Genomic DNA, 72,089 nt, shown 5'->3' with positions numbered 1-72,089 from the left:
GGAATCGGAAAATAATTCCGGAAACGGAAATATTAAATATTTGTTCGAAACGGAAATTAATTCCGGAATCGGAAATATTAAATATTGTTCGTATCGGAAATAGATTCCGGAAATGGAAATTTAATCGGAAGCGTATCGTACGAATTAGCATCGGACGAGGCTTGCCGGACGAAGGCCCAGCACGAAGCCGGGGCCAATCGCCCAGCAAGCATGCGCGCCACAAGCCCAGCCAAGGCAGCGCCCAGGCCTACCGCAAGGCAGGCCCAGCGCGCGCCAAGGGCCACGGCTGCGTGGGCCGTGCTACGCGGGCTGCTGCTCGCACGCGCATGGGCAGCCCTTGTGGCTGCCGTGTGTGTGTGAGTTTGTGCTCATGCGTGATTCCTGAATCTACAAGAGTCAGTGTATGATTAAATTTCTATTCCTAATTGGATAAATTAATTAAATAGAATTCATGTAGGATTCTAATTCCAATTAATTCGCATCCTACTAGGATTACGATTCCTTTTCCATAACTCTATAAATAAAGGCCTAGGGGTCATAATTTATACATAAGTTTCAAAGTATTCAAAAGTGAGTTTTTTGAGAGAAAATTAAAACACACATCTTGCTCATAAAGTGCCGAAATTTTCTAGTACCTTAAGGGCGATTCTAGTTGGTCAATCTTAAGGCGGATCCGGACGTGCTGTGGACTATCTACGGAGGGACGACACTTGGAGTCCTAAAAGACTTGTTCTTGTTCGGTTCGGGCGCAGCTAGGGAGGGCACGCAACAAAGAGTATGCATCTAAATTATGCTATATGATTATGTGTAAATAATATGTTGTCCTGGGTTAATGGTTGTTTCCGCATGATCTATGTAGTGTCATATGTATCATAACCTAACAAGATGTTGTTAATGCAACTAAGGCCTTCTTAAATTCTTGTTTTGAAATGAAGGATTTGGGAGAGGCGGATGTTATTCTTGGCATAAAAATTATTAGAACTTCATATGGGCTGTCTTTAAACCAATCTCATTATGTTGAGAAAATTTTAAAGAAATTTAATCAATTTGATTGTACACCTGCGAAAACCCCATATGATTCTAATATTACTTTGAAGAAAAATAAAGGTGATAGTGTGTCTCAGGAACAATATGCCAAGATCATTGAAAGTGTGATGTTTTTAATGAATTATACTAGACCAGATATTACATATGCTGTTAGTAGATTGAGTAGGTATACTCATAGTCCTAATCGTGATCATTGGAATGCTTTAATAAGACTATTGAGGTACTTGAAAGGCACTATCAATTGGGGTTTGCACTATCATAGGACACCATGTGTTTTAGAAGGATATTGCGATGCTAATTGGGTGTCAGATAATGATGAGATTCATTCTACTAGTGGCTATGTTTTCACTCTTGCTAGTGGTGCTATTTCATGGAAATCATCTAAACAAACTTGTATTGCTAAATCTACAATGGAATCTGAGTTTATTGCTTTAGAATTGGCAGGTCAAGAAGCCGAGTGGCTAAGGAGCCTGCTAGCTGACATACCATTGTGGGGGAAGCCAACTCCATCAGTGTCCATGCATTGTGACTCACAAGCTGCAATTGGGGTAGCGAACAATCAATCCTATAATGGAAAAAGGAGGCACATTCGCGTGAGGCATGCAATTGTTAGAGATCTGATCAGAAATAATGTGATATCACTTGAGTATGTAAAGTCGGAGAGGAATATTGCAGATCCTCTCACCAAAGGCCTTTGTAAGAAAATGGTGCATGAGTCAGCACAAGGAATGGGTTTAAAGCCTATTGAGGAGTGAATTGTGATGGATACCCATCTTGGAGAAATCTAAGTTCAATGGGTCAAACTAAGTCACAAAAGAACTCGCGTTTTGTATACTACTGCCATTCCTATTAATAAAGTGATGTAGTATTTTGTCTTACTGTCAAATGAGTAAGGATGAGCCAAAGCTCTTAATAAGTTCATAGCCTATTGAGGTGGTTTATGACAGTATAAACCTGATGAACTTACCTATGTGAATGTGGGGGCTACGCCCAACCCCCTATGAGGTCCCTTGGCTTAGGACCTCTAGAGCGTTCATGAAATACCAGGAACTTGTGGGGCACTGACTATTAAAGTTCGCGAGAACACTACTTGTTTTGAGAAAAGTTTGGTGCGCTGTTGTGTTACTACAATCCCCATGCAGGGTTCAAGGATAAATCCACCTTATATGGCTGTATGACATACTAGTATGCACTAGGTATCAATTCAAGTCCACAAGACATTGATACTTGCAAAACTAAGTATCCCTTGCCCAGAACATCTTTCATTACCAAAGCCGTCCTTCTTTTGAATCATGTGGGGGAATGTTGGAGTTTGTTCCTCCAAAAAAGGAATGCTTCAAAAGAATGAAAACCCAATTGTCCCATATTGATAAAAAACCCACATACTACCTTCTTTATATATTGCACTACCCTTTAATCATTTGTTTAAGAGTGCTTGAGAGTGGCATGGGTGGTCACAACACACACACGCGCCCGCGCGCGCCGGGCCGGGCTCGGGCGAGGGCCGTGGGCCTTGGGCCTTGGGCCTTGGGCCTTGGTACTTGGTACTTGGTACTTGGTACTTGGTACTTGGTACTTGGTACTTGGTACTTGGTACTTGGTACTTGGTACTTGGCGAATGCGGTTCGCGGGCGTGGGGTGGGTTTTGTGGACCGGGTTATTCTTTTTGGTCAAGGGCAGTTTGATTAAGTCAGGAGACTTAATCAACCCACTAACTCTGGAAACTGCTCCATTAACCCCACTAGCCGTTTTATGACTGTTGGAGTTCCCCATTACTCCGGTAACTGCTCCACTAGCCGTTTATGGCTGTTACAGTTTCCCAAAAACTCTCTATAAATTCATCATCTTTTTCCACAGAAAACACACAGAAAGTTTAGTTCTTCTCCTCTTCTCCGAAATAAAAACACAAAACCTCCATTGTTCTGGGCATTGCTTAAGGGTGTTCTCAATCTAGTTCTTCGTCGTACACCGAAGGATTGGAGTCGTGTATCCCTGGGGGTCGGTTGCTACGAGTCCGCGTGTACTTAGCGGGGCAAATTCGACTTTAGGGCAGTGATTGGTGTCACGCCACGACATTGTTACAGATAAGCTTGTTCTAATTATTGTTCTTATTAGTCATAGTTCATACAATTGCTTTTAAACTATATATAATCAGTGTTGTGATATTGGTTAATTGCGTGAAATTGGTGTGTAGTTGGTCCCAAATTACTTTGGGTTATTTATTAGTGATTTTTAATAATGTTAATAAGGATATTTGATCGTTTATGAGAATTATTATCATAGATACTGTTAATGGTTAGTATTGATATCCAATACTTTGGAGTTTGGAGATTCTAGCGTGATTATCGTTTTGGTGTAGCTTCGTGTGTACTAGTGTATTAAGGTTAGAAGAGTCGATTGTCGCATATTCGGTTGATAATGATTAGTAGTATGATTTATTTTCAAGAGCTTAGAATATTATACAGATCAAGGTTGTTGCAAATTATGATTATTTTGGGCCCGTATCATATTGAGAAGTGCATATATTATATACCTAAAGTGGGTACTGATCAGATCATGAGAAAAGTTTGTGAATAGTTATATATTTTTGGTTTGAGACTCGGCGTTATAGACCTTAGTCCTTGGCATGTTGGTAAGGAGATGATAACCAATAGTAGAAGAGCAAGTTACAATCTTTATTTTTCTTAATATCTCCAAAAGTGGGATTTGGTCCAAAAGTGGCCTTAACTCAGAGAGTCTTTCTAGTAGCTATTGAGAGTTTCAAGTTTTTATACTTGTTGGTTTATTATTCGAATTACCCATGTCCAAGGCTAGGTATAGAACAAAGAGCAAATATAGTACCTATTGGTTTGAGTACGTTTAGTAGAGGAAAAGATCATATCATTATATTTGAGGTTCATATGAAGAGGAGATTTATAGTTTCCATAGAGTATGAAGTTAGTTTTATCTTTGGGATCATACTTGAAATGTAGTTTCATACTACATTGTTTACATGAGCCTTTATTATTCTATATTAGTATGTTTCTGTTTGTCACAGGTGATTACTCAGCTTTTTGCTGACGTGTGTGTTTATTTGCTATGTGTGTTTGCGGCCATGTCTTTTTCTTATGGTGGCCCTGCGACGATCCTTTTGGAATTTGTCCTCTATGGTGAGCAGTCAAGATGACTGGAGCAGATTGATCGTGAAGGATTGCAGTTAGAAGTTAAAGGAGCTCAAAGTGTTACCGTTAGTCTTTTATAACAGTTACGTAGTTGTAAATAGATCACCTAGTAATTGAGTTGTAATAGTTTGAGTTTTGTAAGCCTTAGCACTTGACAATGTGGTCAAGTGTGGCGGTGATACCTCCGATTTAGTTATAAGCTTCCGCAATATTTTTATAAAGTCTTTTATATTTCTTATTTATTTAAAGTTAGTAAATCGGGGGTGTTACACCTTCTATAGTAGGTGTATTACCTGTTGGGACCAACAAAAGAAAATGGGTATAAAGTTCGGATTATTAAATAATATCTCATATGTAGGCTTAATTAAAGAAAATCGGTCAAAGGTTGGATTAATATTACCAAATTTTCCAAATTACTATGGTTCCCAAAAAGAAGAGATAATTATGATTAAATTTGTTTGAGGAAAAAAGATAATTAAACTAAGTATTTTTTAGTGAAAGATAATTATGATAAGATTTTATTTTCATGCCGTCTCTTTTATTGTGTGCCACACCATTAATTGATGGGGTGACGCATTCACAATATATTATTAATTGAGCATGCAACTCATCGGTCAGTAATGCTAAGAATTAAATGATATAGTCTATATATTATACTAAAAGAGAGGAAATCAATGTGGTGATGACAAATGTCACTCATTGATTGGCCTCTCTTTTAATTTTAAAAAATAATGAAATAAATGATTCTATGGGATTATTTCTATAAAAATAGTAAAATATTTTGTTGTATCATTTTTTTTTTGGTTAACTTTCGCTATATAAATGTGAGATTTTTCTAATACTTCATTCGTATATAGTAGAGATGACTGCAGTCAAGCAAAGTCAAAATATTTTTTTTTATAGAATTTTTTTTATTATCATATTACTTATTACAAAATATATATATTTTACTAAATGTCACCATATGATTTGCCTACTCTTTTAATATATATAAATAAACTAGATTAGATCCCGTGCACGCACGGATTCTGATAATTTTTTCCACAAAATATTTAACTCAATATCTGCCAAACTACTGCATAGTTATAACATTTTTAACATACTTATTTAAATTTATTCATCTAATATGCATATTTAAAATGCTAATATGGTAATTTGACCAAAATATTGAGTGATATATTTTCCATTACTAATATACCAATTTGACTAAAATATTACCAATTTAGAATAATTAATATTACGTCGTATATATTATTGCCATAATTTATAAACTAAATTCTGTTTTCATACATACATAGTTTATAAAAAAAAAGTAGAGAATAAAAATAAAATCAAACAGATACACTTTTTTTGGGAAGTGATTTTTGGCGGAAAAAATTGCACCAGGAATTGACATGCGTCATTCCTGGTGTCTCTTTTAGTATATAGTAATAGATAATTAAAACAAAATAATATCTTATATTTTATTACTAAGTATACATAGTGCATACTAATTAAAGTGTAGCAAAAAAAATTATTGTAACAATTATGCATATTAACCCATTTAGGTGGTTTTACATGGAAACGAAACAATAATTAAAAAAACGAAACTATGCATACAAAATAATCAAAATAATTGGGACATATGGAATGCAATGTACTTCCCAAACAATAATTAAAAAAAGAAACTATGCATACAAAAGAGTCAAAATAATTGGGACATCTGGAATGCAATATACTTCCCTTATTTAATACCCACGACTTAACAATTAAGTATATGCAGATATTGAAACTGAGATTAATTCGGAATAAAATAATATGTCAAATATCTACTGCTAATATCTCACGCACTATATCTCAACCCTAATATTTTAGACTACCAAACATAATTTTATCTTAGCGAGACAAGGACAAAGGCAAGAATAAATTCTCAAGGGGTCAGATTAAATTTTTCTAATGGCTATTCCATATTTTTTTATGGCAACTAATGTCTATATGTTTAATTTGTAGTTATAATTTACTAACTTCTAGAAATTAAATACTTCTATAAAGTAACTAAATAAAATTAAATATACAATATTATATTAGGATCTAAGGTGTCAAACACATAATTTGTAGTTAGTAGTAGTATTTATAGGAGTATTTGGTCCCTTCGTAATTATTTGCCCCATGCACCAAAAATATTAATTATGAATTGGTTGTACTATGAAATTGACAATAAATAAAAGTGGTGAGATCAAATATATTTTATGTGAGAGTAAATTGTGGTCCCTATGAGCATTCATGGTAATAGGATATTATTTTAGGGATAGCCAAAATCACAAATGTGCGTGTTTTATTATTTTTAAAGAGAGGTAAATCGATGTGGAGCTGTCGCTCTATGATTTTAAAAATGTATTTTCCCCTTCTTACATATTGAATAACATCATTCGATTTTCAATTTTGAGATAAAGTTATTTCTTAATATAAAACAACTTGTGTATGTTATTATTTTTAAAGAGAGGCAAATCGATGTAGAGCTGATAAATGCCGCTATATGATTTGCGTATGTTTTAATATAATTAATTAAAATAAAATAGTATCTTTGACTTTGTTACTAAATATACTGCCAAGAATGTAACAACCAAACTCATAATATAATTGTTATATTTTGGTCAGAATGTGCGTGAACATATATTTAAATAAGGTCCTATAAGTTGAAGAGAAGAACATAATAGAGATAATTGTGGTTAAAAAATAAAAATCCCTGAATAGGAAAATGTTTTGTACTCCGTATGCAAGAAAGCGTTATTTTTTTGGATGGGAAGAAAAGGTTCTTACCATTAACATAGTCATGTTTTTTTATTAACATATATAAAATGTATTATGAACTTTCTTTTGCATACTTTTTTTAAAAGAGAACATATTAGTATAAAAAATCATTAATTCAACGTGAAATTTAATACATAGAGATCAAAACAAGGATTATGAAAAAAAAATGCTCCATATATAATAAGTTGGTGATGGAATCAAGATACATTTTTTTACGTACCATGGTAAGGAGCTGAGGATATGGGTACGTTTGGCTACACGCGACATGTCCCACACACTCACTAACGTGGCCCAAATCCTTGAACATTTTATTGTAAATATTAAGTTTTCTTGACTTTATAAAACGTGTAATATATACTAAGAAAAATATGTCAAAAGCTCGAAAGCAGAATATATACATAGTCCTTAAATGGTATCACTTTTTGAGATTTGACTTTGATCGTTCATATCAATATAATTAGAGAAAATTTTTAAAAATTTATGGAGTATAATTTTATAAAGTTAATTCTTAAAATACGAAACTAATAGTTTATGTTGTTATTTTTACTACACATGAATATTTTTTTATGAAAGACCTAACTAAGGTCTAAGTTGGTGCTTGGATTAAGTAAATGTCTGTGATTTAAGAATGACAAGAGTGAGTTCATTTGAGTACGACTTATTTAGCGGGACGAAGACTTCTGTTTCGGATGTTCAGGTACAAGTCGGGCGGGTCAGACATCTTATCAAATTTATTGGTAAATTAAGCGCATACTAAGGTGTTTATTCGTGTGGGTTAAAAAGTGAGTAGATTGAGGATGGTGTTATGGTTTGTTAGTACATAAGTGGGTGGTGTTATTTTAGATTATGTTCCCACCCCTTTCATAAAAATAATAAAGTTACTTCCAATGTATACTTTTCTCATTTTTAAATTAATATAATAAGATATCAAATTCTTATAAAAATTGAAAAAAATAACTTTCTAAGGTTTATGGGTAAGATACTAAGGTGGTACGTAATTAGGGTGAAAAAAAAGATTAGTGCGTCCCATAGGGGTAAGACGAGTGTTATGACACGAATACTTTTATATTTTATTCCTCTAGCGGATGATGAAATGAATAAAGCCACTTTCATCATATAATTAATTTACTCATTTGTATTAACGTAATAAATATCAAATTCTTATAAAAATTTAAAATACACACGAGAAGGATGGGCCAAAGCCTCAATGGTGGTCACGATTGAGCTACTCTAGAATTTATAAGCATTTTTCCTAATATTTTCCTTTTAAAAGAAGATTTAATACCCATAATTGAATCATTTTAATTTAAGAGTTGCGTATAAATCATTTACTGAAATTCAAACATTTAAATAGGGAGTTATTAATAAATTGAATCTTCCTCTATACTTCCTCCGCGCATAATGAAAAAACGAGAAATATTATAGAACGGGGGGAGTACTTAACAACACATTCAGGGGGAAAACAAAGAAGAGAAATTAAAGGGAAAAAATATTATTCAAAATCTCATTGCTTAATTAATTTATTGGTTATTTTTGCGATCATTACTGTATTAATACAATAATATATTAATATGTAAGAAAATCCTCTATGTATTCTATATTTTCTACATTTTGATATTATTATTTTCAAACCGTGCATCGCACGGGTGTTATACTAGTTTTTTTTCTAAACCATTGTAATTGTTCTAGTGGTAAAACTAGCTAGACGTTGATTTTTTTTTTTTTTTTTGGTTATACTACGAGGAGTTCCCACCGCCTTCGGCGAGTGGATTAATCTCCCATGGGAGTTTGCATGGGTGAATTTTTCTCTTTATGCCATTGGTTTAACTTCCCACTAACTTTTTTTTTATTAATATTAAAAGTCATAACTTATACCTTCAGACAAAACAATATTATAAATTACAAAATACTATATATTACTAAAATTATTTGAGTGTGCTTTATTTTATTATGGATATTAAAATTAAACTATTGAGAGTTACTAGGGGTGTCAAATCGGGTAATCGGTTCGGTTTCGGTTCGGGTTCATCGGTTCGGGTTGAAACCAATTAATTTTGCTATCGGTTCGGTTCGGGTCGGGTTGAAAATTTAACGGTTCGGTTCGGGTTCGGGTTATGTGTTACAGGTTCATATCGGGTCGGGTTCATATCGGGTCGGGTTCATAACGGGTCGGGTTCGTATCGGTCGGGTTCATATCGGGTCGGTTCATATTTGGTCGGGTCATAACAGGGTTAAGTCGGGTTCATATCGGTTCAGGTTCATATCGGGTCCGGTTCATAACGGGTCGGGTTCATATCGTGTTGGATTCATACCGGGTCGGGTCATATCGGGTCGCTTTGTAGTCGGGTCGGGTCAATTCGGTTCGGTTTGTTAACGGGTTTTGCCGGATTGTAATCGGGTCGGGTTTATATCGGGTCGGGTTCATATCGGGTCGGGTTCATATCGGGTCGGTTTCATGTTTAGTTAGATCAATTCGGATACAAATTACAAACAATGTCGAGATATTACTAAAATCACAATTTTCAATACATTTATACTATAATATCTACATTATTAAAGCAAAGTAACACGTAAAAGAGGCCATGCAATTTGATTACATGATTAATGGTATTTTGACATTGAAATCTATAGTGGTTGAGTGAGAAGATGATGGCTATATGGTTGAGGAAGAAGATTTTTATTTTTTTTGAAGAATATCGCAGATAATATGTTGTTTAATTTTATTTTGATTCTTTTTAAAGATGATCGAAGATCATGATTGGATATGATGATCGATGATGATGGTTTAGTTATAGATTAAATAAATATTTAAGGGAGGAGGATTAATATGCAATTTATTATAATTAAAGGGTATAAAATATATTTAATCCCTCCTTGTTTCTTGTAAACAAACAAGCCTTAACAAAAAAATTAGATGGATGGCTATGATTTAAACAACATAATCTAACGGTCCAAATTAATATAAGGTTTTGAAGTCGTCATAGGTCGACGACCTTTACAGAATTTTTATCCTTGGGAACAACCTTCTTTGGGAACAGCCTTCTTTGGGAACAGCCTTCCTTGGGAACAACCTTCTTTGGGACAGCCATCCTTAGGATCAACCATCTTTATCATTTGCAAACTTGATCGATTCTTTAGGATTCCCTGCATTGCTTGGTGTTTGTTCCACATGCTTAGTTTGTCCTACTCAGGCACTCCCTAACTTAGTATTACAAAAACACTTAAACAACGATTAGGAAGTTTGCGTTGTCATCATCAAAACTCAGAATCAACAATATTCCCCCTTTTTGGTGATGACAACATAAGCAGACTTTTACCAAAAAGATCAAACTTATTCGCAATCCTAAACAAGTTTTCAAAACAAAACAAAATTAAAAAGTTACGAAAAAAGATGAATTTTTAAAAACAACGAAGTTTGTAAAAATGACGGTGAAAAAGAAAATTGAAAACTTAAAAACAAAATTGAAAACTTACAGCAAGAATTGAGTTAATGAGGGACATGGAGACAGGTAAGATCAATTAAGAGAAGTTTGCATTCTCTTCCCCCTGTTGGCATTAACAAAAAGAAAATATACACGGCAATAATATAATATTCATAGCGCCCCACGATCAACGTTTGGCAAACTAAGTTAGCCTCAAAGTCAAGTCTCAACATGCATAATTAATTGTAAGCATAATATATAATAAAAGAAATCAACCAATTTTTAGAGATGCAAGTTTTAGGTTCCACAGGTTCTAAAAATAAAAATAACGATGATGTCACCCAAATTGAGGGTTACATAAAAAATAAAATAGAAAAAAAAATTGTTCGAAACAAATAACAAAACCAAGTTAACAACCAAAATAGCGGATCAGGTTTATGGGTGAAGGGTTTAGTTTTCAAGCTTCTGAATAATTGTGGAGGAGCTCGTAGTCACTTGAGCGTTGAGTTGATGCAGACCGGATCCCATCTCCTTAGATTACTGATACTAAAACACCCACCTGTGCCTGTAACTGAACAATCCTTGCATCCGTGCCTTCCTGTACATCTAATATCATGGCCATCATTTCCTTAACCTGACCAACCTGCTCCTTGAGTTTCTCAATCGAGGGATCCTTCTATGATCCCGAGTAACTAGAGGAACTAGCATAAGAATGAAAGCCACCAAAACCAGTAAAACCAACAGGAACAACTGTAGGGGGAGGAACATGTACTACTCTAGGATTAGGAACAACATCCTTGGGTTGGGATGCTTGTTCCTTCTCCTTATTTTCAATATTAATGGCCTCCTATCCTTGTTCCCCCTCTTCATCCTCATCATCACAAGAAATATCAACATATGTAGAAGGACTAATTACTTTTGTTCCTTTGGTAGCAATCCACATATTCCTTCTCCCTCCTGTAGGTGATTTATGAACACCCTTTTTCACCTTTTTCTCTTTCGCCTGTTTCTCTACCTTTGTCACTTTCTTAACTTTTACAGACTCTTCCTCCTTTTCACTTACATCCTCCTCATCACTGACCGATTCGGTCCAATTCAATCTTATTTATTACAACACCTTCAACCAAATAAACATTCTTGGACGAGAGGACATTCGACGCCTCCTTTTCCGACCACCGCCCACTTCCCACTTCCCCCGGCGTTCGACCGACTACTCCTTCCCCCTGCGAAGCGCCACTATTGTCGCCGGTGAGAATTGAATCTTTGCCGGTATTGGGTCAAGGGTGATTCCAAACGGTTGGGTTTTTGGAGGTGAATGGGTTTGGGTTTTTTTCAGGGGTTTTGAGTGGTGAGGTTTCCATGGGGATTGGTGAGGTAGAGTTTCTGTTTCTTTTGTTTGTCATATTTCTGTTGATACTTGTTCTCACTATTGTTGGTGAAGGAGTATGGAGTGGTGGGGAATAGATTATGAGAGAGGTACAAGGATGTGAGGTTAAACGTGTATTTGTGGGTGTGGTTTTTGAGTAGTTGAGATCCATTTGGATTGTTTCCATTAGTTTCTTAGTTGTTGGGAACAAGAAGAATTTGAGGATTAAGAAATGAATTTGTGAGGTTTATGTATGTGGATGATAAACAAAAAAAAATTGGGAAAGATAAAAAAAATTTCGAGGAAAAAATAAAGATAAAAATAAAATTCTAAAAGATAAATAATGATAAAAAATTTGAGAGAATACAGGAAAAATTATAATGGTAAACCTAATTGTGGAACAGCTTAATTATTTTTGCATCTCGCATTATTGATTCATTTATTTAATCATGTATTATGCACTTTCATTATGTAAGTTGATCCCTAACGATGGTAAACTTCAGCTATGCTTTCGCACGTAAAATTATGAATATATATCAAGGCCAAGCATTTAATATTAGAGTTTATACCTTTAGAGGATCTTCCTGCTTCCTTATCTTAGCTTGATCATTCCCAGTTCCAGTCTCATTTTCTCGTGCTTCTCTCTGCTTGTTTACTTTGTAAGATCCTTGCACATACTTTCATTAGTTGAACCAAATAGTATATTGTCAACGTAAATTTGTACAACTAGTGAGTCAGTTCCTTTTGATTTTAAAAATAAAGTTTTTCGTTTCAAATTATTTTTCAGAAGGAGTTCAGATAATATTTCGTACCACGATCTAGTAGCTTGCTTTAACTCATAATGAGCTTTGTCAAGCTTATAGATGTGGTTTGGAAATTCAGGATATTTAGAATCGGGAGGTTGTTCCACATAGACGTCATCTTCTAAATGTTCGTGTAGGGAAGCATTTTTGACGTCCATTTGGTACAACTTAATTTCCGTAAAGGCTGCAAAAACAATTAAGGTTCTTATAGTTTTTAATCTATCAACAGGATCAAATGTTTCTTTGAAATTAGTGCCCACCTGTTGATTATGGCGTTTAACGACTAACCTTGCTTTGTTCCTGACTATTGTTCCATGTTCATCAAGCTTGTTCCTGAACATCCATTTGAGTTCCTCTTGTTCCTCTTGAACGGAGACTCCAGTATTTTCTGCTTGTTCCTCTCGGATAGGAACCTCCTGATTAGCTTGTTCCTCTTGAACATGAACTCCCAGATTATTTTCTACTTGTTCCTCTTGCACAGGGACACCTTGATTTTCTGCTTGTTCCTCTTGCATAGGAACACCTTGATTTTCTGATTGTTCCTCTTGCCCAGGAACACCTTGATTTTCTGCTTGTTCCTCTTGCACAGGAAATCCCTGATTCCCTTTGATTTCTTGAATAATTGGTTCATCTATCCTTTTATTTTCATCTGTAAAGTGAATCAAACCAAGTTCGAAATCCTCTTGTTCCTGAACTTTATCAATATTATTAGTTTCATCAAGAATAGTATGTGCATTTTTAACTCTTCCAAGAGAGTCTTGGAGAGAGTTGTTCCTGTCAGGCAATTCCAAGAACCTACCTTGTACCTCATATCTAACATTATTTAGGTAGGTCATGTGATCTTTATTGGGCTCCAATGCCTTATTACTTTGGTCCTTTACTGCACTAAGCTTTTCAAAAATAACTAGAGTTTCAATCGGTGATTCAATTAACCTATTATTAGACAAAGATTGAGAGATTGTGGGACTTACCTCGTTTGATGGATCTTGCCCTGTTCCACCAATCTTTTCCATGAGGCATAGGTTGGCAGTTTCTTTTTCTGGTTGGTCATCATCATCCTCCGAGTCTAAAACGTCTCCCCATGCTGCAATCATTGCCTTTTTGGGTTTGGAAAAGGTGGGTTTGTTGAATCTTTCTATGAGCTGATCCTTTCCTTTTCCTTTTTCATATTCCCACTGAGGGCACTCCCGGATTTGATGGTCTGGATCACTGCACTTGAAGCATCCTTGGTCGGATATGGAACCAATTGTTCTTCTTCCGGAGTTCCTTCCTTTTTGATTTCCCGGTCTGAGGTTTCTGTATAATCTTTTCATCCTTCTGACCAAAGTGGCAGCCTCTTCTTCATCCGGTTCTGAATCCTCCAGTTCCTCAGCCTTAAGAGCAAGACCTCGGTCTTGGGATTCTCAGGAACAGCTGATCCTAGATGTAGTTCATGTGTCATTAAGGATCCTGCCAGTTGCTCAATGTTGAATTTGGTGAAATCCTTGGTTTCAAACAATGTAGTGACCTTGGTTCTCCATCGATCATCTTGAGGCATGCTCCTTAGAATTTTCCTAACCTGTTCATCAGAGGGAATAATTCTTCCAAGGGAAACAAGTTCATTAGTAATGTTAGTGAAACGAGTAAACATCTCCTGAATTGTTTCTTGTGGATGCATTTCAAAACGTTCATATTTAGACATCAGTAAATCAATTTTAGAACGTTTGACCTCATTTGTTCCTTCATGTGTTATTTGAAGGAGATCCCAAATTTGCTTTGCGCTCTTGCACCCCATAACTCTATTGTGTTCATGAGGTACAAGGCCGCAATGCAAAATCTTAACAGCCATAGCATTGATTTCATATTTTTCAAAATCTTCTTTCACAAATTCAGAAATAGGTTTAGGAACTACCTCATTTTCAGCATTGGTTTTTGTTACCTCGAAGTTACCGAGTTCTATGACTCACCAAACTTGATAGTTCTCTGCCTTGATAAAGATCTCCATTTTGTTCTTCCAATAGGTATAGAATTTTCCGTTGAACATTGGAGGTCTTTGAGTTGAATAACCTTCTTCGAGTTTCTCGTGAGTGTTCATACTTTCCAGGAACTTTTTCTCAACAGGGTTTCCTGTATTTTTGTGAGATCCCGCTCTGATACCAACTGATATTCCAGTAGGAACACTGACAAGAGGGGGGGGGTGAATTGTTTCGTTGAACTTATGGTGTTCCTTTGTGGAATTTAGAAATTAAAGGAACAGCTAACAAATTAATACGAAGAATGTGAAAACTGAGGAAACTTCTTGATCCTTATCAAGAAGCGAAAACCTCAAACTCTTTTATATATTGTAATCGCTCGAATACAACACACTCAATAACTCGAGTTCCACTTGAACACGAGTTCCTCACAGCAATCCCCGTTGATTACTGTGCTTGCTCCTTTCACACTCTCTCGCTGACTTGACTCTAAGTCACTTTAAGGATCACTCAACCCTTACACTCAAAACTCAATTATCACTTGATCCTTAACCCCACAACTCAAGGATCACTCGACCCTCACACTCAAAACTCAAGGATCACTTGATCCTTAACCCCACAACTACAACTCGAATTATGAAAGCTCTAGTATTTAATAAAGCTTATGTACAATAAAGGAACTTTAGGAACACGCTCTTTTGCAAACTGACTTTTATAAAAACTCTTAAGTTCTTTAGAAATATTGCACGTTGTCAGTTGTGATTTGAGAAATGAAAAACCTTTTCCTTTTATAGAAGAACTTTCTTGGTCAGTTTCCCATGTTCCCCTCAACTGCCACTAACAGTTACTGGTAGCAGTAATGTGCACGTTGATTGAGAGAAACAGGGAGAACTTCATCAAACCACTTTTAACACGTTTATTTCAGATAAAATAGTGGGAGTAGTTTTAGGAACAAGTAAAAACCTTTTCTTGGAAAACAAGGAATTCTAGATGAGAATCCAATGTTGATATTCTTAAAATCGTTTTATTTATTTTCCAAAAGATTTTTCCTTTATAAAACTTTATTTTATTTACAAAAACTATTTTCTCAAACGTATTAAAACACACGTGTTCCTTTTGTTCCATATTATGCATAAACGTTATTAAAATACTTACATAAAATCTAAACATAAACTCATATGTTGTAGCTTCTATGTTGGCACCTTTTGAAGCTTCACTTGAACGCTTCATGCATTGTTCCTTCTCCGGAACATTGATGATCCTTATAATATATGAGGAACACCTTAATAACTTGCTTAGGATCAGCCGTTTGAGGATCAGCCTTCTTTAGGATCGGCCTTCTTTAGGAACAGCCGTCTTTGGGAACAGCCGTCTTTGGGAACAGCCGTCTTGGGAACAACCGTCTTGGGAACAGCCGTCTTGGGAACAGCCGTCTTGGGAACAACCATCTTTGGGAACAGCCTTCCTTGGGAACAACCTTCTTTGGGAACAGCCTTCCTTGGGAACAACCTTCTTTGGGAACAGCCATCCTTAGGATCAACCATCTTTATCATTTGCAAACTTGATCGATTCTTTAGGATTCCCTGCATTGCTTGGTGTTTGTTCCACATGCTTAGTTTGTCCTACTCAGGCACTCCCTAACTTAGCATTACAAAAACACTTAAACAACGATTAGGAAGTTTGCGTTGTCATCATCAAAACTCAGAATCAACAGCCTGTGTTGGGAAAAATCAACCTCACAATACAAACCGGGCCTGTGGCACGCACCACGGAGTTTCAGATAATTGACATCAAGCCCAGTTTCAACCTCCTCTTAGGGCGCCCTTGGCTCCATGACTTAGGAGGTGTGGCTTCTACCTTGCACCAGATGGTTAAACTTAACCATAACGGGGTAATTCTGGAAATACGCGCCCCTCCTCTCGACGTCAGTTGTACTATGGTCGGAACGACCGATGCTGCAGAAGACCTTTACGGTTTTCAAGTGGATGAAGTCATCCAAGTCATTGAGGACTACAATTTATCATTTCTAGATCCGCGAGCGCAGGCCCGGCCCTAGGGGGTAGGCGAGGGGTGCGACCGCCTAGGGCCCAAGGCGGAAAGGGGCCCAAAATAATTGTCTATCCATTAATTTAGTACTAGTAATAAACAACGCATTAAATACACATGTTATTTCCTTGGCACATTGGTAGAAAGTAGATTCTAAAGTTTTGATATCTACTAGAGGTCTAGGGTTAGACTCCCCTTACTCACTCTTTTCTTTTCTTTTTAAACTTTGTCAATATTTTTATTTTTGTGTTTTACGTTGAGTTTATGTACGTAGTATTTGACTTTTAGTACTCATTTCTAATTGATATAACTATATGTGAGCAACAAAATGCTTATTTGATGGACTATGGGTTTATAAGTTTTAAAATAGATAAGCATTTTAATGAAGACAAAATTAACTGATATTTTGATATGCTCAAAATGAACCTTTATTTCCAATAAATATCTCTTTACGCATATTAATTATCTTGTAATTAAGTGAGTATTTATTTTATTGAAATATTTCAAGAAATCGACTAGAGCCGGATTTTGAAATTCTAGGATCCTGCAAAGGAGATATAGTAAGTTTTTATTGATTTGAATTCAACAATATAATGGATTTCACAAAAAAAAAAAATTATTTCAGTTAAAGACGTATTATTTTGAAAGGGGCCTAAATCCCTTATTTCGCCTAGGGCCCTCAAAATGTCAGGACCGGGCCTGCGCGAGCGTCCCGGGTCATCCCTAAAATATTGCTAGCTCAAGGCTATTTCCCGGGAACTCCATTGGGAATAAGGAAGAAGAACAACATGTTCCATCCCCCACCCAACAAAACTACTCCCTTTGGTCTAGGCTATACACCAACGGAGGAAGATATTGCTGACCACTTGTCTAGGCTACGCCTTAAGCCAGCCAAGACAAAACAAGCCACCCTTCTTCCCCCATACCAAAGAACCCTTAACGGTATGTTTGTCCGAGAAGGAGAAGAACACCCATGTTGCGACTTCCCTGAACCCTTTGTTCAGGATGGCCTGCTAAAACCCGGATTTGAGATTTTCCATGACTGTCATACTATGGAAGAGGCACCCCACCTCACCAAAACTGAAACAGATGAAATATTAGACAACCAAGCTCTATGGACATTGTTTAACGAATCCAGTCCTATGGGGGACGAGACTGTAATAACCACCCTAGCCCTGCAAGATGAAGGTTTCAATCCAACCCGGTTAATCACTCCTATATCAACACCAGAAGAGACCGAGAACGGATGGGTGAAGACATATCAGTGGGTCAATGCAAAGGGAATAGAGTTCAAGATGAGTACAGGCGAAGGACCAAAGTTCTACGAGACTAAACCCAAGGCTTGAGCCATAGAGAGCACTTTAGCAAAACGCCTAGTAGTTCTTTAGATGATAGAAAAAATAAAGCTCTAGAGACGGTCCTAAGACCCCCTAGAATGTTGATTAATTTATTTTCAGTGTGTTTTCCTTACTTTCCAAATTAATAAAGGCGTAAGATTTCTCCTAAAATATTATTCTAACACTAAACGAGCACTAATCATATTCGCAAAATCAAAAAATATAAGGAAGCGGCCCACTTTAGGCCCAATAGCAAGGCCCACTCGGTCTTTAATCGTGACATCAAAACCAATTCTCGAAATCCACAAAATAAACCGTACCATCCCCTTCATATCTCCATGACATAAAGGTCAACCCGTGTAATCATAAAAGTCAACCCATGTAACCCAAAGAAATCAAAGGAAATCAAATCCAAAACAAATGCAAATGTTGCTTAAAAGGAAAATTAATAAAACGTAACCCCACCATACCCTTCATTAACAACACGCACCTCAACCCACCCAAAAGCCTACGCAAAGATCTTCATATCTTCTGCACCCTAACTCCATTTTCAAAGCCGTTTTGAGTCACGAATAGATAAAATTAATCCGGAATGCATCTCACGCTAACAGTCCAAAAAGCTTCTGAAGTAGCGTCAAAATTGATTTCTGACAAATAAAAAACAAAACAAAACAAAAAAAAGAAATAAAAGCAAGAAACATGTGAAAGAAAAGAAGCAACGCGCCAAAAATCACCCCAGAAATCATTTTCAGCGCCCAGAGCTGGGCGCCGAAATCATTAATGCCCCAGTCTGGGCGCTGAAACTCTCTGCTTGCCGAAGTTTACCCAGAAGTGCTCGTCATTTTATCCGCACATACACGGAAAAATAACAAACACTTGGGGAAGTACAGTACGTATTCACGTATTCAGATATACATACAAAAAAAAAACATGAAAACCGACGTATATACTCAAAAATACACATAAAAGAAGCAAAATTTCGACTTGCGGCAAAGCAGCAGATAAAATAAACTTCGCTTATTCTACCGTTTCAAATAATATGTTTCCATCTCAGAATATACTTATCGAATTCGGCATCCTAGAATCTATTTTAGCTAAAACTACGCGCGACCTGATTCTAAGTTAAAGTAATTTAACAAGGATACGTAGGCAATCCTGTTTAGGGATTAGGTCCAATCAAATAAAAAGGAATATAACGTGCATAAGTGTTAGAAATGAGCAAATAAAAAAAATAAAATAAAATAAAAGGAAAACAAGAAAGATAAAATCATGCCTTTATTAATATTTAAAAATAATAAGAAGGAAAACAAAAGTGCTAAGGAATGAAAAACAAACACAACTGAAATAAATAAAGGGCACCTACACCCTAGCAAGAACTACACTACTCGAGTTCTTCCAGATCATCAAATAGAGTTTTGTAGAAGGCAATGTTCGTAGGGTCCACCCCCACAGGCTTCTGCGCTACCCCTATGTCGATCTCATAAGAACAGGCTCCTTGACACTAACTTCCAAGGATGCCAAGGCCTCAGAAACATCTTCAGTCTGAACAGCTATAGCCCGCTCAGCCTCAAGGGCACAAACAATAGTAGGGGAAGAATTATCGACATCAATTCGATCAGCCACTGGTTCTACTGGGGGATGAACTTTCCTAACCCATACATTATTCCGGCGACGATCTCCGCGAGAGCTTGCATTTCTTTTGTGAACGGCAGACCCCTTCGTGTTAGGCACCTTTTTGGGCCTAGAACTGGAACGGGGAGGAACTTCCTTTCGCTTTCGATCAGGACGAGCTTTTACAGTCTTAATACCATGGTCGCGAGGATTATCAGGATTACCGTTTTCATACTTAGCCCTACCTCGAGGTATCAAAAGCTCAGCCGGCTCTTTATTTCGAGCCTTAGTTCTCACAGCCTTATCATCGGAACTCATCCTCAACTTATAATTCTCGGAAAGACCCACAAAGCCATCTGTAGTCACGGTCCAACGCGGGAGGCCACCATAATACTTAGCCCACGCTTGAACCCGTGCTCGTGAAAAGACCGCTACTTTAGGTGGTACCGTATCAGCAAACGTGAAAGTCTGCCTTAAGCCGTATTGTCGCATAACTCGGTAAGGAAAGATGTAAACAGGTCGAGATAATCCCAACAAAGAAACATGAACTAACGTCTCGGAACCCCCCATCATATTAGTCAAACCCCACCACGGTACCACCCACTTAATAGAGCATATGCCATGAGTAAAATAGGAGGCCCATTCGGCCTCGTCCTGGCCTTGGTGCAAATACTTTCGGTTGCCTAAGGCTATAGGGCGATAATGTTTAGGATCGGCAGGAGCTTCTATAAGCCTAAGTCGTTCCATGAGCCAAGTCTGCGGAAAAAAAAAACGGGTACAATCAGAAAAATAATAAGGCCTGGGATGCATTTTCAACGCCCAGGTCCAGGCGCCAGAAATTCCGACGCCCAGCCCTGGGCGCTAAAAATCAGCTCCAGGCAGAGGCAAACGAAAAGAAAAAAATAATAATAAAAATTATATCCGCGCAAATAAACGATCAATTACCTGCAGCAATAAGGGGCTCCCCTTAAAATTTTCAGACTTGGCATCCTTCTTTAACTCATCCGCACCCAACAAGGTCTCGGCAACAATCAACGGCATAATAACACACACAAGAGGGGGGGGTGAATTGTAATTGGAACTTTGATAAAGTTTCTTGTGGAACTTAGAAAATTATAAAAGATCTGAGAATAGAAAAGACAGAAATAACAATTGTGAAAACTTCTTGACACTAATCAAGAAGAGAATTCCTTTTTATTATGGTAATGCCTCGATTACAATAACACTCGAACACAAGTTCCTCTCAAACTTGAGTTCCTCACAGTAATCTACTCAGATTACAACTCTTTCTTCTTCACTTTCTCTCAGACTTAAACTCTAAGTCTAAACAGGATAACTTTATCCTTACTAATCAGAAAATACAATTCGTGTTTAGTAAACCTCTAGATATTAATGGTGCTTTTGGATATAAGGAACTTAGGAACTTTGAATTGACTAGGACACAAACTTCTTTTAGAAAATCTTTGATAATTCGTTTTATGAAAGCAAAAACTCTTAGAATGTTTGTGTGTTTTTCACAAAAACGTTTTGGCCTTTTATAGAGTTTTGTCCTTAGGTTTTGTTCCCTTCAAGAACTCAACTGCCAACTAACTGAAGCTTAGTTTTCCACGTCCCTTGACTTGAGGAACAAGGGAAGACCACTTCTCCCTTAACTTCCTCAATCACTGGTCGTGGTTTAGACCAAGTCAATTACTTTAGTTTTCTCTAAAAACAGTTTGTTAAGTTATCAGAATAATTAGGAGGAGTTTTAGGAAAGTTAAACTGTTTTATTTCAAAAGATAAACTTGTTAAAAGAAAATCCGATTTTTATTAAAGAAAAGATATTAATTTTGACAGAATAATTTCCTTTAAAACTTTGATACCAAATATTCGATAATTAAACAAAGTAAATCCAAGTTCCCGTGTTCCTTGTATACCATTTAGCACATTAATAATTTACATAAAATCTAAGCAAAGTAATCTACCTAGATATTTACGTTTTCCCTTTTCTTGGAGCTTACAACTCAGAAGCTTCAACTGTTCCAACTCTGGAACAGGGATGAGTTCCTTTTGGTAGCTAGGGGAACTCCAGGATAGAAACTGCCATTGTGTTCGTGTATTTGGGGATCACTTGATTGAAGGAGAATTTGTTTCTATTTTGGTGACCCATGGTGCTTTAGCCTTTACTGTATCCAACCCAGGAACTCCAGCAGCTATTCCTACCATTTATCTGTCAACACTTAACTGAAGGAAATAATGCCCTTGGTCCAAGTATGCATTCAATGTTAAGTCTAATAAATGCGGTTCAGTATTAATTAACAAATTAATAATTCAGTGAGATCAAGTGAGCTGAATGCCTAGCTAGAGGCCGCTTCAGTTCAAGTGGAATTAATGATATTAATCCACAGCTTACTCTTGACTGAACCCGTAGGGTCACACAAATATTACGTAAACGGATCAAGTATTTAATGGCATTAAATACTCCATCTATGGATATTCGGAATCGACGGATCTTGGTTTCAGTGGGAGCTGAGATCGTCACAGGCAAGAAATGAATACTCCGGAAACGATGATATTGCCGGAAACGGAAATATGGATCGTGTCGGAAATATAAATATTATCCAAGTCGTAGATGTTGCCGGAAACAGAAACATGGTACGTATCGGAAAATATTATCGGGAATGGAAATATTGCCGGAATCGGAAATATTGCCGGAAACGGAAATATTGTCAGAATCGGAAATATTATCGGAATCGGAAAATAATTCCGGAAACGGAAATATTAAATATTTGTTCGAAACGGAAATTGATTCCGGAATCGGAAATATTGAATATTGTTCGTATCGGAAATGAATTCCGGAATCGGGAAATTAATCGGAAGCGTATCATACGAATTAGCATCGGACGAGGCCTGCCAGACGAAGGCCCAGCACGAAGCCGGGCCATCGCCCAGCAAGCCAGCGCGCCACAAACGCACCAGCCAAGGCTGCGCCAGGCCCACCGCAAGGCAGGCCCAGCGCGCGCCAAGGCTGCGGCAGCGTGTGGGCTTGCGGCAGTGGGCTGCGAGCTCACGAGCTGCGCGCGCGCGCGCGCATGGCGCCCCTCGTGGGCTGCTGTGCGTGCGTGTGTGTTTGTGTGCTACTCGAATCCTAAAGCTGCCGGGATTTGTCATATGATTAATCTAATCCTAAAAGATTTAGTTTATTTAATTAGAGTCCTAGTAGGATTATAATTAAATAAATTAGTATCCTAATAGGATTCCAAATCCTTTTCCATAACTCTATAAATAGGTGCCTAGGGTCACATATTTACATAGAGAATTCAAGTGTTCAAAGTGAGTTTTTGAGAGCAAAATTCAATTACACAATTGCCTATAAAGTGCCGAAAATAAGTAGTACCTTAAGGGCGATTCTAGTTGGTCAATCTTAAGGCGGATCCGGACGTGCTGTGGACTATCTACGGAGGGACGACACTTGGAGTCCTAAAGACTTGTTCTTGTTCGGTTCGGGCGCAGCTAGGGAAGGCACGCAACAAAGAGTATGCATCTAAACTATGCTAAATGATTATGTGTAAATAATATGTTTTCCTGGCTTTATGGTTTTTCCGCATGATTTATGAATTGTCATATGTATCATAACGTGACAGTGGTATCACGAGCCTCTTATTATTTTAATAATCTAAAATTGCATGAACATGGTTAAATATTACAAATTTGCAAGAATTAAAAGGGGTGATTAATTTTCGTAATTGTTAATTAATTGCAAATTGCGTTTATTTAATTATACGTACGCAGTTTTTCGGCAGTTTCTTCGTTACTCATCCAAATCGAGTGATTTTTGTGTCAATTTCGCATGTAAAAGGCATTCTAAAATTTTGACAAAAAAGGTATTTTTCTGCCGAACCCAGAATTCTCAAATTCGAAGCCTAACTATGACTTTTCGGAGGTTTTAGTTTTTCGAATGCAAAATTTCGTAAATTTAAGATGTTAAATTAGATATTTGCGATTCTTGTTGATAAATCTTGAATTTTTGATTGACCTACTGTATATGTTTAACAAGTTTGAATGCCTAGCCTTGTTAATTATGCAATCTAATTTGTAATTATGATTAATTTGTTGAAAATTAGAATAATTTAGAATTAATTTGATTTTCATAATTAATTATAATTTAATTAGATACCTATGATTAAAAACCGCCATAAAAATTGTAAATTTATGATAAATTTTAATTTTTTATGACCTAGACTTGAATCCATGTTAATCGGAAATCAATTGAATAATAAATTTTCGATTTTTTCGCCCTAAAATTATGAAATTAATATTATTTATTAATTTGTCATTAATTTTAAATATAAATTTTTTAAATTTTATGCGATTCGTTCATATAACTTGCACGCACAAAGCAATGGACGCTACGTGTTACCCTTAAGGGGTGTTGTATAGTGCGGGCATGTGACGACGAGCAAGGGAGCTCGTCGCCCATGCGGCACGAATGCAATGAGCAAGGCCATGGTGCACGAGCACAAGGCAGCAGCCCTGCCTTGTGTCGTGGGCTGTGAGCAATGGACGAATGGGCGAGGGAGAAAGCAAGGCACGGCAGTCGCGTGTGGGCAGCAAGCGAGCTGCGCCACAGCGCGCACTGCCTCGCGCAAGCGTGCGGAGCCTCGCGTGCAGCGAGCGCAAGCTCGCGTGCCACGAGTGCTACGCCCAGCGTCGATGCCTCGCGCAGCGAGCGATGGCTCGCAGGATCGAGCGCTGGCAAGCGCGCGCAGCGAGCGCTGGCGAGCGCACGCAGCGAGCAATGGCCCGCATAAAGCGAGCGCTGGCGAGCGCGAGGAGCGAGCGCTGGCTCGCATGATGCGAGCGCTGGCGAGCGAGCGCAGCGAGCGATGGCTCGCGTGCGTCGAGCGCTGGCGCGCGCAGCGAGCACCATGCGTGATGCCTTGCGATGGTAAGCAGCAGCGATGCAAGGCAGCGCATGGGCTGCGCGCACATGGCCAGCGATGGCTGTGTGCGTGTGGCCCATGGGCGTGCGTTGCGTGAGGTTGTTGCGTTGCGATTAGATCGTTTTGAAATTTTAATTTGAAATTTTCAGTTTACGTAATTTTAATTAATTTTAAAATTAATAATTTAAATTATTTTCTTGGATTTTAATTTTGAATATTGTAATTATAATAAATTTTATTTATTCTAATTATTTTACTAAAATTAAAATCATGAATTACTTTAAATACGACTGAAATTAAATTAAACTTTTGGATTCAATTATAAATTTATATGAGCTTTAAATTTTAATTAAATTTGTATGTTTCCGGTTAGACTAGAAATACATTTTTATGATTAAAATTAGTAAAGCATATGAATTTATTGGTTTAAGTGGGAGCCCTTTTTAGTCATAAACTCTTGATTAGGTCTACAAATCCTTAAGGTTAAAACAACTTGATTAGAATTAATAAGGACTGAATAATTGGTAGATTATTGGTGCCCTTGATTAATTGATGCAAATGTTTACGTGATGCATAAATGTTTTACTAACCAGCTATGTGGGCCATTCATGATAATGAATGGGTGAATGGTATATATTGTATATGTACTATTTTGCAGGTTATGAAGTGACTAGTATGGCCCAAATAGGATAGAAAATATGGTCTGCGTACCATTAATTTGAATGTAATTGGTCTAAAGTACCAAAGTTGTTTTTCAATTCAAATATGGTCTGCGTACCATCAAATAGTTGTAATTAGTTTTAATTATAGCTTATCCTATTTGAAGAAAATGGTGCCTCCCACGGAGATTTTCAAGACGGACTTTGAAGTTAAAGCTTCAAGATGAAGTCGGGCCATACTAGATCACATTTATCTTATGCATGCTTTAAGTTATTTATTGCTTTAAATATGTCTTAAAATGCATGAGATCAAAAGCTTGATTATGTTGAATGATTAAGGATTTTAGTTCACTTAAAATCTAACCAACATAGTAAGAGCCTTAAGTTCCAAACTTAAAAATTGAGTTAAAAGGTGCCATGCCAAAATATACACTTGCTTGGATATCCTTTACATCAATCTAGTAATAGTTTTCGCTCAGCGAGGTGTTACTTATTGGTCCTAAAGGGGCAAGGTACACAAATAATTGTGAGTACATGTTAGTTTTGGTGAAACTGAACGATATAAGTAAGGAGTCCTTTTATGTCGTGGCAAAATCGATAGGTTTACCTAATAAGTTCTTAGACGTACCTATCAACCAAGAATAGTTTCTAGACTATTAGCAAAAGGCTTTTGCTTACCTAAGATGTTTTAGGATTAAGTCGACAAACTGTGCTTAGTTCTTCAATGATTTTAGGATCTTGGAATCATTTTATTCACACCTGCCGGAACACATAACTTGAATAAAATGCTTAATAAACATTGAATTATGCATGTATGCTAGAATTTAAGTTTATTAAGAGAAACTGTGAATGGTTATTTATTTGTTTATTCTTTTCAATTGTAGTTTTTAATATGGCAAACAACAATTCATTCAACATTCGATCAATTCTCGAAAAGGAGAAATTGAACGGGAAGAACTTCCTTGACTGGCAAAGGAACTTGCAAATAGTTCTTATGCAGGAAGAAAAGGAGTATGTCCTAGAAGAGGCGATGCCCGAAGCCGCAGGCGACGGGGTCACTCAGGCAGCCCTCAATCGTTGGATTGATGCCAACAAGGATGTGAAATGTCTAATGCTCTCCACCATGAGTGCGGATCTGCAGAAAACGTTCATCAACTCAGATGCTTTCACAATCATCAGTGAGTTGAAGAACATGTTTCAAGATCTGGCTCGAGTCGAAAGATTCGAGACTCATAGGCAAATTCTTGAGACCAAGCTTAAGAAAGGCGAGCCCGTAAGTCCACATGTTCTCAAAAGAATTGGACTCATTGAGAATATGAGTCGGCTGGATCAGCAATTTTCTCAGGAAATGGCTATAGACACCATCCTCCATTCTCTTCATAGCGGGTATGATCAGTTCAAACTGAACTACAGTATGAATAGTCTGGACAAAACGCTCACTGAGCTTCACGGTATGCTGAAGACCGCTGAAAAGACGCTCAAAAGTGATAAGCAGGATGTGCTTATGGTGCGTGGGGGCAAGTTCAAGAAATCTGGAAAGAAGAGGAATGCTAAGAAAGGTGGCAACAAGGCCAGCCCAACTAAGCAAACTGGCGCCAAATCTGTAAAGAGGAAGGTCAGTCAACCCACTTCTGAATCCGAATGCTTCTACTGCAAGAAGAAGGGGCATTGGAAGAGAGATTGCTTGAAGCTAAAGGAAGATCAGAAGAACGGAACAGTCGTTCCATCTTCAGGTATTTTCGTTATAGACTGTATACTTGCTAATTCAACTTCTTGGGTATTAGATACAGGTTGTGGCTCACACTTATGTTCCAATCCACAGGGACTAAGAAGAAGTAGAAAGTTAAGCAAGGGTGAAGTCGACCTACGAGTGGGAAATGGAGCACGGATTGCTGCATTAGCTGTAGGAACTTACTATTTGTCGTTGCCCTCCGGGCTAGTTTTGGAACTGGAAGAATGTTTCCATGTTCCAAGTCTTACTAAAAACATCATTTCAGTTTCTTGCTTAGATGCTAACGGATTTTCCTTTTTAATAAAAGACAATAGTTGTTCGTTTTATTTTAAAGAGATGTTTTATGGATCTGCTAGATTAGTCAATGGACTTTATTTATTAGATCACGACAAACAAGTATATAACATAAATACCAAAAAGGCCAAAAAGGATGATTCAGATCTCACCTATCTGTGGCATTGTCGATTAGGCCATATAAACTTGAAACGCTTAGAAAGACTTCAAAAGGAAGGAATTCTAGAACCATTTGACTTAGAGGATTATGGTAAATGCGAATCATGTTTACTTGGCAAAATGACAAAGCAACCTTTCTCTAAAGTTGGAGAAAGAGCAAATGAACTATTGGGTTTAATCCATACAGATGTATGTGGACCAATGAGTACAAATGCTAGAGGTGGTTTAAGCTACTTTATCACTTTCACTGATGACTTCAGTAGATATGGTTATGTCTACCTAATGAAGCATAAGTCTGAATCCTTTGACAAATTCAAAGAATTTCAGAGTGAAGTAGAGAATCAATTAGGCAAGAAGATTAAGGCACTGCGGTCTGATAGAGGCGGTGAATATCTGAGCTATGAATTTGATGACCATCTGAAAGAATGTGGAATTCTATCAGAATTGACTCCTCCTGGAACACCACAATGGAACGGTGTGTCGGAACGGAGGAACAAAACCTTGCTAGACATGGTCAGGTCAATGATGGGTCAGGCCAAACTTCCATTAGAATTTTGGGGACATGCACTAAATACAGCTGCACTCACTATAAATAGAGCTCCGTCTAAAGCTGTCGAAAAGACTCCATATGAATTATGATTTGGAAAACCTCCAAATGTGTCTTTTCTGAAGATTTGGGGATGTGAAGTATACGTCAAACGATTGATTTCAGACAAACTTCATCCAAAATCTGACAAATGTATCCTTGTGGGCTATCCAAAGGAAACAAAGGGGTATTACTTCTACAATACATCTGAGAACAAGGTGTTTGTTGCTCGAGATGGGGTCTTTTTGGAGAAAGATCACATTTCAAAAATGACAAGTGGGAGAAAAGTAGACCTCGAAGAAATTCGAGTCGAACAACAAACTCTAGAGAATGCTCAAGATGACATTCAGGATGAAACTCAGAGATCTTTAGAAGAATCTGGTGAGAATCATGGTCAATCTAGAAATGTTACCCCGCGTAGATCGCAAAGATATAGATCTCAACCGGAAAGGTACTTAGGTATTTTGACGAACGAGAGCTATGACGTTCTATTACTTGAAAGTGATGAACCAGCGACTTACAAACAAGCTATGACGAGCCCTAGCTCCAAGCAATGGCAAGAAGCCATGCAATCTGAATTAGACTCCATGTCTGAAAACCAAGTATGGGATTTGGTCGATTTGCCAGATGGCTACCAAGCCATTGGAAGCAAATGGGTTTTCAAACTGGAAAAGGACAAGGATGGGAAACTTGAAGTTTTCAAAGCTAGATTGGTTGCAAAAGGTTACAGGCAAGTCCACGGTGTGGATTACGATGAAACCTTTTCACCAGTTGCAATGCTAAAGTCTATTCGGATAATGTTAGCAATCGCTGCATATTACGATTACGAAATATGGCAGATGGATGTCAAAACTGCTTTCTTAAACGGCGTTTTAACAGAAACTGTGTTTATGACACAGCCTGAAGGTTTTGAGGATCCAAAGAATGCTAAAAAGGTATGCAAGCTAAAGAAGTCAATCTACGGATTGAAGCAGGCATCCAGGAGCTGGAATATACGTTTTGATGAAGTAGTCAGTGACTTTGGTTTCATCAAGAACGCAGACGAATCTTGTGTATACAAGAAGGTCAGTGGGAGCAAAATTGCTTTCCTAGTATTATATGTCGACGACATATTACTTATCGGAAATGACATTCCTATGTTGAACTCTGTCAAGATTTGGCTTGGGAAATGTTTTTCGATGAAAGATCTAGGAGAAGCACAGTACATATTGGGCATCAAGATTTACAGAGATAGATCTAAAAGGATGATTGGACTTAGTCAAAGCACTTATATCAATAAGGTGCTTGATAGGTTCAAGATGGCGGACTCCAAGCGAGGCTACCTACCCATGTCTCATGGAATGACTTTAAGCAAGAATCAGTGCCCAAAAACACTTGATGAGCGTAGACGAATGAATGGGATTCCATATGCATCATTGATTGGTTCAATAATGTATGCTATGATATGTACACGCCCGGATGTTGCGTACGCACTCAGTGCTACGAGCAGATACCAGTCAGACCCAGGAGAGGCGCATTGGACTGCTGCCAAGAATATTCTGAAGTACCTGAAAAGGCACAAAGATGACTTCCTGGTCTATGGTGGAGATGATGAATTAATTGTTAAAGGCTATACGGACGCAAGTTTCCAAACCGACAAAGATGATTTCATATCACAGTCTGGGTTTGTCTTCTGCCTCAACGGAGGAGCAGTAAGCTGGAAAAGTGCTAAGCAAAGCACCATTGCGGATTCTACAACTGAAGCGGAGTACATTGCTGCACATGAAGCAGCAAAGGAAGCTATATGGCTAAGGAAGTTCATAGGTGAACTTGGTGTAGTCCCCTCCATTAAAGGAACAATAGCCCTGTATTGTGATAATAACGGAGCTATTGCACAGGCAAAGGAGCCTAGACACCACCAGAGAGTCAAGCATGTACTTCGTAGATTTCACCTTCTACGAGAGTTCGTTGAAAGAAAAGAAGTCGAGATAAACAAGATTGGAACTGATGACAACATATCAGATCCATTGACTAAACCTCTGCCGCAGGCGAAGCACAACTCGCACACTGCAGCTATGGGAATCAAGCATATTGGAGAATGGCTTTGATGACCCTGTTTAATGTTTTAAAAGTTTTAGAGTTTAAATCTTTGTAAAACATTATTGGTTAATCATTCACAATAAATGAAAAGAATTCATTTTTCCATTTAATTTGTGGTTTATTAAATGATGAGTCCCTTCAATTTGACGATATATTCAAGATAGACTGTCAGGACCAGTCCTGTGACTAAGAAATGTCTATCAAGTGAACTTGAATGTCAAAGGTTGAAAATGGTCCCTAGTCAGAGTTTTCTATAAAATTGGACGCATAGAAAACGTTAGACGACTAGAATGCAAGATGACTAGTAGCTCTGTTTCTTGAACTATGTGGACATGGCAATGTCATAATCATTTGCATAGATACTTACTTTGGGAAGACTAGTATCTGACAAGACCTATGAAACTTTACTGTAAGAGATGAAAATCTGTCATAAGTAAATTTCATTAAAATTATTAGACACTAAATCCTCAATACCTGAGTGATTTGAGATTACTTGTTTGAGAACGGGTTGCTTTGACGTTGACCAACCGTCGCACCGTAAAAGGAGGCTATAAAGGCAACGCTCAGGTAATCACCTATCAAACGAAGTCTAATCTCAAGATCGCAAGATTGGGATTGTCCTCCCATAAATTGGGATGAGATGCTAAAAGTTGTACAAGGCCACTCGGAGAGCTAGAAACTGTAAAATGCATGGCCGTGCTCGGATGAATCATAGGCTATGATTATCTGTTTATTTGATCAGTTGAACTCTGAAACCGAGAAACACCTCTGGACATAATAAGGATGACAACTCTTACCTTATGTTCAAGAGCAAGCATCGAGCGACAAAGGAATTAGGAAATGCACACTTGTCCCTAAGGACAAGTGGGAGACTGAAGGAAATAATGCCCTTGGTCCAAGTATGCATTAAATGTTAAGTCTAATAAATGCGGTTCAGTATTAATTAACAAGTTAATAATTCAGTGAGATCAAGTGAGCTGAATGCCTAGCTAGAGGCCGCTTCAGTTCAAGTGGAATTAATGATATTAATCCACAGCTTACTCTTGACTGAACCCCTAGGGTCACACAAATAGTACGTAAACGAATCAAGTATTTAATGGCATTAAATACTCCATCTATGGATATTCGGAATCGACGGATCTTGGTTTCAGTGGGAGCTGAGATCGTCACAGGCAAGAAATGAATACTCCGGAAACGATGATATTGCCGGAAACGGAAATATGGATCGTATCGGAAATATAAATATTATCCAAGTCGTAGATGTTGCCGGAAACGGAAACATGGTACGTATCGGAAAATATTATCGGAAATGGAAATATTGCCGGAATCGGAAATATTGTCAGAATCGGAAATATTATCGGAATCGGAAAATAATTCCGGAAACGGAAATATTAAATATTTGTTCGAAACGGAAATTGATTCCGGAATCGGAAATATTGAATATTGTTCGTATCGGAAATGAATTACGGAATCGGGAAATTAATCGGAAGCGTATAGTACGAATTAGCATCGGACGAGGCCTGCCAGACGAAGGCCCAGCACGAAGTCGGGCCATCGCCCAGCAAGCCAGCGCGCCACAAACTCACCAGCCAAGGCTGGGCCTGGCCCACCGCAAGGCAGGCCCAGCGCGCGCCAAGGCTGCGGCAGCGTGTGGGCTTGCGGGAGTGGGCTGCGCGCGCGCGTGCATGGCGCCCCTCGTGGGCTGCTGTGCGTGCGTGTGTGTTTGTGTGCTACTCGAATCCTAAAGCTGCCGGGATTTGTCATATGATTAATCTAATCCTAAAAGATTTAGTTTATTTAATTAGAGTCCTAGTAGGATTATAATTAAATAAATTAGTATCCTAATAGGATTCCAAATCCTTTTCCATAACTCTATAAATAGGTGCCTAGGGTCACATATTTACATAGAGAATTCAAGTATTCAAAGTGAGTTTTTGAGAGCAAAATTCAATTACACAATTGCCTATAAAGTGCCGAAAATAAGTAGTACCTAAAGGGCGATTCTAGTTGGTCAATCTTAAGGCGGATCCGGACGTGCTGTGGACTATCTACGGAGGGACGACACTTGGAGTCCTAAAGACTTGTTCTTGTTCGGTTCGGGCGCAGCTAGGGAAGGCACGCAACAAAGAGTATGCATCTAAACTATGCTAAATTATTATGTGTAAATAATATGTTTTCCTGGCTTTATGGTTTTTCCGCATGATTTATGAATTGTCATATGTATCATAACCTAACATTAACACCATCAATCAGGAAGTTTGCAGTGTGTGTGTCATCAACCAAAACCAGGAACAACAATATTCCCCCATTTTGGTGATGACAACACTTGCAAACTTTTACAACCAGAGATTAATCAATACTAGGAGCAATTTCAGTTTCTAATTTTGTAACAACAAATAATAAAATAATTCAAAGAAAATTAGAAGATAAGAACTTAAAAAAACATACAGAGGAGAACCACAAGATTTGGAGTCAGGAACTAGGATTGATTTTCCACCTTGGAAGTTTGCAACATAATTTCCCCCTGTTGGCATTGACAAAAATTATAGCACGAAATATAGAAATTCCAAACACAGTGCCCCACGATCAACGTTTGGCAAGTTAAGCTAGTCTCAAAGTATTGGAACCAATCACACCACAAAATAACAGGAAGCAATATCCAATAAACTAGGAAAATAGTAGATACCAATCAAAGCAAGTCTTAAAAGTTTTTGAAAACAACAGAAAAGAAAGGTGCACCCGAGTTTAGTTATACAAAACAACAAAAAGAAATTGTTCCATAGGCATAAAATGAAGAAAGGCAGAATGGGGTTTTAGGCTTGAGATGGGGAGCCAGATGCAGTTGTTTCTTCAACAATTGTTTCCTCGATAGCTTCCAGGTTTTCAATCTTTGAAAGAATGGTTGCTCGAGTTTCATTTGCATGATCAGAGTAGTGTTGAAGGTTGGCTTGAAGAGTCTTCACAACTTCAACCAAGGAACCCACATGTGCCTGTAGTTGACTAATCCTGTGATCAGTGCCCTGCTGCAGTTTCACCAGGTGAGACACAGTAGCTCTGAGTTCCATGATGTGTTGATCCTTGGAACTCTCAGAAAACCCAGCAAAACCCGAGGAACTACCATATGTTGAAGTAGGCTTTTGAGCTGGAGGAACTGGTCGAGTGAAGGATTTCTTAGAAGGGGTAATGGCTTTGTTTCTCAGCTTGGTTGCTTGAACCAGTTCCTCTTTCTTGATAGGAACAACAACTTCATACTCAGGTTCCTCTGTATCATCCTGTTCCCCCTGTTCCAGTTTGTCAACCTCTATTCCTTCCTCCCCTGTGATATCCATGAAAACTGGTCCCCTCTTCTTATTTTCCCTACTAGCTACCCTCATACTCTTCCTTTTCCCAGGCTGTGCCACATCCTTTTTCTTTTGGGAGGAGGGAGGAACTCGAGAGAGTTTGACTCTCAAGGGAGTGAGTTCCTCATCCTCCTCCTCTTCTTTCTTCTCTTCCTGACCACACCTGATGACTTTACCTTCAACCACCTTTAGTTTTAACAGGGTAAGCATTTCGGATTGGACAATTTGAGTGGATTTTAGGGGTATGGTAGCATATTGGCTTAAATCAACCGAGAAACTCTCAAAGATTAAGGTGAGTAGTGAAGAATAGGGAATTTTGAATTTTGGGATGCAAGTGGAGAGATGATTGATCATGATAGCTGGGAAGTTGATTGGTATTTTCCTTTCAAGATAGTACATTAGGCATGCATCAGAGAGGCTGGCAATGTTCCTCTTTTGGGTGCGAGGAACTATGCCTCTCCAAACAACATTGAACAAGAGTTTTTGTAGAGGGGAAAAGGAGTTTTGTTGAGTGGAAGTGGAAATTTTACAGTCCCCTCCAATTGATCCTACAATGTCATTTTCACTGACAGTTCCTATGGTCACTTTAACTTGACCTTTGACCCAATCATCAAATCCCGAATTGGGAGTTCCAAACAACTTCTCTAAATACAAAGCATCAAATTCAATTTTGGTTCCATTAACCATACTGGAACACACATTGTCAACACACAAAAAGTTCTTGCAAAATTCTTTCATAGCACGGGGAATCAAGGGCGATTTAGCATAAACACTCAATAGACTTACCCACTGTTGTTGTTCAAGAATTTCCATCAATTCATTGAATTGATTAGCCGCACACCAGGTCGAATTGATTGTGAAACCCTCCACCAAGTTGTTGTCCTTTGCTGTGAGTTTCGCTGACCCTTTTTCTTCCCCCTGAGAACGAGGACTCTCCACCACCTCCTCGATTTGATCGCCGGCTTCTTCGGTGCGGCGTTTTTTGGTTTTCCTGGTGGATGATCGAGGTGTAGGGTTTGGGGTGGTCATTTCCTCGTCGGAGTTGACGTGTTCCCCCTGAGTGAGTGCAAGAACTGGGGTGTACATCTGAAGGGGAATTGGGGATTGCATGGGTGAGGTGTCCATGGGAACTGGGGAAGATGGGTTTCTTTTGCGTTTGAGGTTGGTGAGATCGGTGTTGTGACTGGTGAGTACCATGGTGGTGTCGTTTTATAGGAGGGTGGTTTGATGGTGGCAGAGGAGAAGACGTGTGAGAGAGGTGAAAATGTGGAGATGGGGAGTGAATGGGGGAGATGAGGGGTTTCTTCTATTTAATGCCAATGGGAACCGAGGAAAATACTTTGAATTGGATGACCATGTTTTTAAATTTTGAAAATCAGTTTTAAAAAAATAATAAAAAATAAATAAAAAATTTAACAGACTTGCTTAATCTTTGTATCTTGTATTTCTAATTTTAAGGATAATAGCTTACCAATTATTTTTGTTGCGTAAGTAGATCGTCTACAGTGGTAAGCTTCAACTATGTTTGCACACGTAAAATTGTGTTTGTAATAATCTATATGTACCACAGTTTTTGTTTTTGTCTTGGAGGAACTTCAATTGCAAATTACCTTAGTTTGACCATCCCGAGTTTCATCCTCATTTTCTCGTGTTTCTCCCTGTTTAAAGGCTTAGTCAAAATGTCAGCAATTTGGTGATCAGTTTGGCAAAAATCTAACTTTATTAAGCCTTTCTCAACATTATATTTAAGGAAATGGTGTCTAATGTGGATGTGTTTGACCCGGGAATGATGAACCGGATCTTTTGAAATACAAATAGCACTTGTGTTATTACAATAGATAGGAACACAATCATAGATAATACCAAAATCTCTTAACTGTTGATTTATCCATAGTATTTGTGAGCAACAAGCTGCAGCAGCTACGTACTCAGCTTCAGTTGTGGATAGAGCAACAGTGTTTTGTTTCTTGGAACCCCAAGAAACCATGCATGGACCTAGGAACTGTACCATACCTGATGTGCTTTTTCTATTCACTAATTCTCCTGCATAATCAGCATCAGCATATCCTTTTAGCTCGAATGATCCACTTCTTGGATAGTATAGGCATAGGTCATCAGTTCCTTTGAGATATCTTAGTATTCTTTTCACAGCAGTTAAGTGGGACTCCTTTGGATTGGATTGAAATCTTGCACATAGTCCTACACTAAAAGAAATGTCAGGTCTACTAGCTGTTAAATATAATAGTGATCCAATCAATACCTCTGTATTTTGTTTGATTCACACTTTTCCCATTTGGATCAGTGTCTAATCTGGTAGTTGTTCCCATGGGAGTGTGGTTTACTTTGGCTGATTCTAACTCATATTTCTTTAGGAGTTCCTTCACATACTTTTGTTGGTGTATCATGATTCCCTCCTCAGTTTGTTTGATTTGTAAACCAAGGAAGAAGTTGAGTTCCCCCATCATGCTCATTTCAAATTCACTGCTCATCAAGTTTGCAAAATCCTTGCACAAGTTCTCATTAGTTGCTCCAAATAATATATCATCAACATAAATTTGAACTACTAATAAGTCAGTTCCTCTAGATTTTAAGAATAAAGTTTTGTCTATTCTACCTCTTTTAAAATTATTTTGAAGGAGGAACTTTGATAATCTCTCATACCAAGATCTAGGGGCTTGTTTTAATCCATAGAGAGCCTTATCTAGTTTGTAAATGTGGTTTGAAAATTCGGGATTTTCAAATCCAGGGGGTTGTTCCACATAAACATATTCTTCCAGAAAACCATTTAAGAAAGCACATTTAACATCCATTTGATAAAGTTTAAAACCCATAAATGCAGCAAAAGAAATTAAAATTCTAATGGCTTCTAATCTAGCAACAGGTGCAAAAGTTTCTTCGAAGTCTATACCTTCCTGTTGGTTATAACCTTTGACCACTAACCTTGCCTTGTTCCTTATGATTGTAGCATGTTCATCTTTCTTGTTCCGGAACACCCATTTCAGTCCTATTACTTTCTAGTGCTTTGGTTTGGGTTCCAAGTGCCACACTTTGTTTCCTTTGAATTAATTCAATTCTTCTTGCATGGCTATGATCCAGTCAGCATCTTCCAAAGCCTCTATGTGATTTCTTGGTTCAAATATGGAGAGGAATGCGTGAAATGCACAGAAGTTCCTAAGTTGTGACCTTGTCTGAGTTCCTTTTCTAATGTCACTCACAATGAGTTCCATTGGATGAGAACTTTGGTGTTTCCAAGGTCTGGGTTGAAACTGAGCTGCTGGAGTTGTAGCAATTTCCTCAGTTCCTTCAGTGACCTGAGTTCCTTGTTGATCAGTGTAGAGTTCCTCAGGTTCAGGTGCTGCTTCTGTTTCCTCTAGAGCTGGATCTTCTTGGATTTCTTCATGTTCCTCTTGCACTGGAACTTCTTGGTTCTGTTGAGCAGTTCCTTTGACTGTTTGTCTAGTTGGTTGGAACTCCTCATCATTGTCTGCAGTACGAGACAAAATTGTTAGATTCAGAATTGTTAGATTCATCAAATAATATATGTACACTTTCCTCAACGCACATAGACCTTTTGTTATAGACTCTGTAAGCTTTACTATTTAGTGCATATCCTAGGAACACTGCCTCATCGCTTCTTTCAAAAAACTTCCCCAAGTTCATTTTTCCATTGTTGTGGACAAAACATTTACTACCAAAAGCTCTGAAGTAAGGGATGTTGGATTTTATACCTTTTAGTAGCTCATAGGGGGTTTTGTTTAGAATTGCTCGAATCATAACTCTATTTACAATATAACAAGCTGTGTTGACTGCTTCAGCCCAGAAGTTCCTAGGCAAGGAACTGGCTATTAACATGGTTCTTGCCATGTCCTCTAAGGTTCTATTTTTCCTCTCAACAACTCCATTTTGTTGTGGAGTTCTGGGAGCTGAGAAATTGTGGTCCATACCTTGTTGCTTGCAGTATTCATCGAATTTGTAGTTTTCAAATTCTGTTCCATGATCAGATCTTATATGGATCAGTTGATGACTTGTAGTTTTCTGGATTTTCTTTGAAAATGCAACAAACTCATCAAACGTTTCATCTTTGCTTGTTAGAAATATGACCCAAGTAAAGCGAGAGTAATCATCAACAATAACTAAAACATATTTTTTTCCACTTCTGCTTTGAATTCTCATTGGGCCACACAAGTCCATATGGATGAGTTCCAATGGTTTTGTGGTGCTTACCAATTTCTTAGGCTTAAAGGAACTTCGGACATGCTTGCCTTTTGCACATGCATCACAGACTTTATCATTTAGGAACTTGATGGAGGGGAGTCCTCGAACCAGTTCCTTTGATCTTAGTTTGTCAAGCAGTGAGAAACTAGCATGTCCAAACCTCCTGTGTTAAAGTAGGGGATCTTCTTCAAAGGCACTGAGGCAGGTTAAATTGTTCCTGGGAACTGTATTGAGATCCACAGAATATGTGTTCCCTTTACGAGTTCCTTCCAAAATAACCTTCCCAGTGTTATTATTAATGATTTGACAATTTTCAGAAGTAAAACTTACAGAGTTTCCTTTGTCACAAAATTGAGAAATACTTAGTAGACTGTGCATTAAACCCTCGACTAAAACTACATTTTCAATGGCATAGGAACTTGACCTTCCAACTTTTCCAATTCCGACAATTTCTCCTTTCATGTTGTCTCCAAAGGTCACAGTTTCTCCATTGTAGGCTTCTAGTGAGAGGAATTTAGATTTGTCTCCTGTCATGTGTTTGGAACACCCGCTGTCGAGATACCACGAGCTGTTCCTCTTCACTAGAACCTGTAAGGAAATCAAAGGTTAGTTACAGGAACTCGGATTTCCTCGCGTTCCTTTTCAACTACAATATCCGACTTCTTAACCCATTTTTGCCTTACATAATTTATGTTTCTTTGATCCTGTTCCTTCATCTTAGAACAATCAGTACTTACATGACTCCCACTTCCACAAGAGAAACAGACTTTCACACTCGGGAGTTCCACATACTTTTTCTTATGACTAGTTTTATGGTTAAAACCTAAACCTTCTGTTCTCTTAGATTGAGCGTTCTCAATCCACTTAGGAGGAACTTTAGGTGGTTGTTTCTGTGCCCTAGCCATAGCTAGTTCCCTTTCTAGTTTCTCTTTTTGTTCCTTTGTGGTGATCAGATCTTTGTTTAATCTTTCTAGGTCGACATTAAAAACTCCCATGTTAATCACCAAGGATTTCGTAGGGTCTAAACTTAGATTAAACATTTTATATTGTCTGAGTTGCACTTGTAGAAGGATGTTTTCATTTCTAACTTTCTCGAATGACTCATTTATGGTGGTGTTTCTATCTAGCAATTCAAAGAACCTGCCTTGAACATCAGATCTAATGTTGTTTAGATAATTTATGTGGTCTTTACTGAGTTCCAAGGCTCTGTCACTTTGCGCTTTTAGCATACTTAACTTTTTGTAATCATCTAGAGTTTCTAGTAATAGTTCAATTAATTTTGACTTTGAAAGACACTAAAGAGTGGTGGAACTTACTTCTTCTGATGGAACTTGTTCAGTTTCTTCTGTTCTTTCCATGAGGCAGAGATTTGCAGTTTCTTCATTAGGTTGTTCCTCATCGTCTTCTGAGTCTGTTGCTTCGCCCCATGCAGCTATCATAACCCTTTTGAAGTTAGGCTTGTTGAAGGTGGACTTATTGTAGCGTTCCTTGACCTGTTCCTTTCCTTTCCCTTTGCCTTTGTCGTTTTCCCACATAGGGCACTCACGAATTTGATGATCAGTTTCTCCACATTTGAAGCAACCTTGCTCAGTTTTGGAACTAACAGTTTTTCTTGCAAAGTTCCTTCCTTTCTGGTTGCCTGGTTTGAAGTTCCTGTAGAGCTTTCTCATCCTTCTGACCAGCATGGCATCCTCTTCTTCATCTGGTTCAGACTCATCGAGTTCCTCAGCTTTTAGAGCGAGTCCTCGGTTTCTAGAGCTCTCAGGAATAGCAGCTCCAAGATGCAGTTCATGTGTCATCAAAGAACCAGCAAGTTGTTCAATGTTGAATTTTGTAAAATCCTTGGTTTCAAACAGTGTTGTAACCTTTGTTCTCCAACGATCATCTTGTGGCATGCTCCTTAGTATTTTTCTCACCTGTTCATCTGTAGGAATGATTCTACCAAGAGAAACTAATTCATTTGTTATGTTAGTAAATCGAGTAAACATCTCTTGAATAGTTTCTTTTGGAAGCATTTCAAATCTCTCATATTTAGACATTAACAGATCAATTTTGGAACGTTTAACTTCATTTGTTCCTTCGTGGGTTACTTGCAACAATTCCCAAATCTGTTTTGCGCTCTTGCACCCCATGACCCTATTGTGTTCATGAGGTCCAAGTCCACAATGCAAGATTTTAACTGCCATAGCATTCATCTCATATTTATCAAAGTCTTCTTTGGAGAATTTAGACATTGGTTTAGGAACTACCTCGTTTTCTGCATTGGTCTTTGTTACCTCAAAATCTCCAACTTCAATCACACACCAAACTTGATAGTTTTTCGCTTTGATGAATATCTCCATTCTGTTCTTCCAGTATGAGTAGAACTTGCCATTGAACATGGGAGGCCTTTGCGTGGAGTAGCCTTCTTCTAGTTTCTCTTGTGAGTTCATACTATCAGGAACTTGACTCAAACAGGGTTTCCTGTGTTTTTAGCGAGTACTGGCTCTGATACCAACTGATATTCCAGTAGGAACACACACAAGAGGGGGGGTGAATTGTAATTGGAACTTTGATAAAGTTTCTTGTGGAACTTAGAAAATTATAAAAGATCTGAGAATAGAAAAGACAGAAATAACAATTGTGAAAACTTCTTGACACTAATCAAGAAGAGAATTCCTTTTTATTAGGGTAATGCCTCGATTACAATAACACTCGAACACAAGTTCCTCTCAAACTTGAGTTCCTCACAGTAATCTACTCAGATTACAACTCTTTCTTCTTCACTTTCTCTCAGACTTAAACTCTAGGTCTAAACAGGATAACTCTATCCTTACTAATCAGAAAATACAATTCGTGTTTAGTAAACCTCTAGATATCAATGGTGCTTTTGGATTTAAGGAACTTAGGAACTTTGAATTGACTAGGACACAAACTTCTTTTAGAAAATCTTTGATAATTCGTTTTATGAAAGCAAAAACTCTTAGAATGTTTGTGTGTTTTTCACAAAAACGTTTTGGCCTTTTATAGAGTTTTGTCCTTAGGTTTTGTTCCCTTCAAGAACTCAACTGCCAACTAACTGAAGCTTAGTTTTCCACGTCCCTTGACTTGAGGAACAAGGGAAGACCACTTCTCCCTTAACTTCCTCAATCACTGGTCATGGTTTAGACCAAGTCAATTACTTTAGTTTTCTCTAAAAACAGTTTGTTAAGTTATCAGAATAATTAGGAGGAGTTTTAGGAAAGTTAAACTGTTTTATTTCAAAAGATAAACTTGTTAAAAGAAAATCCGATTTTTATTAAAGAAAAGATATTAATTTTGACAGAATAATTTCCTTTAAAACTTTGATACCAAATATTCGATAATTAAACAAAGTAAATCCGAGTTCCCGTGTTCCTTGTATACCATTTAGCACATTAATAATTTACATAAAATCTAAGCAAAGTAATCTACCTAGATATTTACGTTTTCCCTTTTCTTGGAGCTTACAACTCAGAAGCTTCAACTGTTCCAACTCTGGAACAGGGATGAGTTCCTTTTGGTAGCTAGGGGAACTCCAGGATAGAAACTGCAATTGTCTTCGTGTATTTGAGGATCACTTGATTGAAGGAGAATTTGTTTCTATTTTGGTGACCCATGGTGCTTTAGCCTTTACTGTATCCAACCCAGGAACTCCAGCAGCTATTCCTACCATTTATCTGTCAACACTTAACACCATCAATCAGGAAGTTTGCAGTGTGTGTGTCATCAACCAAAACCAGGAACAACAGTTATAATCAATGTTAATTTGTTGTAAGCCTAAAAGTGCCTCTAAGTGGTATCCTTTCAGCAAAACCTTTTCTGTGGAATTAAGGGTTCTAAGCCAGCGCCTAACAACTCGTTGGAGGGAGAAACGAGGAATCAACATGGCACGAGTAAAAAATAAAGCTAGGTAATTGTAGGAGAGAAGAAGTTGGCAGTGGTGAAAAAGAAAGACGTACTTAACCCCCTGTATATACACGAAATCATCCTGATCCCATTCGGAAACGCGTTGAAAAATCTGGAAAAATAAAAAAGGGGCTGCTAAGGTAGCATTTTCAGCGCCCGAGGCTGGGCGCCGAAATATCTAACGCCTGGCCTGGGGCGATGAAAATGCAGCCCAAGGCCCAAAATCTTTCAAAACGCGAACCAGGAAAATACCTAAAACCGTGTTAGTAGACACAGGGCCCTGTTGTAATCAAGATCAAGCCCAAAGCACTTTTAGAGCCCAAATGGTGAAAGCAAATGTCGAAACTTAGACTCGTCTCAAAAAATATGTGTACACTTTTCAAAGCAATATAAAAAAGAAAAAACGTATAATAATCAAGGTCATTCTTCGAAACAAAAAAAATCATTACGCCGTTGGTTTCTCAAATTAAAAGCGCTTATTTGTCAAAAAGATCAATCCGGGTCAAAGTAAGCTCGATGTATTAATCATTGAAAAATGAAGCAAACTTTGTCGCCCGGAAAATGAAGTCGCACTCCACGATTTCATCAAAGTAGCATACCAATACAAAAGTCGCTCGCACTTACGAGCACGATCCCAAACACGACCAAGGACGTTATAAAATACGCACTTTTCTTGGCAAAGAACGACCACCAAGTACGAATGCTTGGGGTCTCGAAAGAAAGAAGATATACGATGAAAGTTGAAACAACGCTTCCAGGCTGCGTCCCGTGCTTGGACAAATTCAAAAACGGACTCGACCTCAAAGCAAAGGTCTCCGTTAACATTCGCATATGGTCCCACCAGTCATTTCGCAAGGACCCAAGTAATGTCATAACTAGGCCAGTTCTAAATAGGTGACATACATCCTATGGGCCGTAAAGACTAGCTCAAAACCATGAAAGATGATGACCACGAGACAATGGTCCGTCTAAACACGTTGTCGACCCACATTCAGGTTGCAACTAAATCCGAGCATCCCTCGAAAGAATTCTCTCTTACAAGAATGAATAAAAAAGAAATTCTCAAAAGAAATCACGAGAACAAATGAAATAGGGACTTGCCCACCTCAATCGGGCAAGATCGCGTCACTAACCACGCAGGTCCTCAGTTTTCGAAAATAATGTATTCAAAAAAACAAAAACACGCTCGCCCACCTTCAGCGGGCGGGGTCTGCGTCACTAACCGCGCAGGTCCTTAGTTGTGGCAACAACAAACTTTCCTTGGTTTATATTTTTCCAAAAATCAAAAGATGGTTTATCTTTTTCCAAAAATCAAAAGATGGTTTATCTTTTTCCAAAAATCAAAAGAGGTTTATCTTTTTCCAAAAATCAAAAGATGGTTTATCTTTTTCCAAAAATCAAAGGATGGTTTATCTTTTTCCAAAAATCAAAAGATGGTTTCCCTTTTCCAAAAATCAAAGGATTGGTTTTCCTTTTTTCCAAAAAAGAGCGATGTGCTGGATTTTCCTTCGTTTTACGTCCTATAAAACAAGGGGGTTTTCTCGTTTAGCTAACCCTGAAAATGAGAGTCTTTAAAAACATTTTTACCTCGTGATTGGGCTTGGCCAGGCCTGGTTACACTTTATAGCTTTGATTTCGAAAACATCTGTAGATACTTCCAATGACAAAGTGAGGGAGTTTCTATACATCTGTAGGTACTTCCAATGAAAAAGTGAGGGAGTTTCTATAGTTAACAGATTCCAATGACACGTGAGGAATGTGTTAACACTTCAAGTGATGACCCTTAAGTCAAATGTTATCACTCGGGGGCTCGTGAGACCCTCGCAAAACAGGTCACATACACCATGGCTTATATGACGCACTCCTTCTAATACTTTGACCATCGTCTTACTCCAAGACTCAGTCAAAGTGGGGGCTAACTGTAGACACCTACTTTTGTCTCCATTCCCGAAAGGGAAGGTTCGATGATGAGAACATAAATCTCCACTTGGCAACGCATCTCCTATAAAATAACGAATCTCAATCACCCTTTTCATTTCGGTCAAAACTGCTATTTATAGAAACCTGCTAAGAATAGTAACTGCCGTAAGAAGTAGTTGTTAAAAGTGGCAAAGTCATAAAAGATAGAAATCTGTCAGAATTAGGTGTTGCACTCCAACATAAGTCCTAAAAGAGATAGAATCGGCAAAAGGAATTCTATTCCTGCTATAATTCGAAAATAAGAGTCACGTATTAATTAAATTCCTAACGAACCTAGAGTTCGTAACGGGCCCAGACGCATTCCGTCATAAGTTAATACGCACTAAGAAACTCGGATAAGTCTCAAAAGCTCCGTGTTTAAGAGTCCAAATCTGACAAAAGGCTCGGCTCAGATCCTATTTTCAACACTGCTTAGAAACCCGAGATTCGTTAAATAAAAGGAGAAATAGAAAAGCCAAGTGGTTAGTTTTCTGAGAACCGTGATGCACCTCTCAAGGGTGCGTTGTAATGTGTCCCTCACATGATTTAATCTCTTTCATTACCCTTTTATAAAATTGTCAAACTATTAACTTGATTGATCTATCACGCCTAATAAGATAATACCTTGGACAATTGAATTATCATGCTAGGTACCTTAAATCAATCTAAATAAGATAATCACGATCGATTTAGTATTATGTGTTGCATATTGCTAAAATCAATTCAGAATAGTTTAATAGTTTAACGCATGTCCCTTCAATTATTTATGTTGAGCTAGTAAGGATAACCTGCCTCTGGAGTTATCGATGAGCACTCCTCTCGGTAGTTACAGTCCCCCGAACTCTCAATCTCTGCCCTGCGGGTGTACGTTGAGCGATCCCCACACCACGGATCACAAGGGAACCTATGGCCGTTGTGGTCGAACATAATTGCACTCCCTTTATGTCACGATAACCGGATTTTGTCAGTTTTTCTCATTGTCGTTAAAAACTGAATGGCGACTCCTATATTACTAGTCGATTGGGTGTAAACTCACAGGAAATCCAATTACACTTGATCTGACAACGCCACACCCACGAGGGACGAGGTCACGCATTAGCCTCGTGCTTTTTCGACCCCCTCACAGGATTCAATTTACTAATTCGATTAGAATTCTAGTTAAATTAATCCATTAGAATTTAGTGTTTAATCAAACATTTAATTCTTGTGAAATTAGGAAAATAATTAATCGAGCAATCATAAACGACCAAGGATTCGTAGCATTTCACAAGCACACACACGCAGCCCACGAGGGGCGCTGTGCGCGGCTCGACCCAAGCAGCGCTGGCAGCACGCGGCCCAGCTTTGGGCGCTGCTGCTGGCCTTGCTCCCTTGGCTCGGCTGGGACTGCCTTGCTTCGTGCTCGGCTGGGCCTGCCTTGCTCGATTGGGCCTGCTGCCCTTGCTTGCTCGCTGCGCGAACTTTGCCAGGCGAGGGCCTGAATTCGTGTTTGGCCTTGCGTCTAGCAAGCTCGTCCGATGATTATTTCGTACGTCGCGCTTCCGATTCGTTTTCCGATTCCGCAATTCATTTCCGATTCGAACAATAATTAATATTTCCGATTCGGGAATTTATTTCCGATTCGAACAAATATTTAATATTTCCGATTCCGACAATATTTCCGATTCCGGTAATATTTCCGTTTCTGGCAATATTTCCGATTCCGGCAATATTTCCATTTCCAATAATAATTCCGATACGTACCATGTTTCCATTTCCGGCAACATCTACGACTTGGATAATATTTATATTTCCGTGACGATCCATATTTCCGTTTCCGGCAATATCATCGGAGTATTCATATTTTGCCTTTTGACGGTTTCAGCTCCCACCGGAACCGAGATCCGTCGATTCCGAATATTCATAAATGGAGTATTTAATTCACTTAAATACTTGATCCGTTCACGTACTATTTGTGTGACCCTACGGGTTCAGGTAAGAGTAAGCTGTGGATTAATATTATTAATTCCACTTGAAGTGAAGCGGCCTCTAGCTAGGCATTCAGCTCACTTGATCTCACTAAATTATTAACTTGCATAATTAATTAATACTGAACCGTATTTATTAGACTAACATTGAATGCATACTTGGACCAAGGGCATTATTTCCTTCAGGAGCCTTATCGGGTGATTTCTTTTCTACCGGACTCGTCACAGGATCTTTTTTCTTTTTATTGACCACGTCAAGAATTGAGAATTCCATTAAAGTGTCCATCGCATCAGGGAACTGGGATGTCGTGAAGCGAATATTCCTAATGTTGATTGTTGGACCATCATCGTCATCTGAATCTACTCCGTTTTCATCCGGGTCAATAATCAACTTCTTTTTCACAGAATTCCCGACTGCAGTTAAGAACGGAGAACATCCTCGATTACCCATTAGGTTGTTGTCGTTGATAGAGAATAGGGAATTCGGATGTGTGTCCTTACCGTCCTCTGTTTTCATCGACTTAATTATCAGGTCATTGACTTGATTCAATGTATAATCCATGTTATCCTCCAATTGAGTTGACTCACATGGTTTTCTATAACACTCATTCGCTACTCAAGCAACCTGGCATAAGAGAAAACAAATAAGCAATTATCCAAACCCAAAAACAAATGAAAGACTTTTGTAATTCAAAATTTAATCTACTTACATCTAAAATACTTTCAAGGGAACCTTTTCCATTTGCATCTTGTATCCCTTCAGACATGACCAACACCGTAGTTTGCCGTTACTAACCTGTATTTGGAAAGTAATCGGGAAACTTCCGCCTGCATTTACAAAGAAACAAGGGCGCATAATCATTATAAATTCTATTAATTATAAATTAATGTACATTTCAGTTAGGGTTTAGTGCTCAATTCCCCTGAGAAGTGGCTTAAAGAGACAGATAAACGAAACGAAAGGTGGTGAAATTGAAATTAAAGAGAGCGAAATTAGGTTTTGGAAGAATAGAATTTAGTGTTTGAATGTACGATTCTGGGAATGGGTTAAACAAGAATGTGGAGGGGAGAAAGCGGGAAACAGAGTAGAAGGGTTTCACTGTTGGGAGAAAAGAGGGGGAAATTACGAACACGTTACCTTAAATCATCATTTTTTATTGTGTTTGGATAATATCTATGAATTATGTTGGTAGCATTCATAATAACATAAGGAAGATAGCTAGCTACCAACAACGTGTTTGGATACTACCCTGCAGATGTTAGTAATTTCATAAGGACATAAGGATTGTAACGACCAACAAGGTGTTTAGATACTATCCATACATGATGTTGTTAATGTCCATAAGAACATAAGGATATTCGGTAAAACCTCGATTCCTTTCTTCTTCCATGGTAGCTGCAGACCTGCAATTTTACCAAACAAATTCCAGCCATGACAACCATTCAATTGACGGGAATTCCAGATTTAACACTAAAACATTATTATTGTTATTCAACAGATTTAACACGCCCGACGAATTTCCAAACTTCGTCGTGACTCCATTTTTTCCGGCGGCCACCAAAGTCTGTCGTTTCTCGTTTCTACGGCCATGGCAACCAATAATCGTTGCAAATTCTATGGAACAAGCACCGAAATTTATTGCTCTTTACTTCACAACACCTCCCTCTTCTTTATCCCATTGATTTCCAGATCTAACAACTACAAAACCAAAAACCTAGAATTTCTTGGTAATGAACAACGACGGAACCATTATGATAGATTAAAGAACTCCGGCGACACCCATGAACGAAGAACGACGAAGAACAACGGGGTCGATTTTCCGGCAATCGGAACTGCAGCGATAATTAGTGATAACATTGGATTAACTTAAGCAAGAGGAGAGAGAAATAATTAACTTTCCTAATTATTTTATTTATTAATTTTAGAAAATTCAAATAATTAATTTTGGGAAATTCAAAAATTACAAAAACTAAAAACTGTGCATTTAAATTTTTAAAGATAAAACAATCAAATTCATAATATTATTTTTATTAAATTTAAAGATAAAAGAAAAGAATCTTGTGTGGCCCATATTAATTCCAAGCCATGGTCATTTTTATTACAATCATAGTAGAAAGATCCCTTGCAGAGCCTTTTCCGAACGAATCATGATGAAATGCTCTTCCCATTGATTTCTTATGCCCTTCTATGCCACTTAGAAAAGATGTCAACTTTACTTGAGATAGAGCAATAGAGGCATACTTCTCCTGTTCTCCTCACGGATGGAAGATTGGAAGGCTATTATTGAGGATAACACAGTTATCCTATATGATAGAATATCGAATATAGTAGAGTTATGTTATAACTAGGCTATATGATATAAGATAGAAGTCTATATGAATAAGGAAACCTATGAAGAGTACGAGATCTAGTTTGTATTATAAATAGAGGCGTATGCCACATAGAACACAATACAACAAAACATACAACATTATATTTCCCCATCAATAATATATTTTATCATGGTATCAAGAGCAGGTTAGATCATGGAATCGATTTACAAAAATTTCCTCTGCCGGTGGGTTAAAAACTTAAACTCACCGGCGGGATTCATATCCTACATCCAAAATAATAGATTTTTTATCTCATTATTATACTTCCGCTGTGATTTTTACGTTTCTTTTATTTTATTCTCTTGATAATTTAACGTTCTCCGTGTGTCGTAAGATATGGACGGTTTTCTATATGCCGTAATATATGGACGGTTTTTCATGTGTCAAAGACATGGATGGTTCTCCTTCTGCCGTGAAAGAGGTTTTTCATATTGGCAATTTTCTTTTTCCTTGTACGAAATGACAGGACTCCTTGAAACAACAGTAACGACAGATCCCTGACACAACAAGGCAGGCATATGATATTTTTTCTTGTACGAAACGACCGGACTCCTTGAAACGACAGAAACAACATAACTTCTTGACACGACAAGACAGGCATATAACATTTTTTCTCTTGTACGAAACGACCGGACTCCTTGAAACGACAGTAACGACAGGACTCCTTGACACGACAAGTCAGGCATATAACATTTTTTTCTTGTACGAAACGACCGGATTTCTTGAAACGACAGAACTCCTTGACACGACAAGACTGACATATGACATTTTTTTTCCTTGTACGAAACGACAGGACTCTTTGAAACGACATGACTCCTTGACACGACATGACAAACATATGACATATTTTTTTATTTCTCCAATCGCAATGTTCGTAAAACTGTCGTTCCGATTGCGGGAGGGTATTGAGGATAACGCAGTTATCATATATGATAGAATATCGAATATAGTAAAGTTATGTTATAACTAGGCTATATGATTAAGATATAAGTCTATATGAATTAGGAAACCTATGAAGAGTAGGAGATCTAGTTTGTATTATAAATAGAGGCGTATGCCCACATAGAACACAACACAATACAACAAAACATACAACATTATATTTCCCCATCAATAATATATTTTATCAGCTATCCTCTTTTTGGTCCAGAAATCCCAGTTCCGACAAGGCCAGTAAAGATTGATAATTGTAACTAGGTAACAAAAATTGGGACCAGAAAAAATTTAACTAGTTAACATCAGAATTTCACTTTAATTTCTGGTGACAAAATTGCACCAAAATCCCTTTTGTAAACATATTTCATAAATCTCCTACCAAAACAATAGCACCAATGTCATCGGCACAGAAAGAATTCCGATGGGGAGAGTTGCTGGTCAGAGAGGACTACGGATATGATCAGCATTGTGGTGCTACATGATCCCAACTTTACGGTTGCAACTGAATTATCACAAGAACATTCATTGCATGCGGGTAAAAACTGCGTTGTAGCAAACGTACCAATAATCTTTGTAAGATATAGACATCCAAGGCACTTCTGGGGGAACTTCAGAGCACAGCTTAGTTGAAATACTGTAAATATCATTTTAGAGAAAGAGTTAGCCCCCCTCCCATCTCTCCCAAAAAATAAGAAAACCACCACAGCGACACAAAAAAGGCAAAATAAAAGAAAACATGAGAAGAATAAAGAATCACTTTAAATACAGGTCACAAACCTTTTACCCATGAGGATCCCAGATATTTCAGAGCGAAGAGTTTGTCCATGAACTCCAGAGCAGATATTCTTGTAGTGAGGGAAGACCACTTGCCCTGAAATTTCGAAATTGTATTTAGTAGCAAGAGCGAATATCTGTACCCCTATAGCTGACTTAATGCCAAAACTCTAACAGGATAGCTATGAGCCTATGACTCAAACTATAGCAGACTGCAGACTTTGGCCAGACTTTCAAATGGAAGTACATAACTTCAACAGTTCAATCACACTAGTAATATACGTAGTACGTAGTGCTTCGTATCAAACAACTCCCCTATTTCAAGGCGCTTGTTCCTCAATACTTCCTATGCAATTCTTCTGTTTCCAGCTACCTTATTGTTTTATACAACCTAACTTTAAGAAGCATTCCTTATAGACACTCATATGACATTTGCAGAAGAGCAAGCCAGTCCCAGCAGTAGTTCATTAATGCAGCCTGTATCAGATAAGTAAGTAGCAATACTTGAACATTTTAATATATACCAATTTAAAATGTTTGATTGTTTGAAGAAAAAATGATTAAGAAACTACAGCCAGAAAAACACAGGGAAAGTCTACAAACCCTCAAGGCAACTCCACCCTTCAAAAGTTTGCCCCAGAAATCGCAAGAAAACTTCGGATAGATAATCTTTTGGTCAGTGATTCATCTAGCTTACAAGTCTGCCAATTTTCTAACAGGTAACCATTTATTTTGAATAATATTGGAAAGTAAACAAACAACGATAATAAGAACTGACCACATCTAACTATCCTCATGTTTCTTAGAAAACTAGAAAGGTCATAGATTATAGAACAGAGTATGGGGCCTCACCAAAAGTCAAAGTATTGCTGCGGAGAAGTGAAAGCAGAGGCCTAGACTTCCTGAGAATCATATACTTGTCTTGAGGCGTACTCTTGCACGACGGAGGAGATCCGGAAAGAAACCCATCAACAGAGGAAGCACTCTGGCAGTGAATAGTTTCGAACCAGATTCCTGAAGGGAATCTCTTCGATCTCGTCAACCAGAGAAGGACTTTACTATAAGGTGTGTCGTGAATAATAGAGATAATGATCTCTACCAGTGTCAGGGAGAAGATAATTGTCAAATTCATGATGGACAAAAATATATAGAAGACAGAGGTAGTTGGCAGAAGTAGCAAAAGTGGAGTGAAGAGCAGGGAACCAACAACATGTTGCTCTACACTGTATTCGTAGCTATCTAACCTCTGACGAAGAGGATTCCACTTACGACCTCTGCCAAACAAAAAAAGCTCATGAGCAACTAGAACCACAACATCAAAACAATATTCTGTTCACCCTTACACAAATATGTCTAGCAAATCTTAAACTCTAATTCTTTAAACCAAGAAATAATTCTGTCAAATGATACACCATGTATACAAAGTACAAACACGCATCAGTAGAATGGTTCTTTTCTTGGGGAGGGTGTGGTGTCGCCATGTCGGATTGTGGAGGGGGGGGGGGGGGGTTACAGCCCTCTGAGTCACAACCGTAAAATTCATCAAAGTGTGTGGGTCTACTTCTGGTTATATATAACCTGAAAATTAGTAAGCAGCTAATAAAAACTTAAGCAGGCAATAATTTCCTTGAAGAATTCCAAGCAGCATAATAATTACAAATTTTTTCTTAACTGCTACTCCATCTAGATCTTAAGGCACCATTGCCACTTCCATCTTCCTGAAGGTACAGCACATTTCATATATTTCCTCCGTTTTTTTTTACTTGCACCATTTGATGTTTCGTGCTTGCCAATGCAAATCTTTAGCCATTAATATCTCTAATTATACATTAGCTAAAATTATAAAAAGTTGATATTTTGAAAAAATATCGAGACAAATCTAACATGATCCCACATGACTACATAATTCATTATGTATAAATCACAAAAAATTGATAAAAGAGAGTGGGTGAACATGTAAAATTGCAAATGGTGCGAGTACAAAAACGAAGGAAGTACAATGTTGCACTACGTTAAACCTCCTTAATATTTTTACCTGTCAAAATGTTTTCTCAGTGGGTCTTTTGATAGACTCTTCATAAGGCTCATCTGGCCCATGGAAGGTCGCAAATATTTGAAATTCTCCAAATGCCACAGTAATATAGGGTATCATTGAGTATGTATGTGTGTAATAGCATCATAAAAAATGAGCCCATCATCCTATTGAACATAAAAAAGTCCTTACTATCTGTTAATCTGTAACTTCCCACACTATATGACAGGACTTTTAAGAAACTACAGCACTAGTATATCAAGTTAGTTACCTGAAGAGGCGCCATAAAGCTGCCAATATCTGAATCTGAAGGGAATACAAGAGAGATATCAAATAATGAAGAGTGTAAACATGGAATGCAGCTATAGCAATCATATCTGTGATCATTGCCACTGGGATAGTCATGCCAAGAAGAATCCCCGACAAAGCAACAAGCTTGATAATAACATTAGCAAAGATGTCTGTAGCGGAAAACCAGATGGTACTCCATATCTGGATAGCGTTAAGAGAAATGATGCCAAAAACTCCAGCAAGCTCTGTGTTTAGCTTGAAACCAGCAGGCACTCCCATCAACCATACACAACCCGTACGTAAAACATCATCAGTATACTGAATGGCACAAGTTGAAAACCATTTCAGGACAGCTTCTTCATGGATTAACAAAGTAAATCCAACCAAGTTTCCCAAAAAGACATCAGCAACTGCAGAAGACCAAAAGGAATGCCTTCGTAATCCAGCTTTCTCCGCATATTCAACACATGCTTGACACCTTACATATTTGAGAGCACAATGAAATCAAAAAAGAGGATTAACATTCCCACACCACACAAACAATCTAAAATCTCTCACAAGGCTCCGATAGGTGACATAGAATAGCTGTTGAACAACAGGTACTCAGCGAAAGGGGTAGCATCAACACAGTCTTAAGGGGCTGGTCCAGGTAAGGCGCCCCAGAACAAGTCTAGGTAAAGCCTGGGCCAGGCTGGTGTACGCGAAAAAATATTGAACCCCAACCCTTAATCCCAAGTTGTACCCTTCGTAGCCCCAGCAGGATATGGCCTAAACCATCCCAGAACTGATAGACTTAGGTCTGCAGCTAAAGGAGGTCAGTGCCTAAACAGGCGAACTAGCCACTTTGCAAACAAGAAACATTGAATGGGTTGAAAACTCGATAGACACCGAACTAGATGAGAGGAGGGGGGACATTTTAATCCTCAAATATGAAAGGCGAAAATTGTGTTGCAAAACTTGTCCACTTTATTCAATTTAGTGAAGCCAATATTCACCATGAGCTAGCAGATCGTTTTTTCCCCATCAATGAAACTAGCAGCAACAAATATTATTAGCATTCATACCCGTTCAACCCTGATACCCTGAATTAGTTCTAACATCCATATTCCATAGAGAGTGAAAGAAAAAGTCGATTTTGGAGAACTCATACAAAATAAAGCAAATCTTCGAGCAATTAAGTTTGCCCATGCACAGAACCTCAAATTGACATATCAATCAATGAAAACTTCAGTATTATGCACGTGACCTACCTTAGGCCAGTTTCATTAAGGTATATAGGCCAATACAGGATCTGGTGACATTTAACTTGTGTATTTCTCCATGTGTTACAGAAAATTTTTGCTAATGCAGTGAATATCCAGAAATTTGACGCAGATCCTGTAAACTTCTTGAATGACTGAAGAACTACATATAGTATTGTGGAAAAGGTGGCCACGACAGTCGCCCATAGCCTCCAAATAAACTTGAGAAACCTACAGTATTTTCAGATGATCAACAAAAAACAGAACACCAGGTGATAGAGAGGATGAATTACACAACAGAAAGTACCAGATAAAGTTTACATGTATAACACTACTTTCCGGGAAGAACTTTGGAGATCCATATCGTTGCGGAAGTATATATTTGCAGCAGCAGAACAATTAATAGCTAGAATAACTGTGTCCTGCATTTCAGTATATAAAATAACGAAATGAATCTGATATATTTCTCAGCGATATTCTAAAACAACAAGTGTTCACAAATCTTACCAAGTCTAGAAGCTGATGCTTTTGATAGAGTTTATCAACCCACTTCGGGCTTTTAGGCGGACAATTTGTAAGTTTGGAACTACAAAAGTTTAAGGCGAAATGATGACTTCCATACTCCGGAGTCTCATAAATCATAACCTGACAACTTTAAAAATAAACAATAAATGGCACTGGGCACATAGCGTCCATCTTATAAGTAAGCACAGAAGATAGAAAACTTACATACGTGGAGTTCAGCCTGAGGAGATGGTTTCCCATTCAAATGCAGATGATCTAATGCAGGAATCCAACCTAGTTCAGAGGAAGAATAACTGTGAGCAACGTGCACAAGCTGGATCCAAGTTGAGCTGCAAACAGAACCACGCCTGTATTGCTCTAGTAACCCGACATAATCAAGACATCCACAGCTTGAATTTCTAAAATTTGCTTCACAATCTTTGGAGTGCATATTGTGATCAGTGATGGGATCCATATTCTCAGATGGCAGCACACAGCAACCCAAGACAATCAAACCGGATTTCTCCTGTAATGTGGTGGGCATTCCCCCATTTGCATGATGAATTGCCTCCTAACATTACAAAAATAACGGTTAAATAAAATACGAGCAAGGAGAGATTAAGGATCCAAAATGCAACCCTTATCCTAAACCCAATTAATAAACATTAGCTTATCAGCTAAACAACGATATGTCTCACCTGTCCACTAGATACAACCATTCAACCAAAATCCCATTTTCAATCATGACAACTATGATTTCAAACGTCCTTCTCTTTCTTTTACAGTCATCTCAGGCACATTGATCTAAGGATCTACCATCCTATGCATATACAAGTTTACCATCCTAGGATCTTGAAAACTTACTAAAAACAAGCAGAAGTCTTAATCTAGGGACAAGACTTTTATATAGAAGCCAGTACTCCCTAACTCCCAAAGTGGCTTCAAGTTTACGAATAGTAGTTAAAAATCCGGATACAGATTTGAAAGTGGGTGGGAAAGAAAAAGAAAAAGTGTGGGGAAGGGAGTGAACATACATTGATGGGATGGAAAAAGAGTAATACAGATTAATAGTGTAAAAAAGGTGAAAAGAAATGGACACCTAAATCAGAAAGTGTGAAGAAGAATTTGAGAACGAGAGAATTATTTTATATTAAAACAAGCATTGTTCCTCAAGACTCCTCAGGCATATGATACCCCGTGGAATATGGATACTGATAACATGATACTACAAATTTGTCAAAAAAACTTGGCAATTCAGTAATTGGCTGATTAAATTCTGTAATGAACCCAACACCTGCCAACAGTTTACAGAAATCTCAAGGGAAAAGGTTGCTTGCTTTGATTAATGGAGAAAGCTCAAAACAGAGCAAGGTTACAAAATAGTAGCTTGAGGCTACCACTCTCCAAAATAGTGACTTTAGGTCACAACTCACAAGTCTCAAGGAATTACACAAAACACAATGCCCAATGTTTTCCCCCTTTTCTCCCTTTTAATTGCTACATGGTTGTACTTCTCAACCGTACTACTGCTCCACTACTTGCCGTTGTTGTTGTCTGGTGTTCTGAATCTGATGTCTCCTTAAGTGGCTTTGGCTGTATCTGCTTCTCCTGCCTTTTGTCTCTTTCTGGTGTAGGTGATCAGTGTGGGCCGCTTCTGCCAAGTCATCACATTACTCCCCCCCAAAAGAATCACCTTGTCCTCAAGGTGGAAGGTGGGAAACCTCTCGTGGAGAAGCTGAGCATCTTCCCATGTAGCCTCAAAGACGGGTACGCCTTGCCACTTAACCAATACTTCCATACGAGTTTCACTGCCCTCTTTCCGGTAGCGAATTTCCAGCAAGTCCTCCGGAGCTACCAACAGTTCCAACTAAGGAGTGATTTGATCCGGGATGGTAGCCGCGGTCAGTTGGCTACCAACTGCTCGCTTGAGTTGAGACACATTAAAAACGGGATGTAATTTGCAAGTAATAGGCAATTTGAGTTTGTAGGCTACTTTTTCCACTTTTTGTATTACCTCAAAAGGCCCGTAAAAACGAGCTGCTAATTTCTCAAATGGTCTCTTGGCCAATGATTGTTGTTTGTATGGTTGTAATTTCCGATAAACTCCTTCCCCAACTTCAAAAATCTCATCCCTCCTCTTCAAATCTGCATTTCTTTTCATGATTTGATGAGCCTTGGTCAAGGAAAGTGGCAGCTCATCCAATATTAAATCATGTTCCAGAAGGTGTTCCTTGACGCTATTGACTTGTGTTTGACCCCCTCCAATTTTCAGCAGCCTTGGCGGTTCCCTCCCATACACTATCTTTGAAGGGGTCATGTTGGTCGAAAGGTGGGTGGTCGTGTTGTATGAGTATTCTGCCCAAGCCATCCACGTAACCCATGACTTGGTTTCTCCGAGGCAAAACACCTCAAATAAGTCTCCAAACTTTTATTGACAATCTCCGTTTGTCCATCGGTTTGAGGATGATAGGAGGTACTCCGCTTCAACTCAGTCTCCTGTAGCCGAAATAGTTCTTTCCAGAAAACACTCGTGAAAATGCGATCACGATCCGTAACAATGGACGATGGAAATCCATGTAACCGAACAACTTCCTTAATAAAAGCCTTTGCCCCAACCAGAGCAGTATACGGATGTTTCAAGCCAATGAAGTGAGCAAACTTGGATAAACGGTCAACCACCAGCAAGATGGAATCCACCCCATGGGAGGGAAGTAAACCCTCGATGAAATCCATGGAGATATCATCCCATACCACCGTGGGAATAGGCAGAGGTTGGAGCAGCCCCGCCGGACTCCGTTGAGAATTTTTACACTGTATGCCGGCATACAGTGTATTCCCTAACAAAATTAGTCACCGCCTTACGCAATCCATACCAGAACCACTCTCCTGCTATCCTGGGATAAGATTTCACCTCTCCCAGGTGCCCTCCCACTGATGACGAATGATACTCTTTAAGAATAATGGGAATTAAGGCAGAAGAGTTGGATAGAACTACTCTACCTTTGAACATTAGACGTTCTGCCTCCAAGGAAAATCCCTTGTGAGTTGACTCTCCCGCCTTCACCTCCTCTCTGATTTGTCGTAACAGCTTGTCACCTTAAACATCTGCATCAATATCACCCCAATTCACGCCAGGAACAGACACCAACGCCCCAAATTCAACCTCACCTTCACCCATTTTGAACAGTGCGTCTACCACCCGATTGGAAACCCCAGGTTTGTATTGAATGTTGAAGTCGAAACCAATTAATTTCCTGACCCACTTCTGATAATCAGCTCCTATTTCCCTTTGCTGAGTAATGAAACGCAAGCTCTGTTGATCGGTGCGTATTATGAAACGCCGGCCAAGGAGGCAGTCTTGCCATTTTTGAATTGCCAAACAAATTGCCATTAACTCTTCCTCATATATTGATTTATCTCGAGCCCTAATCCCCAATATGCGATGGTAAAAGGCTATGGGCTTGTCACCTTGCATCAAAACCGCCCAAACCCGGAAGCATCGGTTTCCACTACAAACGGCCAATAGAAGTCGAGTGTTGCTAGCACCGGTGCGTTTACCATTGCCTGCTTCAGTGTTTCAAATGCACGGGTTGCTTCATCCGACCACCCCAAGTTATCTTTTCTCAATTGATCAGTGAGGGGGTGAGCAATCTTAGCATAATTGGCAACAAACTTACGATAGTATCCCGTAAGCCCAAGAAAAGCCCACAAATCCCGTAGGTTGCGTGGAACGGACCAGTCCAAGATGGACCTAATATTATCCTGATCCACCGTAACCCCACTGCTGGAAATAACATGGCCAAGATAAGCCACCTCTGTCTTACCAAATTCGCACTTTTTGAGGTTTGCAAACAGTACGTGATCAGCCAATTTCGCCAATACTAAGCGCAAATGCTCACAATGTTCCTCCCTATTCAAGCTATAAATTAATATGTCATCAAAGAAAACAAGGACAAACCTCCTCAAAAATGGGCGGAACACACCGTTCATTAAGGACTGGAAAGTTGTTGGAGCGTTTGCTAATCCGAAGGGCATAACCAGAAACTCGTAGTGCCCTTCGTGGGTGCGAAAAGCAGTCTTGTGTGTGCATCTTCCGGCTTGACTAAGATCTGGTGGTACCCTGCTTTAAGGTCAAGCTTTGACAAAAATACTGCCCCATGGAGTTCGTTTAACAATTCGTCAATAACGGGAATTGGATATTTGTCGGGCACCGTCTCCTTGTTGAGGGCTCTATAGTCGACGCAGAACCGCCACGAGCCATCTTTTTTCTTTACTAACAGAACCGGACTCGAAAATGGGCCGGTAGAATGCCTATCTGCTTGCAACATCTCCCTAATCAGCTTCTCTATCTCATCCTTTTGGAACTGGGGGTATCTGCAAGGACGAACGCTAACCGGATCACTGCCCTCTCTGAGCAAGATAGCATGTTCTTACCCCATTGAAGGTGGCAGCCCCACCGGAGTCCGGAAAACCGCTGCAAATTCCCAGATTACTCCCTTCAAAAATTCTAGGGCAGTGAGTGTTTCCTCCCCCCGTAGCCTCCTTCTCTTCCATTTGGTTCATCTCGATCAACACCCCCATTCTTTCCTTCCTAATCACTCTAAACATGGCTTTTAGTAAAGTTTGTGAACGGGAAAGGGAAGGGTTACCTCGTAATGTCACGGTGGTGCCATTGAGTGGGAAGCGCATCACCTGAGTTCTCCAATCTGTGGTAACCGCCCCCAATTTCTCGAGCCATTGCACCCCAAGTATAATGTCTGGAAAAACATTCGTCCTCTATCTCCACCCGTCGGCCAATTTCAGCTTGACTTCCTTGCAAACTCCACTACCCCGAACTGTCTCTCCGTTACCCAGCGCCACCCCAAAGCTGGCGGACTCCGTCACCGGAATTTGTAGCTCTTCCACAGCTTTTATTGACACGAAATTGTGAGTTGCTCCTGGGTCCACCATCACCACCACTTCACGCCCCTGAATTGCCCCCAAGAGTTTTATTGTTTTAGGATTTATGTGTCCCACGACCGAGCACAAGGAAATCTCGGCCGGAATTTTAGTTTCTTCGAGAAACTCGTGCCCCGTCTCTACCGCCTCGTTCTCCGCCTCGCCGTACTCTTCTTCCGCCACCAGGAGAACGCTAAGCTCTTTTTTCTGACACCGGTGGCAGATACCCCAGCGCTCATCGCACCGGAAACACAGACCCTTGGCTCTCTTCTCCTGTAACTACTTCTCACCAGTGTATAAAAAGGCGCGCCTTAGGCTCTGAGGCGCAAGGCGATTGGAGCCAGCGCCTTTTATTGTCTAGGCGAGGCGATTTTAATGAGGCGCACCTAAGGCGCAAAAAGGCGCACCAAGGCGCAAAAAGGCGCAAAAAAGGCGCACCTACCAAGAGACACACCATTTTTTCACTTTTTTTTTTTACTTTTTATTAGGGCGCCTCACTTCAATGAGGCGCACCGAGGCGCGCCTAAGGCGTTGGGAACTCCAAATCGCCTTGTTGCGCCTTGAGCCTTTTTATACATTGCTTCTCACTCAACCGCTTCGTTTCTCCGATCCCCTTAGAAGACGCCGTGGATCTTGGCAGTATATTGGAAGCCTGGACCCTATGGATCCGGTTTGGCCTGACCCGCCAAAACGGGATCCAAGTGTATGTTGTTGTTTCTTCTGCCAAGTCATCACAAATTCATGTTGAACCTAACACTACTAGCTCTACAGCTTGTTCAAGCACAATGGTTTCCGTAAGTGATGATAGAATAGCACAACTTATAACAAGACCCTTGTTTTACAAACCTAATAACGACATAAGAGGGCATGCATGATACATTGAGGAGCAAGCGCCCAAATTTGGCTATAGGGTTTAAAGTTTTAAACAAAAACATGTTAACAGTATTTTTCCCGCTTCCCGCCATTTTTTTTGTCCCCCTCGCATTTCTCTTTAAAATAATATCTCCAAACATGCCATTGAACCAATGCAGTGTAACACCAATGCCATCGTCTAAATTTATGGGATAAATTGTTACATTTTATCAATGTTCTTTGTATTTTGACTTTATGTTCTTTGTAATTATTCTTTATGTTATTTCATTTAAAAACAGGGTGCACGGTGAGCATTGTGCACCCGGGTGCATAAACCAAATATTGAAAAACCTGAGTCATTCAGTAATAAACTAATGAAAATTCATGTCGAACCCAACATTTATCGTTCTGCAGCTTATTCTCGCCTAGCGATTTCCACAGGTGGTAATAAAAGAGCCCAAACTTATGCAAACACCCTTGTTTTGCAAAACTAAGAGGTCAAAACCTGAACCTGTTACAGCACATGTCCCAGTCTTCTAGCCATTCTGATTTCTTCCAAACCCCATACAGGATCAATGTGCAATAATTCAAACTCCAACAAGGAGTGTGAAATGAAACAGAATTAATTCGGGATATGTTCTTTTATTTCAAGTTGTATTTTCTTTCGGAAGCTTATACATCATGCTCACTGGTAAAATGAAACCGGACAACCCGACAAATCGAATTAAATTGTTTTCTAGCCGAATTATAGAAAAAGGTATAATTACTGACTTCGAATCTCGATATCTCAACATACAAGCATCAATAACAGTAGTCGGAGTAGTAAAATTCAAGAACGAAATAAAAGGAATTGGTTAATTAAGCAAACCTGGATAGCAGAATCAGAGGAGTGAAGAGGGAGAAAATTATCGGAATAAGCGAAAGCCACAACAATATCAACGCAAGATGAAGAACACGAGATTAACCAACCAAATAACAATAAATTTCTTGATGATTTTGGGAAATCGGAAGTTGAAAGCTCTTTTGGCCACCAAACCCTACATTTTATGCTCATTTTTTCTCGATTCTGGAATCCACCATTAACAAACTCCGTCGAACAAATTAGGGATTCAGCGATGAATTCGACGAACAATTTACACGTTGAGTTGCAGTTTTCAAACAAATTCGACGATTGCTCGAGGCTGGATTTTCACCGAGCTACATGAGTTGAGCGAGTTGAATTGAAGGATTAAAACTCCGTGGTGTTGGGTTACTGGATTCATTACTTCGCTCAATCACTCTCGTATCTCAATGGGCACCATTCGGGTGTGGGTTTAGGGCTCCGTTTGTTAAGGCGTAAAATGTTTTCATGGAAAACGTTTCCCCTTTTTAATTATTTTACGTTGTTTGGTAGGGTAAGGAATGGAAAACAATTTTCCATTACTCTCTTAAAGATGGAAAATCCTTTTGCATTTGAAAGGGAGGGAAATCACTTTTCCTTCTTTCCTCCTTACCTCCCTCTCCTTTCTTTCCCTCGATCTTCACCATCTTCTCCCATTTTCCTTCAAGTTACCAAACAAAGGAAAACTAGTTTGGAATTGTGTTTTCCTTTGAAAATTGTTTTCCATGGAAAATCGTTTTACAATGAAAACATTTTACGCCTTACCAAACGGAGCCTTAGAGAAACTCCAATGGTGAGTTGCCAGGAGGTGTAGCTAAGTTTACCGCATTAAGTTTCTATCTATCTTTACGAAGTTACTACAAAGTTCTACTCCCTCTGTTATCGAGCTAGTTGAATTGAAAGATTAAGACCCTGTTTAGTTCACTTTATTTTAGAAATTTATTGAGTTGAATTTATTAAAATAATATGAAAGTGGGATAGTATGTGAATTATTTATTATAGTTAAAAGATGATGTTAGTAAGTGTGGGGATCACAAAAAAGAGGGAATTATTAATATAATCAAAAACTTTCCTGTCAGGCGGCTTGACGCTCACGCAGCCGTCAGATCGACTGAGTTGCTCACGCGCGCTGATTTCACGCCCAATTTTAAAGGCTTTTTTCTTATCTCTCGTTCATTTTTTTCAATTCGCATTTCTCCTTCCTTCCACGAAACCCAGCTTCTCTCTCCTTCCAGAAACCCTAATTCCCCTGCAAAATGTGTTCTTCCTCCTATCTCTTTCAGATCGGGTTTTGAAAGGTAAGCCCAAAGGGGAGGTCCATTCGTAGTAGTGGCACTCGATTTAGATTGGGAGAACAGCAAAAGTTAGGTGGCTATTGAGGTAATTCTTCCATCTCTATCGAAGTCTCTCCTTCATTATTCTTCACTTAGTTATTTTTGTTGATTTTTTCAACGTCTTTGATGGCGAAGATGAAGGAAGAAGATGAAGCATGAAACGAAATTACGTCGCGACGGAATCCACGACAGTGGTGGTTTAGGTTTTGATTTTTCAACTTTTTGGATTAATTTTGTTGATTTTTCTGGATTATTGTTCATTTTTTGTGATTTTTGTACTGTATATTGATGTTGATTTCATTAAGAAAATCCATGGGATTAGTAGCCATTTTCTGTCTTTGCACGTCCTTGATTTGGATTTGATTTGATTTGATTTGATTTGATTTGATTTGTTTACATGTTTTTTTAATTTTGTGTTTCTAGTTGCGATTGATCAATTTGTGATTTTTTCTACTAGTGTGAGGTTTTTTATTTTGCTGATTTTCTTTGATTATTTTTGTTGTTGATTTTTGTGGTTGTGTTTGGTTTAGCTGTGAATTTGTTTATTTTATTTAGTTATGCTTTTCTTGTTTTTAGTTATGAACTAGGATACTTTAGTTATGAACTTATGAACTAAGACTTATTTAATGTCAAACCTGAAGGAAATAATGCCCTTGGTCCAAGTATGCATTCTATGTTAAGTCTAATAAATGCGGTTCAGTATTAATTAACAAGTTAATAATTCAGTGAGATCAAGTGAGCTGAATGCCTAGCTAGAGGCCGCTTCAGTTCAAGTGGAATTAATGATATTAATCCACAGCTTACTCTTGACTGAACCCGTAGGATCACACAAATAGTACGTAAACGGATCAAGTATTTAATGGCATTAAATACTCCAACTATGGATATTCGGAATCGACGGATCTTGGTTTCAGCGGGAGCTGAGATCGTCACAGGCAAGAAATGAATACTCCGGAAACGATGATATTGCCGAAAACGGAAATATGGATCGTATCGGAAATATAAATATTATCCAAGTCGTAGATGTTGCCGGAAACGGAAACATGGTACGTATCGGAAAATATTATCGGAAATAGAAATATTGCCGGAATCGGAAATATTGCCGGAAACGGAAATATTGTCTGAATCGGAAATACTATCGGAATCGGAAAATAATTCCGGAAACGGAAATATTAAATATTTGTTCGAAACGGAAATTAATTCCGGAATCGAAAATATTAAATATTGTTCGTATCGGAAATAAATTCCGGAATCGGGAATTTAATCGGAAGCGTATCGTACGAATAAGCATCGGACGAGGCCTGCCGGACGAGGGCCCAGCACGAAGCCAGACCATCGCCCAACAAGCCAAGCGCGCCACACGAACAGCCAAAGCCACGCCAGGCCCAGCGCAAGGCCAGGCCCAGCAGGCCGTGGCAGCGCGCACAGCGCGCGCAGCTGCGAGCAGTGGGCTGCGAGCATTGCTGCAGCTCGCGTGGGCCATGCGGCCGTGTGGGCTGTGCGCGGGCATGGCCTGCACGCTTGCGGGTCATGCTCGCGTAAGTGTTTGTGTTCGCATACGAAACCTAAAACGTGCAGAATTCGTTTAATGATTAAATTCCTAATTCTATTTGATAAATTAATTAAATAAGAGTTTTATTATAATTCTAATTTAATTAATTCGTATCCTAATAGGATTCCAATTCTCTTTCCATACCCCTATAAATATGTGGCATGGGTTCACAATTTATAACGAGTTATTCAAGTATTCAAAGCGAGTTTTTGAGAGAAAAATTCAGTCACACATCTTGCTCAAAAGTGCCGAAAATTTATAGTACCTTAGGGGCGATTCTAGTTGGTCAATCTTAAGGCGGATCCGGACGTGCTGTGGACTATCTACGGAGGGACGACACTTGGAGTCCTAAAAACTTGTTCTTGTTCGGTTCGGGCGCAGCTAGGGAAGGCACGCAACAAAGAGTATGCATCTAAATTATGCTATATGATTATGTGTAAATAATATGTATTCCTGGCTTAATGGTTGTTTCCGCATGATTTATGAATTGTCATATGTATCATAACCTAACAGTGGTATCACGAGCCTCTTATTATTTTCACAATCTAAATTGCATGAACATGGTTAAATATTACAAATTTGCAAGAATTAAAAGGGGTGATTAATTTTCGTAATTGTTAATTAATTGCAAATTGCGTTTATTTAATTATATGTACGCAGTTTTTCGGCAGTTTCTTCGTTACTCATCCAAATCGAGTGATTTTTGTCTCAATTCTGCATGTAAAAGGCATTCTAAAATTTTGACAAAAACAGTATTTTTCTGCCGAACCCAGAATTCTCAAATTCGAAGCCTAACTATGACTTTTCGAAGGTTTTAGTTTTTCGAATGCAAAATTTCGTAAATTTAAGATGTTAAATTAAATATTTGCGATTCTTGTTGATAAATCTTGAATTTTTGATTGACCTACTGTATATGTTTAACAAGTTTGAATGCCTAGCCTTGTTAATTATGCAATCTAATTTGTAATTATGATTAATTAGTTGAAAGTTAGAATAATTTAGAATTAATTTGATTTTCATAATTAATTATAATTTAATTAGAAACCTATGATTAAAAACCACCATAAAAATTGTAAATTTATGATAAATTTTAAATTTTTATGACCTAGGCTTGAATCCATGATAATCGGAAATCAATTGAATAATAAATTTTCGATTTTTCGCCCTAAAATTATGAAATTAATATTAATTTATTAATTTGTCATTAATTTTAAATATAAATTTTAAATTTTTATGCGATTCGTTCATATAACTTGCACGCACAAAGCAATGGACGCTACGTGTTACCCTTAAGGGGTGTTGTATAGTGCGGGCATGCGACGACGAGCAAGGGAGCTCGTCGCCCGTGCGGCACGAATGCAATGAGCAAGGGCATGGTGCACGAGCACAAGGCAGCAGCCCTGCCTTGTGTCGTGGGCCACGAGCTATGGATGAATGGGCATGGGCGAAGGCAAGGCACGACAGTCGCGTGTGGGCAGCAAGCGAGCTGCGCCACAACGCGCACTGCCTCGCGCAAGCGCGCGCAGCCTCGCGCGCAGCGAGCGCAAGCTCGCATGCCACGAGCGCTGCGCCCAGCGTCGATCGCGCGCAGCGAGCAATGGCTCGCGTGCATCGAGCGCTGGAGCGCGCGCAGCAAGCGCTGGCGAGCGCGCACAGCGAGCGATGGCTCACGTGCATCGAGCGCTGGAGCGCGCGCAGCAAGCGCTGGCGAGCGCGCACAGCGAGCGATGGCTCGCGTGCATCGAGCGCTGGCGCGCGCGCAGCGAGCACCAACTTGTGCGATGGCTTGCGATGGGTAGATGCAACAGCTATGCGACGAGCGCATGGGCTGCGCGCACATGGCCAGCGATGGCTGTGTGCGTGTGGCCCATGGGCGTGTGATGCGTAGGGTGTTTGCGTTACGATTAGATCGTTTTGAATGTTTAATTTGAAATTTTCATTTCACGTAATTTTAATTAATTTTAAAATTAATAATTTAAATTATTTTCTTGGATTTTAATTTTGAATATTGTAATTATAATAAATTTTATTTATTCTAATTATTTTACTAAAATTAAAATCATGAATTAATTTAAATACGACTGAAATCAAATTAAAATTTTTGGATTCAATTATAAATTTATATGAGCTTTAAATTTTAATTAAATTTGTATGTTTCCAGTTAGACTAGAAATACATTTTTATGTTTAAAATTAGTAAAGCATATGAATTTATTGGTTTAAGTGGGAGCGCTTTTTAGTCATAAACTCTTGATTAGGTCTACGAATCCTTAAGGTTAAAACAACTTGATTAGAATTAATAAGGACTGAATAATTGGTAGATTATTGGTGCCCTTGATTAATTGCTGCAAATGTTTACGTGATGTATAATGTGTTTTACTAACCAGCTATGTGGGCCATTCATGATAATGAATGGGTGAATGGTATATATTGTATATGTACTGTTTTGCAGGTTATGAAGTGACTAGTATGGCCCAAATAGGATAGAAAATATGGTCTGCGTACCATTAATTTGAATGTAATTGTTCTAAAGTACCAAAGTTGTTTTTCAATTCAAATATGGTATGCGTACCATCAAATAGTTGTAATTAGTTTTAATTATAGCTTATCCTATTTGAAGAAAATGGTGCCTCCCACGGAGATTTTCAAGACGGACTTTGAAGTCAAAGCTTCAAGATGAAGTCGGGCCATACTAGATCACATTTATCTTATGCATGCTTTAAGTTATTTATTGCTTTAAATATGTCTTAATTATGCATAAGATTGTGGCTTGATTATGTTGCATGATTAAGGATTTTAGTTCACTTAAAATCTAACCAACATAGTAAGAGCTTAAAGTTCCAAACTTAAAAATTGAGTTAAAAGGTGCCATGCCAAAATATACACTTGCTTGGATATCCTTTACATCAATCTAGTAATAGTTTTCGCTCAGCGAGGTGTTACTTATTGGTCCTAAAGGGGCAAGGTACACAAATAATTGTGAGTACATGTTAGTTTTGGTGAAACTCAACGATATAAGTAAGGAGTCCTTTTATGTCGTGGCAAAATCGATAGGTTTACCTAATAAGTTCTTAGACGTACCTATCAACCAAGAATAGTTTCTAGACTATTAGCAAAAGGCTTTTGCTTACCTAAGATGTTTTAGGTTTAAGTCGACAAACTGTGCTTAGTTCTTCAATGATTTTTGGATCTTGGAATCATTTTATTCACACCTGCCGGAACACATAACTTGAATAAAATGCTTAATAAACATTGAATTATGCATGTATGCTAGAATTTAAGTTTATTAAGAGAAACTGTGAATGGTTATTTATTTGTTTATTCTTTTCAATTGTAGTTTTTAATATAGCAAACAACAATTCATTCAACATTCGATCAATTCTCGAAAAGGAGAAGTTGAACGGGAAAAACTTCCTTGACTGGCAAAGGAACTTGCAAATAGTTCTTATGCAGGAAGAAAAGGAGTATGTCCTAGATGAGGCGATGCCCGAAGCCGCAGGCGACGGGGTCACTCAGGCAGCCCTCAATCGTTGGATTGATGCCAACAAGGATGTGAAATGTCTAATGCTCGCCACCATGAGTGTGGATCTGCAGAAAACGTTTATCAACTCAGATGCTTTCACAATCATCAGTGAGTTGAAGAACATGTTCCAAGATCTGGCTCGAGTCGAAAGATTCGAGACTCATAGGCAAATTCTTGAGACCAAGCTCAAGAAAGGCGAGCCCGTAAGTCCACATGTTCTCAAAATGATTGGACTCATTGAGAATATGAGTCGGCTGGATCAGCAATTTTCTCAGGAAATGGCTATAGACACCATCCTCCATTCTCTTCATAGCGGGTATGATTAGTTCAAACTGAACTACAGTATGAATAGTCTGGACAAAACGCTCACTGAGCTTCACGGTATGTTGAAGACCGCTGAAAAGACGCTCAAAAGTGATAAGCAGGATGTGCTTATGGTGCGTGGGGGCAAGTTCAAGAAATCTGGAAAGAAGAGGAATGCTAAGAAAGGTGGCAACAAGGCCAGCCCAGCTAAGCAAACTGGCGCCAAATCTGTAAAGAGGAAGGTCAGTCAACCCACTTCTGAATCCGAATGCTTCTACTGCAAGAAGAAGGGGCATTGGAAGAGAGATTGCTTGAAGCTAAAGGAAGATCAGAAGAACGGAACAGTCGTTCCATCTTCAGGTATTTTCGTTATAGACTGTATACTTGCTAATTCAACTTCTTGGGTATTAGATACAGGTTGTGGCTCACACTTATGTTCCAATCCACAGGGACTAAGAAGAAGTAGAAAGTTAAGCAAGGGTGAAGTCGACCTACGAGTGGGAAATGGAGCACGGATTGCTGCATTAGCTGTAGGAACTTACTTTTTGTCGTTGCCCTCCGGGCTAGTTTTGGAACTGGAAGAATGTTTCCATGTTTCAAGTCTTACTAAAAACATCATTTCAGTTTCTTGCTTAAATGCTAAGGGATTTTCCTTTTTAATAAAAGACAATAGTTGTTCGTTTTATTTTAAAGAGATGTTTTATGGATCTGCTAGATTAGTCAATGGACTTTATTTATTAGATCACGACAAACAAGTATATAACATAAATACCAAAAAGGCCAAAAAGGATGATTCAGATCTCACCTATCCGTGGCATTGTCGATTAGGCCATATAAACTTGAAACGCTTAGAAAGACTTCAAAAGGAAGGAATTCTAGAACCATTTGACTTAGAGGATTATGGTAAATGCGAATCATGTTTACTTGGAAAAATGACAAAGCAACCTTTCTCTAAAGTTGGAGAAAGAGCAAATGAACTATTGGGTTTAATCCATGCAGATGTATGTGGACCAATGAGTACAAATGCTAGAGGTGGTTTCAGCTACTTTATCACTTTCACTGATGACTTCAGTAGATATGGTTATGTCTACCTAATGAAGCATAAGTCTGAATCCTTTGACAAATTCAAGGAATTTCAGAGTGAAGTAGAGAATCAATTAGGCAAGAAGATTAAGGCACTGCGGTCTGATAGAGGCGGTGAATATCTGAGCTATGAATTTGATGACCATCTGAAAGAATGTGGAATTCTATCAGAATTGACTCCTCCTGGAACACCACAATGGAACGGTGTGTCGGAACGGAGGAACAGAACCTTGCTAGACATGGGCAGGTCAATGATGGGTCAGGCCGAACTTCCATTAGAATTTTGGGGACATGCACTAAATACAGCTGCACTCACTATAAATAGAGCTCCGTCTAAAGCTGTCGAAAAGACTCCATACGAATTATGGTTTGGAAAGCCTCCAAATGTGTCTTTTCTTAAGATTTGGGGATGTGAAGTATACGTCAAACGATTAATTTCAGACAAACTTCATCCAAAATCTGACAAATGTATCCTTGTGGGCTATCCAAAGGAAACAAAGGGGTATTACTTCTACAATACATCTGAGAACAAGGTGTTTGTTGCTCGAGATGGTGTCTTTTTGGAGAAAGATCACATTTCCAAAATGACAAGTGGGAGAAAAGTAGACCTCGAAGAAATTCGAGTCGAACAACAAACTCTAGAGAATGCTCAAGATGACATTCAGGATGAAACTCAGAGATCTTTAGAAGAATCTGGTGAGAATCATGGTCAATCTAGAAATGTTACCCCGCGTAGATCGCAAAGATATAGATCTCAACCGGAAAGGTACTTAGGTATTTTGACGAACGAGAGCTATGACGTTCTATTACTTGAAAGTGATGAACCTGCGACTTACAAACAAGCTATGACGAGCCCTAGCTCCAAGCAATGGCAAGAAGCCATGCAATCTGAATTAGACTCCATGTCTGAAAACCAAGTATGGGATTTGGTCGATTTGCCAGATGGCTACCAAGCCATTGGAAGCAAATGGGTTTTCAAACTGAAAAAGGACAAGGATGGGAAACTTGAAGTTTTCAAAGCTAGATTGGTTGCAAAAGGTTACAGGCAAGTCCTTGTCCTTTTTCAGTTGAGATCTATATCTTTGCAAAAGGTTACAGGCAAGTCCTTGTCCTTGAAGTTTTGCAACCAATCTAGCTTTGAAAACTTCAAGTTTCCCATCCTTGTCCTTTTTCAGTTTGAAAACCCATTTGCTTCCAATGGCTTGGTAGCCATCTGGCAAATCGACCAATTCCCATACTTAGTTTTCAGACATGGAGTCTAATTCAGATTGCATGGCTTCTTGCCATTGCTTGGAGCTAGGGCTCGTCATAGCTTGCTTGTAAGTCGCAGGTTCATCACTTTCAAGTAATAGAACGTCATAGCTCTCGTTCGTCAAAATACCTAAGTACCTTTCCGGTTGAGATCTATATCTTTGCGATCTACGCGGGGTAACATTTCTAGATTGACCATGATTCTCACCAGATTCTTCTAAAGATCTCTGAGTTTCATCCTGAATGTCATTTTGAGCATTCTCTAGAGTTTGTTGTTCGACTCGAATTTCTTCGAGGTCTACTTTTCTCCCACTTGTCATTTTGGAAATGTGATCCTTCTCCAAAAAGACACCATCTCGAGCAACAAACACTTTGTTCTCAGATGTATTGTAGAAGTAATACCCCTTTGTTTCCTTTGGATAGCCCACAAGGATACATTTGTCAGATTTTGGATGAAGTTTGTCTGAAATTAATCGTTTGACGTATACTTCACATCCCCAAATCTTAAGAAAAGACACATTTGGAGGCTTTCCAAACCATAATTCGTATGGAGTCTTTTCGACAGCTTTAGACGGAGCTCTATTTATAGTGAGTGCAGCTGTATTTAGTGCATGTCCCCAAAATTCTAATGGAAGTTCGGCTTGACCCATCATTGACCTGACCATGTCTAGCAAGGTTCTGTTCCTCCGTTCTGACACACCGTTCCATTGTGGTGTTCTAGGAGGAGTCAATTCTGATAGAATTCCACATTCTTTCAGATGGTCATCAAATTCATAGCTCAGATATTCACCGCCTCTATCAGACCGCAGTGCCTTAATCTTCTTGCCTAATTGATTCTCTACTTCACTCTGAAATTCCTTGAATTTGTCAAATGATTCAGACTTATGCTTCATTAGGTAGACGTAACCATACCTACTGAAGTCATCAGTGAAAGTGATAAAGTAGCTGAAACCACCTCTAGCATTTGTACTCATTGGTCCACATACATCTGTATGGATTAAACCCAATAGTTCATTTGCTCTTTCTCCAACTTTAGAGAAAGGTTGCTTTGTCATTTTGCCAAGTAAACATGATTCGCATTTACCATAATCCTCTAAGTCAAATGGTTCTATAATTCCTTCCCTTTGAAGTCTTTCTAAGCGTTTCAAGTTTATATGGCCTAATCGACAATGCCACAGATAGGTGAGATCTGAATCATCCTTTTTGGCCTTTTTGGTATTTATGTTATATACTTGTTTGTCGTGATCTAATAAATAAAGTCCATTGACTAATCTAGCAGATCCATAAAACATCTCTTTAAAATAAAACGAACAACTATTGTCTTTTATTATAAAGGAAAATCCCTTAGCATCTAAGCAAGAAACTGAAATGATGTTTTTAGTAAGACTTGGAACATGGAAACATTCTTCCAGTTCCAAAACTAGCCCGGAGGGCAACGACAAATAGTAAGTTCCTACAGCTAATGCAGCAATCCGTGCTCCATTTCCCACTCGTAGGTCGACTTCACCCTTGCTTAACTTTCTACTTCTTCTTAGTCCCTGTGGATTGGAACATAAGTGTGAGCCACAACCTGTATCTAATACCCAAGAAGTTGAATTAGCAAGTATACAGTCTATAACGAAAATACCTGAAGATGGAACGACTGTTCCGTTCTTCTGATCTTCCTTTAGCTTCAAGCAATCTCTCTTCCAATGCCCCTTCTTCTTGCAGTAGAAGCATTCGGATTCAGAAGTGGGTTGACTGACCTTTCTCTTTGCAGATTTGGCGCCAGTTTGCTTAGTTGGGCTGGCTTTGTTGCCACCTTTCTTAGCATTCCTCTTCTTTCCAGATTTCTTGAACTTGCCCCCACGCACCATAAGCACATCCTGCTTATCACTTTTGAGCGTCTTTTCAGCGGTCTTCAGCATACCGTGAAGCTCAGTGAGCGTTTTGTCCAGACTATTCATACTGTAGTTCAGTTTGAACTGATCATACCCGCTATGAAGAGAATGGAGGATGGTGTCTATAGCCATTTCCTGAGAAAATTGCTGATCCAGCCGACTCATATTCTCAATGAGTCCAATCATTTTGAGAACATGTGGACTTACGGGCTCGCCTTTCTTAAGCTTGGTCTCAAGAATTTGCCTATGAGTCTCGAATCTTTCGACTCGAGCCAGATCTTGGAACATGTTCTTCAACTCACTGATGATTGTGAAAGCATCTGAGTTGATGAACGTTTTCTGCAGATCCGCACTCATGGTGGCGAGCATTAGACATTTCACATCCTTGTTGGCATCAATCCAACGATTGAGGGCTGCCTGAGTGACCCCGTCGCCTGCAGCTTCGGGCATCGCCTCATCTAGGACATACTCCTTTTCTTCCTGCATAAGAACTATTTGCAAGTTCCTTTGCCAGTCAAGGAAGTTTTTCCCGTTCAACTTCTCCTTTTCGAGAATTGATCGAATGTTGAATGAATTGTTGTTTGCCATATTAAAAACTACAATTGAAAAGAATAAACAAATAAATAACCATTCACAGTTTCTCTTAATAAACTTAAATTCTAGCATACATGCATAATTCAATGTTTATTAAGCATTTTATTCAATTTATGTGTTCCGGCAGGTGTGAATAAAATGATTCCAAGATCCTAAAATCATTGAAGAACTAAGCACAGTTTGTCGACTTAATCCTAGAACATCTTAGGTAAGCAAAAACCTTTTGCTAATAGTCTAGAAACTATTCTTGGTTGATAGGTACGTCTAAGAACTTATTAGGTAAACCTATCGAATTTGCCACGACATAAAAGGACTCCTTACTTATATCGTTGAGTTTCACCAAAACTAACATGTACTCACAATTATTTGTGTACCTTGCCCCTTTAGGACCAATA

General features: G+C 38.7%; 2 protein-coding genes across 4 annotated transcripts; both read right to left on the bottom strand.

Moving 5' to 3' along the window:
* Positions 1 to 34,902: 34,902 nt before the first annotated feature.
* LOC130464036 (uncharacterized) lies at positions 34,903 to 41,195 on the bottom strand. The gene is made up of 4 exons (XM_056833394.1): positions 41,101 to 41,195; positions 39,330 to 39,460; positions 36,523 to 36,791; positions 34,903 to 34,965 (listed from the first exon to the last, which is right to left on the bottom strand). The coding sequence occupies exons 1-4, from the start codon at positions 41,193 to 41,195 to the stop codon at positions 34,903 to 34,905; spliced, it is 558 nt and encodes a 185-aa protein (XP_056689372.1).
* A 7,610-nt stretch (positions 41,196 to 48,805) lies between these two features.
* Positions 48,806 to 60,628, bottom strand: LOC110777970 (uncharacterized). Of its 3 annotated transcripts, XM_021982538.2 has the most exons (9): positions 60,164 to 60,624; positions 53,735 to 54,076; positions 53,509 to 53,646; positions 53,323 to 53,423; positions 53,011 to 53,232; positions 51,741 to 52,238; positions 50,290 to 50,711; positions 49,441 to 49,534; positions 48,806 to 49,297 (listed from the first exon to the last, which is right to left on the bottom strand). In XM_021982538.2, the coding sequence occupies exons 1-9, from the start codon at positions 60,347 to 60,349 to the stop codon at positions 49,186 to 49,188; spliced, it is 2,115 nt and encodes a 704-aa protein (XP_021838230.2). In that variant the 5' UTR covers positions 60,350 to 60,624; the 3' UTR covers positions 48,806 to 49,185. The 3 variants fall into 3 exon arrangements, with proteins under 3 accessions (XP_021838230.2, XP_021838232.1, XP_021838231.2); XM_021982540.2 differs by lacking the exon at positions 60,164 to 60,624 and having other exon boundaries at positions 53,731 to 53,905; XM_021982539.2 differs by lacking the exons at positions 48,806 to 49,297; positions 49,441 to 49,534 and adding an exon at positions 49,541 to 49,914 and having other exon boundaries at positions 60,164 to 60,628.
* Positions 60,629 to 72,089: the final 11,461 nt, after the last annotated feature.

The sequence above is a fragment of the Spinacia oleracea genome, chromosome 1 (assembly GCF_020520425.1).
Source record: "Spinacia oleracea cultivar Varoflay chromosome 1, BTI_SOV_V1, whole genome shotgun sequence".
Classification (NCBI taxonomy): Eukaryota; Viridiplantae; Streptophyta; class Magnoliopsida; order Caryophyllales; family Amaranthaceae; genus Spinacia; species Spinacia oleracea.
Note: the sequence above shows the minus strand (reverse complement) of the source record. Positions and strands in the feature narration are given on the sequence as shown.

Excerpts from the sequence above, each read along its gene's own strand:
- LOC130464036 (XM_056833394.1), bottom strand. The coding sequence starts at position 41,195 with ATGGTAGGAATAGCTGCTGGAGTTCCTGGGTTGGATACAGTAAAGGCT. Across the intron at positions 39,461-41,100 it reads ACAAATTCTCCTTCAATCAA|AATCATTCCTACAGATGAAC; the intron begins GTGATCCTCAAA and ends TTCTCTTGGTAG. Across the intron at positions 34,966-36,522 it reads CTCATCCAATGGAACTCATT|GGAGAAACACGAGAAAATGA; the intron begins GTGAGTGACATT and ends GCCTTTAAACAG.
- LOC110777970 (XM_021982538.2), bottom strand. The coding sequence starts at position 60,349 with ATGAGCATAAAATGTAGGGTTTGGTGGCCAAAAGAGCTTTCAACTTCC. Across the intron at positions 54,077-60,163 it reads CCTCTGATTCTGCTATCCAG|GAGGCAATTCATCATGCAAA; the intron begins GTTTGCTTAATT and ends TTGTAATGTTAG. Across the intron at positions 49,535-50,289 it reads CAGCAATACTTTGACTTTTG|GGCAAGTGGTCTTCCCTCAC; the intron begins GTGAGGCCCCAT and ends TCGAAATTTCAG.